Below are 71,916 nucleotides of genomic sequence, written 5' to 3'. Positions count from 1 at the left end.
GTTTCAGTGAATCTCTGCAGCTGTTACCATGGAAACATCTGCAGATATTCACTTTAAAGCTGCTCAGAACTGAACTAACTCTGGTTCTGCCTCAGATTCTGGGTTTATGTTCATGTTGGAACATGTTTCAGAGAATCTCTGCAGCTGTTACCATGGAAACATCTGCAGATATTCACTTTAAAGCTGCTCAGAACTGAACTAACTCTGGTTCTGCCTCAGATTCTGGGTTTATGTTCATGTTGGAACGTGTTTCAGTGAATCTCTGCAGCCGTTACCATGGAAACATCTGCAGATATTCACCTTAAAGCTGCTCAGAACTGAACTAACTCTGGTTCTGCCTCAGATTCTGGGTTTATGTTCATGTTTGCTTCCTGTTTTATATAAAACATAAAGAACTGAAGCTGATCAGGATGTTTGAACAGTTTTAGTTTATTATCCAGAACAGAATAGACTGATTTAAGAGGTTCATTAAAAACTGTGAAAATGTGAACTTAGGAATTAAACAAACACTTTCCTCTCGGATAAGTCGACTTTTCTCAAGGACGTTCACCTTCCTGTTTGTACTCTGATCACAGATGGTCTCTGTGTGTGTGTCCACCCTGTGTGAGGCCTAATTACTGTGATATGCACACACAAACAGGATTAATTAAAGTTTACCTCATCCCTGCTGAAGCTCTCACCTTTAAAGGGTCATTTCACCCAAACTGTTGGAAGAATAAAGCCTCACAGATCAGCTGGGACATGTCTCAGCTCAGATTAACTGCCACAAGCATCATGTTGAGTATCTCTGAGGGAGCTTTGGGTCTAAATATAGATATTATTCCTTCATATTTGAGGAAAATGTCAGTTTTAACCGAACATCCGGAGCAGTTCCTGAACCTGAGATAATCTGAGATGGTTAAACATCCGGGATGTCTCACTCTGACGGGAAAACAGCAGCTCATCTGACCTTTTTCCGTCTTTGTTTTCCCAGAGGAGTGTTGCATCTCACTCAAGACAGCTACGGCATCGAGCCGTCGTTCTCCGCTCCCAACCAGCACCTGGTGTACCGCCTACAGGATGTGACATCACAGCCCAGAGGCTGCGGGACGCCGCACGGGCACGGCAACGCCACGGAGCGCGCTCAGCACGGGCCGGAGGAGATCCACCACCGGCAGCACAGCAGGGTGTGGTCACGCACACGTGTTAGTGATGTCACAGTGACTCGCAGTGAGGTCACACCGTCTGTAGGGGGCGCCGAAGAGCTCAGTCACTTGTTTTTCTGTTCCAGATGAAGCGAGCCGTCCTCCATAAGACTCACTACGTGGAGCTGCTGCTGGTGGTCGACAACGACCGGGTGAGACGCTTTATAGATGCGCTCTTACAGTGTTTACAGACGCTTTATAGATGCGCTCTTACAGTGTTTACAGACGCTTTATAGATGCGCTCTTACAGTGTTTACAGACGCTTTATAGATGCGCTCTTACAGTGTTTACAGACGCTTTATAGATGCGCTCTTACAGTGTTTACAGTGTTTACAGACGCTTTATAGACGCGCTCTTACAGTGTTTACAGACGCTTTATAGATGCGCTCTTACAGTCTTTACAGACGCTTTATAGACGCGCTCTTACAGTGTTTACAGACGCTTTATAGATGCGCTCTTACAGTGTTTACAGACGCTTTATAGATGCGCTCTTACAGTGTTTACAGACGCTTTATAGACGCGCTCTTACAGTGTTTACAGACGCTTTATAGACGCGCTCTTACAGTGTTTACAGACGCTTTATAGATGCGCTCTTACAGTGTTTACAGACGCTTTACAGTGTTTACAGACGCTTTATAGACGCGCTCTTACAGTGTTTACAGACGCTTTATAGATGCGCTCTTACAGTGTTTACAGACGCTTTACAGTGTTTACAGACGCTTTATAGATGCGCTCTTACAGTGTTTACAGACGTTTTACAGTGTTTACAGACTTTATATTTCTGCTCAGAGAAAAACATGAGAACTTTACTCTTTACTTTATTTCTGTCTTCAGTATAATCACATGAACAGGAATGAGACCGCAGTGCGGGAGGAGATGGTTCATCTGGCCAACTTCATAGACAGTGTGAGCACACAAACACAAACACTGTTTATCCTCCACTCTGAGGGGAAACCGTCTGCTCTCAGCTGATTTTATCACTCAGACTTTCAGGAAAACCTTAAGAACTTCCGGTGTGTGTGTTCAGATCTACATACAGCTGAACGTTCGGGTGGTCCTGGTCGGTCTGGAGATCTGGACTCATCAGAACCCGATCAGCACCGACGGAGGAGCTGGCGAAGTTCTGAGTCGCTTCACGCAGTGGAGAGAGAAAGACCTGGTGGCCCGCCGCCGCCATGACTCAGCACAACTCATCCTGTGAGTACAAAACTCCTTCTTCCTGTTCCTGGGAGCATATATCAGGGCGTCTGAGGTGTAAAACTCCTTCTTCCTGTTCCTGGGAGCATATATCAGGGCGTCTGAGGTGTAAAACTCCTTCTTCCTGTTCCTTGGAGCGTATATCAGGGCGTCTGAGGTGTAAAACTCCTTCTTCCTGTTCCTGGGAGCATATATCAGGGCGTCTGAGGTGTAAAACTCCTTCTTCCTGTTCCTGGGAGCATATATCAGGGCGTCTGAGGTGTAAAACTCCTTCTTCCTGTTCCTGGGAGCGTATATCAGGGCGTCTGAGGTGTAAAACTCCTTCTTCCTGTTCCTGGGAGCGTATATCAGGGCGTCTGAGGTGTAAAACTCCTTCTTCCTGTTCCTGGGAGCGTATATCAGGGCGTCTGAGGTGTAAAACTCCTTCTTCCTGTTCCTGGGAGCGTATATCAGGGCGTCTGAGGTGTAAAACTCCTTCTTCCTGTTCCTGGGAGCATATATCAGGGCGTCTGAGGTGTAAAACTCCTTCTTCCTGTTCCTGGGAGCATATATCAGGGCGTCTGAGGTGTAAAACTCCTTCTTCCTGTTCCTGGGAGCATATATCAGGGCGTCTGAGGTGTAAAACTCCTTCTTCCTGTTCCTGGGAGCATATATCAGGACGTCTGAAGTGTAAAACTCCTTCCTGTTCCTGGGAGCATATATCAGGACGTCTGAGATGTAAAACTCCTTCTTCCTGTTCCTGGGAGCATATATCAGGGCGTCTGAGGTGTAAAACTCCTTCTTCCTGTTCCTGGGAGCATATATCAGGACGTCTGAGATGTAAAACTCCTTCTTCCTGTTCCTGGGAGCATATATCAGGGCGTCTGAGGTGTAAAACTCCTTCTTCCTGTTCCTGGGAGCATATATCTGGGCGTGTGAGGTGTAAAACTCCTTCTTCCTGTTCCTGGGAGCATATATCAGGGCGTCTGAGGTGTAAAACTCCTTCTTCCTGTTCCTGGGAGCATATATCAGGGCGTCTGAGGTGTAAAACTCCTTCTTCCTGTTCCTGGGAGCATATATCAGGGCGTCTGAGGTGTAAAACTCCTTCTTCCTGTTCCTGGGAGCATATATCAGGGCGTCTGAGGTGTAAAACTCCTTCTTCCTGTTCCTGGGAGCATATATCAGGGCGTCTGAGGTGTAAAACTCCTTCCTGTTCCTGGGAGCATATATCAGGACGTCTGAGATGCAACTGTTGGGTGGGATTGAACACTCCCTAAGTGTCCACCCCTGAAACTGTGACTTGTAGTGAGCTGCTTGCAGAGAATATTAATGATGCAGTAACAGTCATAATGCTAATGCTAATGCTAATGATGCTGATGATGGGGTCCTTGCAGGAAGAAGAGTTTCGGGGGAACAGCAGGGATGGCGTTCGTCTCCACGGTGTGCTCCAGAAGTCACGGAGGAGGCATCAACGCGGTACGCCGCTCACCTGTTGTACCTGACACACTTAAACACTGTGAAATAAAAACAAAGAAGAAGAAGAATCTCCATCATTCCTTTCATGAACTCTTCTTCTCTCAGTTCACCAACAACAACATCCCGTCGTTCGCCTCCATCGTGGCTCACGAGCTCGGGCACAACCTCGGGATGAACCACGACGACGGGCGCTCCTGCACATGCCCCGCTCCCGCCTGCATCATGAACTCCGGAGCCACGTAAGCCCCGCCCACCTGTAGCCCCGTGCACGTGCAGCACGTCGACATGCACGGCTCACGTGCGCCGTCTTTTTCCTCCCGTCTGCAGAGGATCCAGAAACTTCAGCAGCTGCAGCGCCGACGACTTTGAGAGGATGATCCTGTCGACGGGAGGGACGTGTCTCCTGAACGTGCCCCGGCCCGACGAGGCCTACAGCGCCCCCTACTGTGGGAACCGGCTGGTTGACGTCGGGGAGGAGTGCGACTGCGGATCAGAGAAGGTCCGAGCTTTTACTGCAGCAGCTGCAGCTCACGTGGTGCTTTAAAAACAGGACGTTCGATGCCTCTGAGTCGCTGTCAGCTTCTGTTATAGATCAATTTTAGGGCTGCGTATCGTGGCCAATTTCCTAATTATTATTAGCTATTAAAAAAAATAATATTAATAATATTAGCTAAAAAATGATTAGTTATAAAATAATATTAGCTATAAAATTATAGCTAAAATTAGCTAAAAAGTCAAGCAGTTTTAAAGAGAGCTCATGCAGCTAACGGGAAGTGTTTGGCCGTTAGCTCATGCAGCTAACAGGAAGTGTTTGGCCGTTAGCTCATGCAGCTAACAGGAATCGGAAAACAGAGTCTCTTCAGTCAAAGGCTTCTTCAGTTTGGATGCAAAACGGACCGCTACAGGAAATCATTCCTGCCCACAGCCATCAGCATCTATAATAACTCCTTGATTTAATTGAGTTACATCAACATTTAATTTCCCTCTGGGATAAATTAAGTACTTTTGAATTGAATTTAATTGAATTTGGAAGCGTTTGGCCGTTAGCTCACGCAGCTAACAGGAAGCGTTTGGCCGTTAGCTCATGCAGCTAACAGGAAGCGTTTGGCCGTTAGCTCACGCAGCTAACAGGAAGCGTTTGGCCGTTAGCTCACGCAGCTAACAGGAACTGTGGGGTTTTATTTTGATTTTGTAACATATTTTAATGATTCTGATAACATCCTGTGAGTGTCATAGGGCGTAATCTGATGAATCGCCACAGAAAACTCTTGTTTTATGTGTTTCTTGTGTATATTTCATCAAACTGTGGCTTCAGTTAGAAGCTGGTTTTCTGCTCTGTCCAGAGCAGTTTTAAAGAGGCAGAAATGTGTCTTTGTGCTGTTCAGGAGTGCGAGGAGGACCCGTGCTGCGAGTACCAGACCTGTAAGCTGAAGTCTGGAGCTCAGTGTGCGTACGGCGAGTGCTGCTACAACTGTCAGGTGAACGCACGCCGCTGACTCTGCGTTACAGGATAAAACTCAGAGACTCAGAGGAACAAAAAGCTGATTTCTGCTGTTTGTGTGCTCAGTACCTGTCCGGAGGAACGGTGTGTCGGGCCAGCACAGACGAGTGTGACCTGGCAGAGTACTGCAACGGCTCCTCGTCCCTCTGCCAGAGTGACGTTTTCATCCAGGTGAGACCCGGGGAATCGTACCCGCGGCGCACCCGTGTGTCTGCACGTGAACCTGACTGTGGTCTGCGTTTCAGAACGGGCAGCTGTGCCGGAACCAGCAGGCCTACTGCTACAATGGGAAGTGTCAGCACCACGACGGGCAGTGTCAGGCCATATTCGGATCCAGTATGTACCACCGCCTGCTTTTATAGTCCAAGTCCATTCCTGTAAGCCCCGCCCCCTGAATAAAACTGGCTGAAAGTCCCACATTAACATCAGATCTAAGCGTTTGGCCGTTAGCTCATGCAGCTAACAGGAAGCGTTTGGCCGTTAGCTCAGGCAGCTAACAGGAAGTGTTTGGCCGTTAGCTCATGCAGCTAATAAGAAGCGTTTGGCTGTTAGCTCAAGCAGCTAACAGGAAGCGTTTGGCCGTTAGCTCATGCAGCTAACAGGAAGTGTTTTGGCCGTTAGCTTGGCCACTCAGATACTGAAGAATCAGGATCTGATTAAAGACGTTTTACTGATTTTCTGTTGTTTTTAAGTGGATAAAATGAGAGAAAAACATGAAAAAGATCAGAAGCTGGAACAGCTTTGTTCATTGTTAAAATGTGAAGTTTTCTTTATTAAAGCCGTTTCAACATTTAATTTCTCAGTCTCCATCTTTGTCTGCTCCCTTTCTTCATGATCTCCTCTTCAGAGGCCAAGGCAGCTCCTGAGATCTGTTTCAAAGACGTCAACAGTAAAGGAGATCGCTTCGGCAACTGCGGCTATCAGAACTATGGCCACAAGAAATGTGAGAGCAGGTAACTGCAGAGTTCTGCTTTCCTTCAGATGGTGGTGCGTTCAAGAGCAAACGTTGGCCTGCTGTGGCTGCAGTTGCAGCTCTGTGCCAGCAGGGGGTGCTGCAGCGCTCCCTGAGCACTTCTTCCTGTTGTCACTTCCTTCTCTATAAATGATTCTTGTTATTGTTCATGATATTTCTGAACAATCTGAGTCGGTTTGTTAAGTATTTAACAATCCTCTGAAGTTTCACGCCGTCGAGGTGACTTTAGTCCGTGAACCTGCTGACGAATGGCGGCTGTCTCCATAGAAACGCCCTGTGTGGGAAGCTGCAGTGCTCCAACGTTCAGTCGGTGACCGTCTTCGGCATCGAGCCGTCCACCATCATCACGCCGATCGGCGGTGCCAAATGTTACGGCGTGGACTTCATGCTGGGCTCAGACGTCCCCGACCCGGGGATGGTGAACGAAGGGACGAAGTGTGGCGAGGACAAGGTGAGGAGGAGGGCGGGGGGGCGGGGGGGGGCGGGGGCGGGGCCTGATTTTGGAGTCTGACTTCTTCTGTTGTGTTCAGGTGTGCATGAACTTTGAGTGTCGCAGCGCCGACGTCCTGAGCTACGACTGCGACGTGGAGAAGAAGTGCCACGGACACGGGGTAAGAACCGCCTCCTGTCTGTCAGGTGTGTCACATGACCCCCCGACTGACCCGTCTGTCCCCCCCAGGTGTGCAACAGTAACAAGAACTGCCACTGTCAGGACGGCTGGGCGCCGCCTTTCTGCCAGCTCTCGGGTTACGGAGGCAGCGTGGACAGCGGACCCACCTGGAATGGTACGTCACCTCAGAGTCGCACCTGAGGCCCTCGGAGTCGCACCTGGGGCCCTCGGAGTCGCACCTGGGGCCCTCTGAGTTGCACCTGGGGCCCTCTGAGTCGCACCTGAGACCCTCGGAGTCGCACCTGGGGCCCATGGAGCCCAGTTCGTGTTGATGACTCTGCCTGTCGTCCTCAGATAAGGACACGTCTCTCAGGGACGGCCTGCTCGTGTTCTTCTTCCTGGTTCTTCCTCTGCTCGCTCTGGGCGCGTTCGTCTTCCTGCGCAGGAACGAGCTGCTGCGCCGTCTCGGGGTGAGCCGCAGGAAGAGGTCGCAGGGATACCAGTGAGTGTGAACACGCCCAAACACGATGCAACGCAAACACACCTTCATAACAGCACCTCCATCACTGTGTGTGGCCCCGCCCCCTTTCACTGAAATGGAACATCTTATCGAACTCACAAACGTTCTCCTCCTTTCCTGTTAGCGCTCTGTCTGCGGTCTCTGTCTGCCCGGATAGTCTTAAAGCTGAGCAGAGAGCTGTTAGAGCTGTTTCTCCTCCATTTTGTTCCTGCGCTGCATCTCAGACGTGTTGTTGTTGTCTTCAGGGCTGACGGCGCAGCTTCAGCCAATCCCAGCAGAGAACCGCCTCCTAAAGCGCAGCCTCCAGCCGTTGGCCGAGGCATCGTCAGCGACGGGGTGAGTTTACTGCCTCCTGCCTGTGTTTTAGGATTAAAAAATGCACTTTTCCTTCCTGGGTTCCACACACCAACCAGTAAACTCCACGATTCGGCTGTTTTACTGTACCTGAACCCAGTCGTGACTCCAGAAAATGAAGCTTTCATTACCTCTGAAAAAGGTTTTAATCTTGTTATTGTCCTGAATCTCCAGAACCTGAGTAGTTTCTCACCAAATCAATGAGTCGTTCGTTTTTCACATGTCTGGCTTCAACTGGGGACAAAGTTCTGATTCTGGTGATGGTGGTGCTGCTCAGAACATAAGTACAAAGTCTGATGAAATTCTGCAGCTGGAAGATCAATCAACCGTGTCCCCCAAATTCAAGACGGTTCTCCCAGTTCAAGAAGGTTCACCCACATCAAGAAGGTTCACCCACATCAAGACGGTTCTCCCAGTTCAAGAAGGTTCACCCACATCAAGAAGGTTCACCCAGATCAAGAAGGTTCACCCAGTTCAAGAAGGTTCACCCAGATCAAGAAGGTTCACCCAGATCAAGAAGGTTCACCCAGATCAAGAAGGTTCTCCCAGATCAAGAAGGTTCACCCAGATCAAGAAGGTTCTCCCAGTTCAAGACGGTTCACCCACATCAAGAAGGTTCACCCACATCAAGAAGGTTCACCCAGTTCAAGACGGTTCTCCCAGTTCAAGAGGGTTCTCCCAGTTCAAGAAGGTTCACCCACATCAAATGGTTCACCCAGATCAAGAAGGTTCACCCAGATCAAGAAGGTTCACCCAGATCAAGAAGGTTCACCCAGATCAAGAAGGTTCACCCAGATCAACAAGGTTCGCCCAGATCAACAAGGTTCATCCAGATCAACAAGGTTCACCCAGATCAAGAAGATTCACCCAGATCAACAAGGTTCACCCAGATCAAGAAGATTCACCCAGATCAACAAGGTTCACCCAGATCAAGAAGATTCACCCAGATCAACAAGGTTCACCCAGATCAAGAAGGTTCACCCAGATCAAGAAGGTTCACCCAGATCGAGACGGTTATCCCAGATCAAGACGGTTCACCCAGATCAAGAAGGTTCACCCAGATCAAGAAGGTTCACCCAGATCGAGACGGTTATCCCAGATCAAGACGGTTCACCCAGATCAAGAAGGTTCACCCAGATCAAGAAGGTTCACCCAGATCAAGAAGGTTCTCCCAGATCAAGAAGGTTCACCCAGATCAAGAAGGTTCACCCAGATCAAGAAGGTTCACCCAGATCAAGAAGGTTCACCCAGATCAAGACGGTTCTCCCAGATCAAGAAGGTTCACCCAGATCAAGAAGGTTCACCCAGATCAAGAAGGTTCACCCAGATCAAGACGGTTCTCCCAGATCAAGAAGGTTCACCCAGATCAAGAAGGTTCACCCAGATCTAGAAGGTTCTCCCAGTTCAAGAAGGTTCTCCCAGTTCAAAACGGTTCTCCCAGTTCAAGAACGTTGTCACGATTCAAACATATCTTTATAATTTAAGAATGTTGTCTACATTAAATGTATGAATCCAGTAAATCCAGCGGTTTTCAGATGAGTTTGATAACTCCTGCAGCACCTGCAGGGAACACGGTGCTGTTAAGACGGGGTCAGACAAACGGAAAACAAAGTGTTGATGTAAACCTGTGATCCTGCTGATGCAGCTCTCCCAGTTAGCTCCTCTGTAGATTAGCTTTAGTCTTTTTAATGATCCCATAACTAGATCCATCTTTAGTTTATTTATTGATTAACAGCCTCTGAACTAATCAGCTGATCATAAATGATCTGATCTGCAGATCAGTTAATTGGGTAACAGATCAGTACCCAGCTGTCCTCGTTCAATCGGCTCCACGGGGAATCTGATACTGATGCTCTGATTGATTAGCTGATTAAGTGGAGACTGACTCAGTAGGTTGGTGTTTTCAGTTGGAACCATTGAAATGAACTGACAGGCTGTGTTCTCTCCACATGTGAAGCGTCACGCTCAGCTGCTGCCGCCACAGGAGGTAAACACTCAAAAACTCTGGTTTGGAAATGGTTTCAGTCTCTGAGTCATGTTTGATTTCACTGAAACGAGTGAATAAATCTGACCCATTTCTGTGTTTTCAGGTGGTGGAGACCAGCAGGACGGCGCCCTCCTTCGCTGCCAGGCCGCCTCCTCCTCCTCTGTAAGAACATTAACACACTTTAAAAACAGCTGACACAGCGTTTACTGAACTCTAAAGAACAAACACTTTTCTGTCTTCCTCAGGAAACCGAAACCTTCTCCTGCATCACAGCCTCTGGTGCCTCAAAGACCCGCCCCTCCTCCGCCTGTTTAACCAATCAGGGGGCTTCCACACAACACCTGGGTGACTCATCCTCCTCCTCATCCTCTGTTCCTCTTCCTCTTTTACTCAGTGGATCTGGACTCAGAGGACAAACAGGAACACAGCAGAACTGAACTGCTTTCTTTCTCAAAAGTTTCAGTCTGGAGACTAAAACTGAACTCTGTCAGGTGACCTCACCTGTAACCAAACCAGCCAATCAGATCAGAGTTATAATTAACCCGCCCGTCACCTACTAAAAACTTCAGCTAACAAACATTTTTACAAACTCTGAGCAGAGCAATCATGAGCAGATAATAACAATAATGATAATAAATCTGAAAAGATGCTAGGGAAAGAAAAGAGTTTAATCTACTCATGTTCTGCTTTACTTTGTATATTTACGTTGGGATTCTACTCGAGTAAATTTGCTTCGTAAGCTATGAATACCCAAAAGTATCGAGTCTTGAGTTAATCCTGTCTGAAAAAAAGCCGCTCCTGTTCCTTTAAGCCCCCCCCCCCTCCCTGAAAGCCCACTTTCTTCTGAGTGGCTAACTTCTGGAAGCCTGTCGGATAAACATGGTTGGTGAGTATCGGTCACGTTTAGTCTCTAAAAGAAGAGACGAGATGAGAACCGATCTACAAACTAGCATCGGGATTTTTTTCTTGGATTTTGCGACAGAAAAACAAAGGTACAATTCTCCAAATTTACTCCAAATTTTTCCTGTGAAGCAGCTTTTTAAAAGCTTGAACTTTGAAGCCTGTTCTGTAACTCAGCTCACGAGCTGTCAGGCTTCCAAACGCTGACCAATCAGAGGACGGGGGTTTCTTAAAGAGACAGGAGCCTCTTGTTTCAGACCAAATGAACTAAGGAGTTAAAGACCAGTTTGAGATAAATCAGAATATTTTGAAGTTAGTCTAGTCTTGTGGTTTCCCAGAATATAAATATGCAGCCGGCTCCTGATTGGTTGATCCAACTTCCTGTTTAAAGATGAGCGGTTTGAAACGCAGAGGAACATGGAGGAGTCATAGGATATGCTGTCAGCCTGGCTCTGATTGGCTGGTTGACTCTCACAGGGGGCGGGGCTTGCACCTGCTCACCTCAATCTTTCCGTCTTTGTGTCCCTGAATGAAAGCACTGGTGCCGCCTGGCTGCACCCCCGCCCTGCTCAGCACTGTCATAGGAATGTAACGCCCCCCCGGCAGCTGGGTGGGGGTGCGTTTGGTCCGCTCCACCCGGCTCTCCATCTTCTCCCAGAACTGTAAAATCCCAGCATGCAACAGCACCGAAGTGCAGAGCTTCTCTGGGTCTCAGATGCAACAGGAAGTCTCTCAGCTCTGGGATCGGCTCGGACTCTCAGCAGCGTTCAAACCAGGGATTTTTACCAGAAGAGCCGCACTGCGAGGAAGCTGGATCTGCACTGCGCTCCGTGAGGAGAACGCCACCTTCTTCCTGCTTTACTTCCTGCTTAACTTGCTCTTTGGGGTGTTTCTTTCCCACGGAAACACGAGGAATCTTCTCTCTGGGCTGACTTTGTGCCATTTGAACCCGTGTTTGGTCCTGAATGAAGTTCCTGTGGAGGAACTAAAGCCCCGTTTCCACTATGCAGTCCGGTACGGGTCGGTTCAGTCCGGTAGGGGTCGGTTCAGTCCGGTACAGGTCGGTTCAGTCCAGTACGGGTTGGTTCAATCCGGTACGGGTTGGTTCAGTCTGGTACGGGTCGGTACGGGTCGTTTCAGTCCGGTACGGGTCGGTTCAGTCCGGTACGGGTCGGTTCAGTCCGGTACGGGTCGGTTCAGTCCGGTACAGGTCGGTTCAGTCCAGTACGGGTCGGTTCAGTCCGGTGCGGGTCGGTTCAGTCCGGTACAGGTCGGTTCAGTCCGGTACGGGTTGGTTCAGTCTGGTACGGGTCGGTACGGGTTGTTTCAGTCCGGTACGGGTCGGTTCAGTCCGGTACGGGTCGGTTCAGTCCGGCACGGATCGGTTCAGTCCGGTACGGGTCGGTACGGGTCGGTTCAGTCCGGTACGGGTCGCTTATCTCAGTGTTTCCACTACCACCAAAGCGCCCATGGAACCCGTTACCATGGAACCCGTTACCATGGGACACGTTACCATGGAACCCGTTACCATGGGACCCATTACCATGTCTGTAACCCTTCTGCTTGGGTTAGCGAGCCCACAGGACCGGTTCCAGGCTCTGCTCTCCGGTGTATGTGAGGAGGCTGTGCAGCGTGAGCCAAACCAAAAAGTTTTCCAGCTGATTGGTTTCAACCGGACCGTGAGCCGGTGTGGCATTAAGCTGAAGAAGCTTCCTGGAATTCCGTTCTAATATCCTTCCTTCTCCAGAGGAACTGTTTCAGTTTGCATTCCCACATGAGTCGGACCTGATGGGGACTGATGCGACGCAGCCGTCTGCGACAGCGACGTGTTACTTTAGCGCCACATTCAACCATGGTCCCTAGTTCCTGAGGGCGATGGTCCCTAGTTCCTGAGGGCGATGGTCCCTAGTTCCTGAGGGCGATGGTCCCTAGTTCCTGAGGGCGATGGTCCCTAGTTCCTGAAGGCTGTGGTCCCTAGTTCCTGAGGGCGATGGTCCCTAGTTCCTGAGGGCGATGGTCCCTAGTTCCTGAGGGCGATGGTCCCTAGTTCCTGAGGGCGATGGTCCCTTGTTCCTGAGGGCGATGGTCCCTAGTTCCTGAGGGCGATGGTCCCTAGTTCCTGAGGGCAGTGGTCCCTTGTTCCTGAGGGCGATGGTCCCTTGTTCCTGAGGGCGATGGTCCCTTGTTCCTGAGGGCGATGGTCCCTAGTTCCTGAGGGCAATGGTCCCTAGTTCCTGAGGGCCGTGGTCCCTAGTTCCTGAGGGCGATGGTCCCTAGTTCCTGAAGGCCGTGGTCCCCAGTTCCTGAGGGCCGTGGTCCCTAGTTCCTGAGGGCCGTGGTCCCTAGTTCCTGAGGGCGATGGTCCCTAGTTCCTGAAGGCCGTGGTCCCTAGTTCCTGAAGGCCGTGGTCCCTAGTTCCTGAGGGCCGTGGTCCCTAGTTCCTGAAGGCCGTGGTCCCTAGTTCCTGAGGGCGGTGGTCCCTAGTTCCTGAAGGCCGTGGTCCCTAGTTCCAGAGGGCCGTGGTCCCTAGTTCCTGAGGGCGGTGGTCCCTAGTTCCTGAAGGCCGTGGTCCCTAGTTCCTGAGGGCGGTGGTCCCTAGTTCCTGAAGGCCGTGGTCCCTAGTTCCTGAAGGCCGTGGTCCCTAGTTCCTGAGGGCCGTGGTCCCTAGTTCCTGAAGGCTGTGGTCCCTAGTTCCTGAGGGCGGTGGTCCCTAGTTCCTGAAGGCCGTGGTCCCTAGTTCCTGAGGGCCGTGGTCCCTAGTTCCTGAGGGCCGTGGTCCCTAGTTCCCGAGGGCCGTGGTCCCTAGTTCCCGAGGGCCGTGGTCCCTAGTTCCCGAGGGCCGTGGTCCCTAGTTCCCGAGGGCCGTGGTCCCTAGTTCCCGAGGGCCGCGGTCCCTAGTTCCCGAGGGCCGCGGTCCCTAGTTCCTGAGGGCCGTGGTCCCTATTTCCTGTACGTGTGAATGAGGGAAAAAATGGCCCCGTTCCTGAAAAGGTTACAGGAACTGCAGAAGGTTCCTACAGTGGGAATGTGACTAACCACACAGCAGCTTGGGCACGCACTCCACCCCTGAGGGTCCCGTTTGGTCCCCTTTGTACAGTGGGAACGCAAGCTGACCCCAAAGAGACCCGATCCGAACCGTTCTGAACCGTACCGAACTGAAAGTGGAAACGAGGCTTCAGAATACAGCAGATCTCACGCTGGGACTCAAACCAACACCTCAGAAACATCAGCGATGCTCCTTCAGACTTTCACGCCCCAAAGCGCCGCACCTGGATTCATCCACCCCTGAAAATAGTCCCCGTTGTTGTTTTTTTAATCAAAAATAACCAAGATTTTAATACTTTATTTTCATCCTCTTTTCAGCCTAAAACTAATTATTTTTTATAGCTTTAGTCCGACGGTCGGAGATATTTAAAGTAACACGGAAGAAGTTTGTGAACCCTAAAACTTCTGAACCTTGTTTTATAAACCGCTCATTGTAAGTTAGATTTATTTAAAAACAACACAGGAACGATGTGCTTCTGATTCTTTTTGAAGCACATTGACCTTTGTTTGACCCTCCAGGGGCGGGGCTAAGAGTCGCCAAACGACCTTTGACCTGTCGGAGCATCTAGGTCGGTTTTTAGCCTAGAATTCTAGATTTAATGGTCTGAAGCTGAGAAAGAGGTCTGACTCACGGTGTTGGTTTGAGTCTAAACGGGAGATCTGTTTTAAAAAAAGAAGCTGGTACAAAAAAACCGGACTGGTCCTTTAAATGTGCAGATTCTGAACCGAACATCTGCATCACTGGATCTTTCTGTGGAAGTTTCAGAACATCCTGGACCCCCGAAACCCTTCAGCAGGGCTTAGATGGATTTAAAGCCCTGAGTTTAGTCTGAAGCCAATGGTGGAGAATAACTGAGTACAATAAACTACTTTATTGTTTTCTGCTGATTAATATTTACTCAAAAGTGGCATCGTGATGAACAGAATAAGAGTTTAAAGCTAAGGGTATTATTATGGGTTAGCTCAGTCTTTGGGCACATTAAGTATTTCAGAGACTTGTAAAGTCTGCAGTGGGCAGCCTGAGAGGTCAAACTCAGGGCAAAAAGAACCTGTGGAACACGTATTAAGTGGACTTTGAGTAAAAAAATAAAAGATTTTTAAATAGGAAGTTTCTGCAGATGTGACCGTGTGTCTGTGCTGGAACATTTCACCTGTTTTTTGTGCCGTTTTATGATTTCAAACGTTTCGGTGATGTTACTCTGACCTGTTGGAGCTGAACACGCTTTCAGGTCGTCATGGCAACGGCAAAGATGCAGAGCCCAAACTTATGCTGCGTTCAGCAGGTGCTGCTTGGTGTAAAAAAATAAAAATGTATAAAACCTGAAAGTAAAACATGTGGGTGTCTCCTCAGCTTCACACAATAATTTAATAAAGTTTATTCAAACTGATTGTTTGTTTGTTTGCAGAATCAATAAAGGTACATAGAATTATTACCTCACGGACTCGTGTTGTTCTATCTGAGCAGGATGTTAAACTTTCATCTTTTTTTTACATGTTTGTGTCCTTTTCTGTTTCTGAAACATTGAATTTAACGACAGAATTCAGCTAGAAAATTATATAAAATCTTCATGAGAAACTCATTTGACCCTTCAGAGATCAAGAATTACAGACCGGTATCCCTTCTACCCTTTCTGTCCAAAACCCTTGAACGTGCTGTCTTCAAACAACTGTCCTCTTACCTCCACCAGAACAACCTCTTGGATCCCTACCAGTCCGGGTTCAAGGTGGGCCACTCAACTGAGACGGCCCTCCGAGCAGTAACTGAGTCACTCCAAACTGCTCGGGCTAACTCTCTCTCCTCTGTCCTGATTCTCCTGGACCTGTCTGCAGCATTTGACACAGTGAACCACGACATCCTTCTCTCTACCCTGGAGGGAATGGGGGTTTCTGGCTCTGCACTCTCCATGTTCTCATCCTACCTGACAGATCGCTTCTACCAGGTCACACTGAGAGGGTCTGTGTCGAAGCCACGTAGGCTCACCACCGGGGTTCCCCAAGGTTCGGTCCTGGGTCCTCTTCTTTTCTCCCTCTACACATCATCTCTTGGTTCTGTCATCCACTCCCATAACTTTTCCTACCACTGCTGTGCAGACGACACCCAGCTGATTCTGTCTTTTCCCCCTTCTGACACCCAAGTGGAAGCATGCATTGCTGCGTGTCTGGCAGACATCTCGGGGTGGATGTCGATGCACCACCTTAAGCTCAACCTGGACAAGACTGAGCTGGTGTTTCTCCCGGGGAAGGGCTGCCCATTCAGAGACCTGGCCATCACCATGGATGACTCTGTGGTGACATCAACCCGGGCCGCGAGGAATCTGGGTGTGACCCTGGACGACGAACTGTCGTTCTCGCCAAACATCGCATCAGTGACCCGTTCCTGCCGATTCCTCCTCTACAACATCCGGAGGATTCGCCCCTTCCTCACCGACAAGGCAGCACAGGTGCTCATCCAGGCTCTTGTCATCTCCTGCCTGGACTACTGCAACTCGCTCCTTGCTGGCGCACCGGCTTCTGCCATCAGACCTCTGGAGCTGGTTCAGAAAGCTGCTGCTCGTCTGGTGTTCAACCTCCCAAAGTTCTCCCACACCACTCCCCTTCTCCGCTCTCTACACTGGCTCCCTGTAGCTGCAGCATCCAGTTTAAGACTCTGGTGCTGGCCTACAGGGGAGTGGAAGGAACAGCTCCTTCATACCTCCAGGCTATGGTCAAGCCCTACACCCCCGCCCGACCACTTCGCTCTGCAGCCACCAGGCGCCTGGCTGCCCCGTCACTCAGGGGTCCCTGCGCACGATCGACACGGTCACGGCTTTTCTCTGTTATGGCGCCCCGATGGTGGAACGATCTCCCGACTGATATCAGGACAGCTGAGTCGCTGCCCATCTTTCGCCGCAGGCTGAAAACCCACCTCTTCAGGAAAAACTACCCTGATCCGCCCTCTTAGGACAGCATCTGCGCCGTCCTAGTTCCCTACGCACTTATTGTTTCCTCCACCACTGGCACCCTCTATACTTTCATTACCCCCTACCCGAACCAGGGTTTGCATCCCCACCCCGCTGTGACTGGTGTGCAGTTGGTGAGAGGCTGGTTGGTTATCGCACTTACTCTAGCACTAGTTTTGCTCTTAGCTGTTTGGTATTAGAAGGAAATGCACTTATGATTTCTTGTGACCTGAAGTTCTTTTGCCTACCGATGTTGAACGCACTTATTGTAATTCGCGTTGGTTGAAAGCGTCTGCAAAATGACCGTAATGTAATGTAATGTAATGTAATTTCAGCCGCTCGTATCCACGACAACCTCGTTCTTTGGGTTTCTGCCCACATGTGCCCACAGGTGAGGGTTTAATTCAGTTGAATCCACAGGGTTACAGCCAGAGGTGGGTAGAGCAGCCAAAAATTGTACTGAAGTAAAAGTACTGTTACTTCAGAATAATGTGACTCAAGTAAAAGTAATAAGTATTCATCCAAATAATTACTAGAGTAAGAGTAAAAAAGTGCTTGGTGAAAAAACTACTCAAGTACTGATTAACTGTTGAGTAACGTCTGATTTATTTGTTAACACAAGCATTCAATCAGACAGACAAAAATACTAAATAATCATCTTTAGGCAAATTAGAGTTCATCCAATTGATAAAATAAATTAAAATGAATTAATTACAAAATAGCTTAAATTAAAATAATCCAGGTAAATTGAAGAACTTCAATAAAAAAGAAAAGAGACTTAAAAAAATGTTTAAAACATATGTAACCCATATGTAACCTAAAAACAAACATTCACCTATCCATGGGGGGAAAAACGAGTTTAGGAAACTTAGCGCTACATGTTTCCTCAAGTTAGATGTTGAGTTTCTGCTGAAATGTGCGTTTGTTTTGGTTGACACAGAAGACACATAATGTAGCTGTAAGAGTAAGAGGAGTTTCTTCTTCACAAAATCTACTCAAGTAAAAGTAAAAAGTATAGGGATTTAAAACTACTAGAACTCCTAGAAGTATAATGTTCAAAAACTCACTCAAATGTAACTCGTTACTACCCACCTCTGCTCTTCACCACATGAGGGTAAAGATCTGGTTTCTGTCCCTCCTGAATCTGAGGTCGGAGCCTCCTCTTTAACACCCTGGAGGAAACTTCCCTGTGATTATATGTAATTATATTAAAATGGATGCACAATATTTAAAATATAATCATCAAATATAAACTTTTCCATCATATTAATTTGTAATTCAGTATTTCCAAACAGATATTTTTAACTGGAGGTTCAGAAGGAAAATATATTTTCGATTAAATTATTTAGATAGATAGATAGATAGATAGATAGATAGATAGATACTTTATTCATCCCAATTTGGGAAATTATTTTGTTGCAGCAGCGTACAGTATAAAAGATATGTAAACAATTAAAGGACAAACAAGCAAATAGAATACATAGAATAGAATTAGAATAGAAATAAAATAAAAATAGAGAATAAACATTAGCTATATACAAATCTACAGTATGAAGAGTAGGGTAAATAATAATAATAATAATAATAATAATGAACATCAGTAAACTAAATAAAAACAGATTTGTACATCTAACAATAAAGGTAAAAATAATGGGGTATATGGATAATTTACACTATGAGGATATTTGTGCAAATATTATTTGTGCAAAATTAGCAGTTTTATTCATATAAAATTTTATTCTATTGCAAATTAGCTACAGAAAGCTTTATATCATAAGCTTGCCTTTATTGTAGTTTCTGATTAATTAATAAATGCTAATAAAAAATTAATTTATTTGTTAATTATTCAAATATAAATTAATACAAAAATGTTAAAATTAAAAGGACATTATCTATGATTTTACTGCCTATTGAGAAAAATACACATTATTGTTGTTGTTAATAATAATAATAATAATAATAAATAGCTTGAAAAAAATGTTTATTCCTGAAACCCCGCCCCACTCTCTGTACGTCATGACGTCAGTGCTGGCCTGGGCCCCACGCTCCGCTCCCCCAGAAGCTGTCATCATTTTACCGGGAGAGGCGAAGGGCAACTGGGATACCGGCCGAGAGTGGAGCCGCTGGGACGCTTCTTGGAGGTCAGTAACCGGGTCTGTGAGACCGACATGTAGCTCGAGTTAACGGTGTGTTGTGTTCTGTTCCACAGACAGGGGTTCGGGTTTTTAACTCAAGATTAATTTAAAAATTACGTGCGGAGGAATGTGACAAACACAAAACCTGCTAGCATGCTATGCTAGCCTCTAGCATGCTATGCTAGCTGCTAGTCGGCTAATTACATAACCTGATGCGTTAGCCCTCCAGCTAATCATGTTACCGATTAATATTTAAGAATAAGGCACCCAATCAAAGCTCATATGCCTGCTTTTAGCATTTAACACTGTCCCGGGAGGTCATTTTACAGTGTTTTGGTTAAAGCAGGCAGTCATTTTCGGGAACTCATGACTCGTGAAAGGACAAACTGAAAGACGGGCCTGTTGGCCAATAGAGAGCTTGAAATTCTATTTCCGGGCGGGATGTCTCGCAGGCAGCCAATCAGGAGGGCCGGTGGGCAGGTGATGGGCGGGTCCGGGTTGGGCTCAGGGTGAAGGGGAATGGAGGCGGCGGGCAGGGAGTGGAGCCCCAACAAGGTCAAAACACCGAGAGAAAGTCCGGCTGGGGGGCACTCCGACACGGACACGGATCGGAAGCCCCCCCGGCCTGTTGTTACGGGCTTTCTGAAATCATGGAGGCTGTTTCTCACTCAGCAGAGTGTAAATAAAAACAGCTGTTGACCTAAAACACGGTCCTGTTGGGGGGCTTCTGCCCCCGCAGGGGTACAAAGTGAGGTCCAAACCCGGCTTAAACTCCTGATACGGTTCTGATGTGCTTAAGGAACTACACAGGGAGAGTAACTGTAGGGGGGACACTAAATAAACTGTTAATAAACATTTTATAATAAGTATGTGCAGACTTTAGTCCATAAGGGATCAGAGATGTTTCTGAGATGATTTGTGTCCAATCAGGGGACAGTTAACCTGACCTCCCAGCAGGATTTAGCTGTTTAACTGACCGTACCCGTCCCAGTGTGAAAGCAGAGTTTGGCTGCAGTTAAACTACCACAGAAAGGCCGTGTTCAGGTTATTTAACCCTGAGCCGGTACAGATGAGGCCTGTTCACACAGACATAAACACCAGGGCCTGCAGCTGTCTGCTAACCAGCTGCTAACCGGTTGCTGACCGGCTGCTCACACGTGCACACGCTGCCTCTTTTTCTGCTGCTCGGTGTCGACAACAACAGGAAACATCATAATTCAGGAGTGTTAGTGTAGCTGTATATGACAGGGCACACAGAGGGTTTACATGGCGTTCTCTGGAGAAACCGGGTTAGGTCCAGTAACTGGTTCAGTAAGGCAGGATGAGATATAAAGGGCAGCTTTGCTTTGACAGTGAGCAGGTAAAAGAATTAAAAAGCTGACGGAGCAGGATGAATGAGGCAGAGTTCTACAGACTTGTAGTCAGTCGTTCCCTGTTCTGATGGAGGCTCTGAACTGCTCACAGGTCAGAGTATTTAGTTCTGGAGATCAGATTGAGTTCCAGATGAAAGCTGTGGGGACGTGTTGCACAGCCTCGTGTCAGATGTCCGACCTCAAACTGAAGGGACATGATCTTATTTCTATGAGCCACATCAGCCTTGGAATGTTTTTATCCTTTGCTTCGACAGTTTCTTTTTGATGAAAACGGGGTTTCTATTTAACTCCCTCCGGGCTTCCATAGATCTGTGTAGAGACCCAAAGAAGGAGGTCGTGGATACAAGCGGCTGAAATGAGTTTCCTTCAGAAGGGGACGGGGCTTAGCCTTAGAGACAGGGGGAGGAGCTCCACCATCCAGAGGGAGGAGCTTCACCATCTGGGGGAGGGGCTTCTCCATCCAGAGGGAGGAGCTCCACCATCAGAGGGAGGATGAAGATGGATAGATCTCAGACGGAGGCATCTAGCCCAGGGGGAGAAATGCGGCTCACTACCAGATGCTAAAAACCTGCTACAGAGCAGCTAAGCTAACGTTAGCGGGATCGTTGTCAGACAGCAGGGGAGCCGGTGGGAAGATATTACGACTCAGCCTTGGTGCACGTTGCTGTTGGACATTTATACGGTGGAGACGCCGGTTTATCCACAGGACGAACACTTTGGGCCCAGGTGGGAGCTACAGAGCAGGAAGCTATATTTATTTACCCCAGGAGGGAAAGTCTCGCTGCATTTATTAGTTTTATGGCTCAAATTAAAACAAAAGTTGTATTTTTTTTTGTTTTGTTTTTTTTTTTTTAAATGAAGAAAACTACAACAACAATAATCCTTTAGAAGCTTTTATTTTGAGCCGGATCAAACCCAAAGGCAGCGTCGGATTCAGCCGCTCAGCTCTTTGAACAACCTTTATTGAGCTGTCGGTGTAGAACAGTACTCTGACTGCAGGGAATGCAAACAAAGATGGAGACATAAAGTTTAAAGTTGAAGGGTGGGGCTCTGCTGCTTTAACTCTTCGCTCTGACTTCATTTCCTGCTGTCGACACGCTGGCTGCTGCTTCTTCTTCTTTCTCTGATATGAAACCAGGTTTTGTTTCGTCTCTGAGACACGATCAGCTGGACTAAACTCAGGAAGTTCTGTTCTTTGTTTTTTTTTATTTGGGCGGATGAAATCTGATGTTTGAGGGTCGGTGACTCAGTTTGAGGTTTAAACCGGAGGAGAAAGCAGCCAATGGGCCACGATTCACTTAGTTTTAAATGAGTTTAGTCTTCTAAAAGCAGAACATCCCTGGAGAATGAGTCAGAATCCATTCTCAGTAGATCTGTCCAAACATTTCAGTCTCTGAAAAGTTGCTGTTTTCACACATGAGCTCTGAATAATCATGAAACAGGTGTCTGTTACACCTGTTCCGTGGTAAAAAATGAGGCTTTAAACTGTTTGTTTCCCATATTTTCCTCCCAGTCTCTGCTCCAACCCATTGAGTGTTGAAGGATTGGATTCAGATGAAGAATAAAACAGTTTTATGGCTGTTGGAGCAGAAAAATAATGAACAGTTATGGAGATTAAAGGAGTAAATAATGGAAATAAAATGCAGTCTGTGGGATAAAGGACATAAATAAGACGGAGTCTGCTTTCAGAAACAGACTCCGATGTAAATCTGTAACAGATCACACTGAAACCACAAAGAGATCCTAAACCAGCTCTGACGTCTTTAAAGTCTTTAAAGTTTGGGCTGTTTTTGTGGTCAAACATCTGTGCTGGTTGTAAGTGATCAGAGTCTCTGCTTTAACCCTTAGTTAAAGTTAGTTAAAGTTCCCTAAGTTCAGGGAACGTTCTTCAGTCAATAAAACACTTTATTTTATTTTAGGGCGTTTAGTCGCGTTAACTGTTCGATAAATTAACGCCGATAAATATTTTATCACTTTAACGCAGGTTTTATTTTGTAAAAGTCTGCTCACAGGCTTTTATTTTGTAAAAGTCTGTTGCTCACAGGCTTTTATTTTGTAAAAGTCTGTTGCTCACAGGCTTTTATTTTGTAAAAGTCTGTTGCTCACAGGCTTTTATTTTGTAAAAGTGTTGCTCACAGGCTTTTATTTTGTAAAAGTCTGTTGCTCACAGGCTTTTATTTTGTAAAAGTCTGTTGCTCACAGGCTTTTATTTTGTAAAAGTCTGCTCACAGGCTTTTATTTTGTAAAAGTCTGCTGCTGTCTGCTGTGGAACAGGAAAAGAAAGTAATCGGCGGATCCACCAAACATGGAGAAGGGTACGGAACTTTTACTCGGCCATTTTCATGTTAAAGTTCTTCCAGACGGCGGAGTCGACAGAACCAAAGTCATCTGTAAACACTGCCAAGTTGAATTGTCTTCTCAGCGTAGTAGTTCCAGTCTAAAATATCACTTAAAGGAAAACACACAACTGATAGCAGCAAGTCATTCAAGGAAACAGACAGTGGAGCGAGGCTTCTACATAAAAACTACAGAAAGATGCTGATGTTAAAAGTGTGTTTGCACAACAAATGTTATGGCACTTTCATTCATATGGCAGCGCAGCACATTTAAAATAAAGCTAAATGCTAAAAGCTATACACTACTTTTGGATTCTGCGTACAAATGAGATTAATAGTGATTAATCAGGGAAATCGTGTGATTAATTAGATTAAACATTTTAATCGTTGCCCAGCCCTAATTATTGTAAAGCTCTGGGAATGTTCTCCAGGTGATTAAAACACATTATTTCTGGTCTAACAGCGTGTCTCTCTTCTCTCTCAGTGGACGTTTGATTCAGCCCTTCCTGTGTGGGACCGCCCCGGGTGGAGCTTACCTTCCCATCGCTGTGAGGTTGAGGACGTCCGGCCCGTCGGACTGACCGCCGCTGTGCGTGTGATACTTTAAGGACTGCTCATGCATCGTTTACGGACTTGTGCGGCGCGCTTGCGTCCGCTAACCGCCTCGCAGGCGGCTCAGACTGTCGGCCCGCAGCGGCCAATCACAGGTGCCTCCGCAGGCGGCACAAGGACGTTTCAGCCAATCAGGTGCTACTCTGCGCCTGTGGCCTCGGAGCCGTTTCTGAACGGGACGAGCTCTAATTATGTGGAGGAGATGTACTACGCCTGGTTGGAGAACCCCAAGAGTGTTCACAAGGTGAGAAAAGGTGGAGCTCCCAGCAGGTGTGGGGGGCGGAGCCAAGGTGGAGCTCAAGGTGGAGCTCCCAGCAGGTGTGGGGGGCGGAGCCAAGGTGGAGCTCCCAGTAAGGTGTGGGGGGCGGAGCCCAGGTGGAGCTCCCAGTAAGGTGTGGGGGGCCGAGCCAAGGTGGAGCTCCCAGCAGGTGTGGGGGGGGGGGGGGTGGAGCCAAGGTGGAGCTCCCAGCAGGTGTGGGGGGGGTGGAGCCAAGGTGGAGCTCCCAGCAGGTGTGGGGGGGGGCGGAGCCAAGGTGGAGCTCCCAGTAAGGTGTGGGGGGCGGAGTCAAGGTGGAGCTCCCAGCAGGTGTGGGGGGGCGGCGGAGCCAAGGTGGAGCTCCCAGCAGGTGTGGGGGGGGCGGAGCCAAGGTGGAGCTCCCAGTAAGGTGTGGGGGGCGGAGCCAAGGTGGAGCTCCCAGCAGGTGGGGGGGCGGAGCTAAGGTGGGGATCCCAGCAGGTGTGGGGGGGGCAGAGCTAAGGTGGAGCTCCCAGCAGGTGTGGGGGGGGGGGGTGGAGCCAAGGTGGAGCTCCCAGCAGGTGTGGGGGGGGGCGGAGCCAAGGTGGAGCTCCCAGTAAGGTGTGGGGGGCGGAGTCAAGGTGGAGCTCCCAGCAGGTGTGGGGGGGCGGCGGAGCCAAGGTGGAGCTCCCAGCGGGTGTGGGGGGGGGCGGAGTCAAGGTGGAGCTCCCAGTAAGGTGTGGGGGGCGGAGTCAAGGTGGAGCTCCCAGTAAGGTGTGGGGGGCGTAGCCCAGGTGGAGCTCCCAGCAGGTGTGGGGGGCGGAGCCCAGGTGGAGCTCCCAGCAGGTGTGGGGGGCGGAGCCAAGGTGGAGCTCCCAGCAGGTGTGGGGGGCGGAGCTAAGGTGGAGGCTGCGCTACTACATGCTAACCGCTAGTTAGCCACAGAAACAGGATGGGCACATCACAGTTTGCCAGAAAGTCCTTAAAGGGGAACTGCGGTATTTTCAACATTAAGCCTCTTTTATGAGTTGTCTGCAATGTTTCAGAACCCCCCTCACCGCTTTGTTTACTGCTGTCTCCGGTATTTGCCTAATTTTGATTCATCTTAACCTGCTTCAGAACGGCAAGTCATGTGCATTTCCAAAAAGGTCCGTAAAAGCACCATAAACGTCCGTTTTCAAAATCATCAACTCACCGGAGTGGTTACTGGTGTGCACTGGTAATCCATATCAAATTTCGTGGCGAAAAGTTGCTTCTGTCGTGTTTTATTTGGCAGCTCGTTCATGCTCGCACTATTTTCTCAGCGGTGGCGGAGTAATATCAACAAACATCCAGGACAAAATGTCAAATAAAACACGACAGAAGCAACTTTTCGCTACGAAATTTGATATGGATTACCAGTGCACACCAGTAACCACTCCGGTGAGTTGATTATTTAGAAAACGGACGTTTATGGTGCTTTTACGGACCTTTTAAGACATGCGCATGACTTGCCGTTCTGAAGCAGGTTGAGATTAATCAAAATTAGGCAAATACCGGAGACAGCAGTAAACAAAGCGGTGAGGGGGGTTCTGAAACACTGCAGACGACTCAGAAAAGAGGCTTAATGTTGAAAATACCGCAGTTCTCCTTTAAAGGAGCTGCCCTGACCTGAGGGGGGAAGAAGGGTTGGAATGTCTCCATGATGGAGCTGAGATAGAGGGAAAAGTTAAATTTAATCAGGTTTGAAACCTATCAGGGTGATCTGTTCCCAGGTGGAAACTATCTGAACGATGCTCCCTGATCTAACATGAACCACAGTCGAGTTAAATTTAGCCTTCCTCCAGATATGTTGGCAGAGCAGGGATGTTGGTTCTGCTTCAGTCAGAAATTAAAACCACTTTTTAAATCTGAGGCTCTTTAAACTGCAGATGGTTCTGTTTTAATGGTTCAGGAACCCAGTTTTTCTTCTTCTTCACCACCTCAGCCTCCATGCTCTTGTTGTTTACCACTGATGGCAGTTTACCCCTAACCCCTGATAGGGGACATTTTTCTCCACTTGGGGTGTACTTTCTCCTCTAATTTCACACTGTAGATAGTGATACTCATCATATTTGGTCCAGTTGTGCATTTTTGATAGCCTGGCTGACGCGTCCACAATCTCGATGAGATGGTGGTCTGGGAACTAGGTGTGCATTTTCTCGTATTTGAGGCGTGGTTTACGAATGCCTAGAGCGGCATATTGGGCGCTACGAATGTCTATCAAATGACGTCAGGTTCTTCCCATGCTGCTTTGCGCTCGATTCATAGCCAATTGTATCACTTATACCAGATGACGACAGAAATTCGACGAGGAAGAAGAAAAAAAAGTAAAATAAAAGTAAACTTGCGCTCTAAGCTACTTAAATTGACAACAAAGTAGGCCTATATGCTATGTTCTACATGATTTTTTATGTTGTAGAGTTGTGAATTTATTATATCAATGGAGAAATTGAGCAGCCTTGCTTTGTTGTCTACAGTAGTAGATCAACCCTCATCTTACTTTGAAGCTCCCAGCTCCCAGAAGTGACGTCAACGAAGCTTTAGCAGCAGAAAAGGTATCAGGTTGATAATAATAAACTCCTGGACTATGTACAAACTTCCAAATGCATCGTTTTGTGAGTACAGACCATATTTGTACTACTGTAGAAGTTTGGTGTCATGACGTGATTTTAGTGTGGTAATTTTGGAGATACTGCCAGCGTCCGTTAGCGCTTGTGCTAAGCTATTCGGGATAACTCAGTAACTCAGCTGATGTTCAGCCAAGATCGGAAAAACTGCGGGTGGGCTACTTGGCTGGATGTCACGGTTCAAATGACCCCAGGGTGAATCTACTCCGAAACACTTTCTAAGGCTGCATTGAACGGTAACGTTGTGTCCGCTGCCATGTTGAATTAACACTCTACAAGCTTCAGTGTTGCGCATAGACGTCGTCATCGTCTTGCTGCCCCCCCCGTTCTGTGATTGGTTCCCTAACTCTGGCAAAAATAAGGGCGGCGGTTTCCAGGCTGCCTTTGCAGTGAGAATGAAATCGAGCGCAAAGCAGCATGGGAATTCCCAGGCTACATTTTTGACTATATTTTTTTCAAATTTCAAACACACATCATATACAATGCAATTTTTCATTATGTAAAAAAAAACAACTCCATTTCTGAAAAGGGACATTTTGCATTGCATACATTGAGAATACAGCAGTTTTTGTGTGTGTTTTAAAAGAAATTGGTGTTTACCTCATATAAACCAGTATTTAAAGGGTTAATTTATTTTTGAATAATTGAAAACTTGGTGGTTATGATCAGAACTGAAGTGGAAGAAAAGATTTATGGAAAAAAAAGTGGAAAAATATTAGGGCTGGCACGGTATATGTATTCGTACCGTCACGGTTCGGTACGCGCATTTCCACGCAGAATACACACGGTACGGAAGTTTAATATTGATCTCAACGCGGAACTGTTATTTTGCAAGAGTTTCCTTCAGGACCCATTTAAACACTGCCACATGCAAGCTCTGATTGGTCCGTAGAGATATACGCTTTCGGACAGAGTAGTTCTAAGAACGCAGTTATCAGAACTGTCCTACTCGAATTAGGGCTGTCGCGGTGAGGGAATTCCCACCGCGGTGACTCATAGCCGCTCAACAGCGCGGTATGCGGTGATATCGCATACCGCACTTTCCACGACATGCAATGTTAGATGAAAATCGAGCGCATAATCCGTCTTTTTTTCCCAGCGATTCTGACATTTCACTTTGCTTTGCCTGTCATTTACTCGCTCACAGACCAACATAGCGGAGATCAAGCAGCGCATACCCCAGTTCTGCATTGTTGCCAGTGCCACATGGCAAATATCAACACTGTTGCAGACCTGCGCACGTTTCGTTTAGTAATGACGGAGAAAAACGAAGCAGATCAGGGCAGCAGTTGAGCTCACGTGTCCGGGATACAGTTTTTGTTTTTAACAGACTGCCGCCGTCCAACCAACCCAAGCTGAACTTTAACTGTTTCCGCGAACAGACAATTCACAAACTACTCTGAGAATACGTTTCACCTACACAGTTTTGTTGAAATGATCAGGTATTTCCCAACAGCAAATGTGCACACCAAGCTGTGGTTCTGTGGAAGCTAGTTTATTGTTGATATTAGACGGTCGCATTTACAACGTTAAACATGGATAATAGGGGAAGATTCAAAGCCATAAAGTGTCCGGACTAGGCAGAGGAGTAAAGCCGAGATAAAGGTGGGCCACTGCATTTTATTTTAACTTGCTACGACACTGAGTAGGCATATTCTTGTAATATCAGCTGCTGGGGGAGAATGAGACCACAACGAGTGGCACGCAGACGTGTGTGCGTGTGCGGTGCCTATATGCAAAGATGACGACAGAAACGCGGCACCTCGCTGTGTTAATGTGTTTCTCCTGCCTTGAGGGGAATATACAATGTATCATTATTACTGTGCAGTCTTAAAAACTCTTTTAGTTTCTCGAGTTGTTCTGCGCGTGCAAGCGGGCGTGCGGTGGGCGGTGGTGGCGGTGGCCTGGACACGCACCGCGGAGGTCCTCTCAGCACCGCGGTGATTGCATTTTGCGGTTATCGCGACAGCCCTAACTCGAATTTCGTTCTGATAACTGTCCTTCCCCAGCGGAGCTGTTTCAGTCGGCATTCGCACATGAGTCGGGACTGATGCGCCGCGCGCAGCCGTCCGCTTCAGTGACGTGTTAGCCGTTAGCCGTTTAGCGCTACATTCACAACAAAACAGAACAAAACAAAACCCGAGAGAAGAAAAAACAGCACAAAGAAGCTAATATGGAGAGCGGGGAGGCCACCGTGTTCATGGTCTGCATGATGGTGATATTAATCATGGACAATCACATCAGGCGTCTAACATCGAGGCTGGAAGAGCTCACAGAGAGAGTCAGGAGATACTTTTTCATTTCATGAAGGAAGAAAGGAGAGCAGCGCGCCGCAGACAAAGGAGACAACGTGTAAGTTTAACTTATTAAACACCCGCCGGTTCTGTCTGTGTGGTATGATGAAACATTTCAGCCGTGATAGCATGACATGGGGCGGAGCTACCGACCACCACACACCTCCGTCAGATGCGTTCTATAGAACCATGAAAAGACCCGACCAATTACGTCTCCCAAATGTATTACAACAACCCCTGGATACGAATACATGCAGAGCAAAACAAATTACTGAAGCAATTGGAATTTACATCGCATCTGCTATGCGCCCATATTCCACTGTAGAAGAGGCAGGATTCAGATATCTGTGACATGTGCTCGAACCTCGCTACACGCCTCCTTCGGCACTGTACCGAAAATGTACCGAACCGTAGGGTCCGTACCGAGGTACGTACCGAGCCGTGAGTTTTTTGTACCGTTCCACCCCTAAAAAATATATTAACATATGGTATTTCGGGGATCATTTTAGAAGGGGACAAAAATGTCCCTTTTCAGAAATTAAGGAGTTTTTTTTTTTTTTTTTTAAATCAGACAGCAAAAAAATAAAAATCCTTACAAGTCAATGTTGTTGCTAATCATTGACATATCCCAGACCATAATTATCCCTACTCAATAATTCCACTTTGCATTCCATATTTTGAAAATACTGGCACCTAAAGGCTTAAAATGTGGGCTAAAAAGTTCAAATTGGCATCTAAAGGGTTAATTTTTTTAAAATAATTGAAAACTTGGTGGTTATGATCAGAACTGAAGTGGAATAAAAGATTTATGGAAAAAAGTGGAACAAAATATTAATATATGATGTTTTTTGGTCGTTTAAAAAGGGGACAAAAATTAAGGAGTTTTTTAAATCAGGTATGAGGGTTAAGCAGCCTTTTCAGTCTATTTTCAGTATAAAAGCACTAATGTCTGACTTTTATTTTTCTGTGCTGTCAGACGTTCATCCTGCAGGTTTCTCTGACTCAGCTGTGTACTTTCGTCTCTCTGTGGCAGCTTTCCTGCTCAGGTTGGCCTTAACGCTCTGCCAGCAGCTCCTGTGTCTGAGTTCAGATTGTTGCTGTTGTCCTCTGGGTTTAAAATGTTCCTCTGCTCATTAAGTTTGGCATCGCTCCCTAAAGAGAGCCAATTAAACCACTCGGGAACAAATTAAAATGGAGTTAAAGCAGCGCCACGCCACCACATAGTAGGACATTCCTTCAGATTGGGTCCTAAAAGTTTCCAACGTTACTCATCAGGCAGAGATGCAGCAGTTTACATTAAAACTGTGAGAATACTTTCATATTAACAGCATAAAAACGGCCTTCATCTTAGATAAATACCAGCTAAAAGAATAAGTTTCTTCAGTCTTTCTTCCTGCTTCTTCTCATCAGATAAAATCAGAGCATCTCTGAGGAGAAACGGGAATAAAATAAAGTTTAAATGATTCCAACCTGTAGAAACGGAGCTGGTTCTGGTTGGACTGATGCTTCAGGTTGTTTTATACCCAGAAGCTCATATTTATCCCCTTAATTCCAGTTTATCTTTGGCATCTTTTTGGTGTTAATTCATAAATACAGAAATAAATAATGATGAAAAGTAAAATAAATACAGAAATAAATAATGATGTAAACTAAAATAAATACAGAAATAAATAATGATGAAAAGTAAAATAAATACAGAAATAAATAATGACGAAAAGTAAAATAAATACAGAAATAAATCATGACGTAAAGTAATTAAATACAGAAATAAATAATGATGAAAAGTAAAATAAATACAGAAATAAATATTGATGTAAACTAAAATAAATACAGAAATAAATAATGATGAAAAGTAATTAAATACAGAAATAAATAATGATGAAAAGTAAAATAAATACAGAAATAAATAATGATGAAAAGTAAAATAAATACAGAAATAAAGAATGATGAAAAGTAATTAAATACAGAAATAAATAATGATGTAAACTAAAATAAATACATAAATAAATAATGACGAAAAGTAAAATAAATACAGAAATAAATAATGATGTAAACTAAAATAAATAATGATGAAAAGTAAAATAAATACAGAAATAAATAATGATGAAAAGTAATTAAATACAGAAATAAATAATGATGAAAAGTAAAATAAATACAGAAATAAATAATGATGAAAAGTAAAATAAATACAGAAATAAGTCATGTTGTAAAATAAATGCAGAAATAAATATTGACGTAAAGTAAAATAAATACAGAAATAAATAATGATGAAAAGTAAAATAAATACAGAAATAAAGAATGATGAAAAGTAATTAAATACAGAAATAAATAATGATGTAAACTAAAATAAATACATAAATAAATAATGACGAAAAGTAAAATAAATACAGAAATAAATAATGATGTAAACTAAAATAAATACAGAAATAAATAATGATGAAAAGTAATTAAATACAGAAATAAATAATGATGAAAAGTAATTAAATACAGAAATAAATAATGATGAAAAGTAAAATAAATACAGAAATAAATAATGATGAAAAGTAAAATAAATACAGAAATAAGTCATGTTGTAAAATAAATGCAGAAATAAATATTGACGTAAAGTAAAATAAATACAGAAATAAATAATGATGAAAAGTAAAATAAATACAGAAATAAATGATGTAAAGTAAAATAATACATAAATGCTTCGGTTTGTTTTATACCCAGAAGCTCATATTTATCCTCTTAATTCCAGTTTGTCTTTCTGTGTTAGTTACGAGTTGAGACGGCGAGCGTGAAGGTGACACAGCTGCTGGCGTTCAGAACCGCCTCCGGAGGACTGAACACAGCTGATGTGATCCGCGTCGTAAAGGACAGGCCGCTAATAATAGCTCCCGCGGGCCGGGTCACATGACCTGAGAGCGAAGGCCGGCGTGCTCGCCTTAAACCAGAACCAGAACGTTAACCCGAGTCGGGATTAGATTCAGCAGGATTAATGTGGGCACTCGGTCCTAAAACTGAAAGTTAAAATGTTTCCAGAGGCTCGGATGTGCAGCCTGAGCCACATGTCAGCGCCGAGGATTAGAACTAAAAGTGTCTGAGATAATCTAACACCAACATGACCCACTTTGGGCAAACAGAACCTCCCAGCAGAACCTCGAACAGGTCCACTGATCATATCTGTTTAAATCTGTCACATTCCATCATTTCAGATGTGACGGTGAAAGAATAAAACTGCCTTAATCTGAAATATACAGTCAGAAATATATAGAATATGTTGGAAATAAATGGGGGGAGAAAATACACCTGTGAATGAAATGGATTACAAAAAAGATGTGTATGATGTAATGTAAAATAAATACAGAAATAAATAATGATGTAAAGTAAAATAAATACAGGAATAAATAATGATGTAAAATAAATACAGGAATAAATAATGATGTAAAGTAAAATAAATACAGGAATAAATAGTATGATGTAAAATAAATACATAAATAAATATTGATGTAAAATAAATACGGAAATAAATAATGATGTAAAATAAATACAGGAATAAATAATGATGTAAAATAAATATAGAAATAAATAATATGATGTAAAATAAATACAGAAATAGATAATATGATGTAAAATAAATACAGGAATAAATAATATTATCTAAAATAAATACAGGAATAAATAGTATGATGTCAAATAAATACAGGAATAAATAGTATGATGTAAAATAAATACAAAAATAAATTCAAACTGAAATTAAAACAAAAATGTATTCAATGTCACATTCAAGATTATTTTTGCATAAACATCTTTTTTTTCCCCGCATTAGACCTGATATAAACCCATTTATTTAGCCATTTGTATATGTTTTATATATATTTCAGACCATGGCAGTGCCGGGGTTCCCTAAAAGTTCCACAGCGAGGTGCGTGCAGGTCGCTGAGGTGTCGGGTTACTTGTCCTGGGGTTGTGTAACGGGCGGCGTGACCTTTTATTGGCAGAGCGCGCTCAGAGCTGCAGAACGCAGCATTCCCATTTCATTCAGATGATCCTGAGGCCTTTCTGACCTGCAGTCTCACCTGGAAGGTATCACCCTGGGTCCACACCATTAATGCAACCCCGCCCACTCCTGTGGGGTTAATCGGGTAATCTGCGGGTTGGTTAAAAGTCTTCGACTTAAAGCCGCTTCATCGTTACATGAGATGTTTAAAGTCTGAAAACCAGAGTCTTCCTTCACCGTTCAGAGATAATCCCACTCATACAGATTAGATGTGTAATCTCTCTGCGGCTAAAACCAAGACCAACGCTCATGTGTCCTCCAGGAGGTCATCAGAGCTCCGTCTCACCTGTTGTCATGTGATCCGTTGTCATGGGAACCCTTTAAACGCCTTTAAGAGGGGCTTTTAACACAAAAAACTTCTCATTTTAACGTATCGTATCGAATCCAATCTCGTATCAAATCGAATCATATCCTATCCTATCCAATTGAATCTCGTATCGTATCCCATCGAATCGTATCCTATGGAATCGTATCGTATCCAATCGAATATCGTATCCAATCGAATATCGTATCCAATCGAATATCGTATCCAATCGAATCTCGTATCCAATCGAATATCGTATCCAATCGAATCTCGTATCGTATCCAATTGTATCGTATCCTATCGAATCATATCCCCTCGAATCTCGTATTGTATCCCATCGAGTCGTATCCTATGGAATCCAATCGAATCCTATCCAATCGTATCCCACCCAATCGAATCTCGTATCGTATCCAATCGAATCTCGTATCCAATCGAATCGTATCCCATCGAATCCCGTATCGTATCCAATCGAATTGAATCTTATCCCATCGTATCCCATCAAATCGTATCCAATCGAAATGGATCTTATCGAATCGTATCCAATTGAATCTCGAATCATATCGTATCGTCAGATTAGTGTATCACTAGCACCGTTTTTCCTTCTTCAGTTTTATTTATGTGGGCTGTTGGAACAGGTTTACACGTGTTAATCTTCCAAAGTTTTATTTGATCTCATCTTGTGCGTCCTGGCTGCACCTGTTGTCACCTGTCACGGTGTTCGGTCTCCTCTGGACATCTGGTACTTCATTCTCAGGCTATTTGAGAGAAGCGACCCATAAAAGCAAAGAACAGATGCTCCCGGTGCAGTTTACGGTCTGAACAAGTGGGGATTTCCAAGCCCCACCTGCCTCTGTCGCCCCAACAAAAATATTGACAAATTACATTTCAACTTTATTGAACTAACACCAAGTAACATCATATTTTATAATTAACGAAAGTCAATAACATCAAATAACACAAGTCTATAAGTCTTCAAGGCCAAACATTTATTTTTCTTTCTTTCTCTCTAAATAACTTCGAATACGGTGAACCCTCGTTTTTTGCGGGGGTTACGTTCCAAAAAGAACCCGTGATAGGCGAAATCCGTGAAGTAGTAACCTTTATTTATTTTACAATTATTATACAATGAAATACTCCATAATACATTGAAACCAAAGAACAAAACCTTTTTACAGGCCCAAGCATTTGTTTAACAAATAAAAGTACTGCATAAACGTTTTTTTTACAGGTAGAGAAGAAGCGGAGAGACTGTTTAGCCAATCAGAATGCAGAACACAATGCACAATGCAAATCCGTGAAGCAGCGAGACCGTGAAAGGTGAACCGCGTTATAGCGAGGGTTCACTGTATCCCAAATAGCCAATAAATTAACACTCAGTGCGAAACAGTGCAAAATTATAATAAAATGTATGAAACACAAATAGAACATTTAAATAACCTAAACAATAGAGCAAAAATAATAATATTCTAACGTTCAACACTGCACCATTCGAATAAAACAATTATGTAGAGAATGAATGAACTCCCGCTTCCTTCAAAATAAAGCCGGGGGGGAGAGGGAGCGAGTTAGCTGTGAGTCAGGTACGAATTCCGAGTCCTGAATCCCGAGTCATGAGTCCCGAGTCACGAGTCCCGAATCCCGAGTCCCGAACCACGAGTCCCGAATCACGAATCCCGAGTCACGAGTCCCAAATCACGAATCCCGAGTCACGAGTCCCGAATCACGAATCCCGAGTCACGAGTCCCGAATCACGAATCCCGAGTCCCGAGTCACGAGTCCCGAATCACGAGTCCCGAATCCCGAGTCCCGAATCCCGAGTCCCGAATCCCGAGTCACAAAATCCCGAGTCCCGAATCACGAGTCCCGAATCCCGAGTCACAAAATCCCGAGTCCCGAATCACGAGTCACGAGTCCCGAATCCCGAGTCAGTGAAAAGAATCTCGAGTTTTGAACGATCGACTCACGAATCGCACATCACTCGTGTGTTATTTCCAGGTGTCTCCTTAATTTGTTGGGCCTCATGCTGTCTGCTGCTAACGGCTTCAGACACAGAACACACATCGGTCCATTGCAACCGGGAATCCTACACCACGATAGCTTTCATCATATTTTCTTTTGGGTTGGGTTTTTGGTTGACGTGGCCCCTGTGTCGTGTGTTTGTGATGGTGCTGGTGCTCCTTTTTGGTCTGAGCCACACATTTATCCATGTTGCTCACAGTTACGCTACCTGCTACCTTGTTGTCCCGCCGCAATTAACAATCCGACGTCAATCATTGTTTTTGCACTTTAGTTCCAGGTTACGTTTTTCTCCCAATGCTCTCTCATAATTTTAGCTTTTCATTAGTACTTTGTTTGTGTGTGGGTGTTTTGTTTAGTGAATTATCTTTATTGTCAATAAAGAAAAGCATTTAAGATAGGCATAAAATTTAGAATTTCCTCCCGTTTGTCGCGCCCCACCCTTTGACAAGCACTGCTTTAATCTAACCCTTCCTCCTCCTCTTCCTCTCATCCAGTCCTGGGACGTGTTTTTCCGAAACGCCAACGCCGGCGCTCCTCCCGGCGCCGCCTACCAGTCTCCACTGGGTCTGTCCGCGGCGTCGGGCCTCACCGCTCCTCACCTCTCATCGCTGGTCGGAGCTCAGCCCAACGTGGAGAAGCTGGTGGAGGATCACCTGGCCGTGCAGTCGCTCATCAGGGCCTACCAGGTACAGACTAACACTCTGATCCCCATCTGCAGAACATCTGTCCCGTTCTGATAAGTGATGGTAAACCTCAGACATCTTGGACCTTATGTTGACATAATTGAACTGTTTCCAGTTTTCTGTCTCCTTTAAATGGATGCACTGGTTCTGAAACACTGATTTGGGTTCCTTTAAGGCGAGACACTACAGCTGAATAGGGTAATATTTTAAAATAACAGATATCACCATGAAACTTCCTCAGTTGATTACTTATGCAAGTATGGGAAAAAAAAATGAATTACAAGTTTTAGAAATGTCTATGTTTAATTATGCAAATTAGGCAATATCTCATTAAATATGCGCACATTTGCATATATTTCCGGAAGCTAGATCTGAACATATGATAAAGCCGGGTGCAAAATTCTTTTTTCATTTTGTTTACACACAAAATGAAAAGAAAATTATGGAGGGATTTCAGGATATCTGCTTTCATTTCCTAGGAAATCAAAATATACTGTCCATTGCCTAAAAAACATTGATTTTCACCATATTTTTGGATTATAATGTCACATAAATCAGGCCAGGAATAATTTATCAACACCTCAGACCTACCTAATTTCCTTTAAAGCAACATGAGAGAACTCGTTAAGTATTTTGCTCTTTGGCTCCCCCTGCAGGTGTGAATGTAACACCGCGGCCTGTGTGTGAACCCTGCACATGCACAGCCATGAGTTTGTTCTCATGTCACTGAAGGCTGAATGGAGACAGAACCGGTCCAACAGAACATTTACAGCCCAACATCTCTGCTTCATTTTCATTTTAAACTACATTTGAGCCTAATTTTAAGTTACAAGTTAAGCCATCTGTAGGTTCTCCTGATAAAAAGGTCGATCACTCTGAAATGTTTGAATCAAACCTCTTAAAACCCTGAAAAGATGCACCAAACACATCCGAGCTTTATTTAATGAATGATGTTTTTATGATTTGATTCCAGATTGTGTCGCTTCTCCTGTTTCTCACTGAGCATCTACAGACCCCATCAGATATTAAAGGGGTTTGATTGGTTGCTATTAGAATGCTAGCAGAGAACAGAAGGAAGCTATTAGAATGCTAGCAGAGAACAGCAGGAAGCTAGTAGAATGCTAGCAGAGAACATAAGGAAACTAGCAGAATGCTAGCAGAGAACAGAAGGAAGCTAACAGAGAACAGAAGGAAGCTAGCAGAGAACAGAGGGAAGCTAGCAGAGAACAGAAGGAAGCTAGCAGCGAACAGAAGGAAGCTAACAGAGAACAGAAGGAAGCTAGCAGAGAACAGAAGGAAGCTAGCAGAGAACAGAAGGAAGCTAGCAGAGAACAGAAGGAAGCTAGCAGAGAAAAGGAGGAAGCTAACAGAGAACAGAAGGAAGTTAGCAGAGAACAGAAGGAAGCTAGTGGAGAACAGAAGGAAGTTAGCAGAGAAGAGAAGGAAGCTAGCAGAGAACAGAGGGAAGCTAGCAGAGGACAGATGGACACTAGCAGAGAACAGAAGGAAGCTAGCGGAGAACAGAAGGAAGCTAGCGGAGAACAGGAGGAAGCTAGCGGAGAACAGGAGGAAGCTAGCGGAGAACAGGAGGAAGCTAGCGGAGAACAGGAGGAAGCTAGCGGAGAACAGGAGGAAGCTAGCGGAGAACAGGAGGAAGCTAGCGGAGAACAGGAGGAAGCTAGCGGAGAACAGGAGGAAGCTAGCGGAGAACAGGAGGAAGCTAGCAGAGAACAGGAGGAAGCTAGCAGAGAACAGAAGGAAGCTAGCAGAGAACAGAAGGAATCTAGCGGAGAACAGAAGGAGGCTATCAGAGAAGGAAGCTAGTGGAGAACAGAAGGATGCTAGCAGAGAAGGAAGCTAGCGGAGAACAGAAGGAAGGTAGCAGAGAACAGAAGGAAGCTATCAGAGAAGGAAGCTATCAGAGAAGGAAGCTAGCGGAGAACAGAAGGATGCTAGCAGAGAAGGATGCTAGCAGAGAAGGATGCTAGCAGAGAAGGAAGCTAGCGGAGAACAGAAGGATGCTAGCAGAGAAGGAAGCTAGCGGAGAACAGAAGGAAGCTAACAGAGAAGGAAGCTAGCGGAAAACAGAAGGATGCTAGCGGAGAACAGAAGGAAGGTAGCAGAGAACAGAAGGAAGCTAACAGAGAACAGAAGGAAGATAACAGAGAATAGAAGGAAGCTAGCAGAGAACAGAAGGACGCTAACAGAGAACAGAAGGATGCTAGCAGAGAACAGAAGGAAGCTAACAGAGAATAGAAGGAAGCTAGCAGAGAACAGAAGGACGCTAGCAGAGATCAGAGCATCTGCAGACTGTATCAGATATTAAAGGGTTTGATTGGTTGCTGTTAAAGGATATTTCTGGTTTGTTTCAGCACACGTTTTTAATGAAAGAGTTGTTCGTGTCCTCTCTCTGAATCTTTACGGCAGCGGGTAACAGTTTCTGTGGTTGAAGTAAAGCAGAATATCCTTTAAAGCTTCAGATAAACCTCCAGCAGCAGGAACGGGTCTCGGCCGGCTCCAGGGGGCCCGGTTAGGCCCGGCCCGGCCCTGCTGTGTGCTGTGATAACTCTGTGTGTGCCCGCTGTGCCTTTAGGTGATGGGACATCACAATGCCCATCTGGATCCTCTGGGAATCAGCTGTGTGAATTTTGATGATGCTCCGGTGAATACCGGCTTCCAGGACGTCGGTGAGGACACCAGAACTGAACCGACACACAAACATGATGCTAATGCTGCTTCTCCCTCCCACCCACCCTCCTCCTCTCTTCTTTTTCTTCTTCTCTCCTTCCTTTTTATGTCGAACCTCTTCCTCTGGTCTTCCTCTCTTTTTGGACTAAATCCCGTTTGTTTCACCCTTTCCATCCATCCCTCCACTCTGCTTCTCACCTGCTCGGCTTTCCACCTCCATCATCTCTATCCTCCATCCCTCCATCCCCTCCTCCCCTGTCCCCGGGTGGGCTCTGTACTGTTGTCCCTTCCCCTGTAGATCCGAGGGCACCATGTGGCCCAGTTGGACCCCCTCGGCATCATGGACGCTGATCTGGACTCGTGTGTCCCCACTGACATTATCACCTCCTCCGACAAGCTGGGTGAGGAGCTCCACCCCTCAGAAAACTGCCTCCACCTCTTTTTCCTTCTCCCACTCTGCCTGGCAGTCCAACTGCTTCTAACAGTCAGAATGTGAAAGGTTGAGGACTTTCTTTATCTACAGCCCCCCCCCCATGATGTTTCTCTCTCTGAGCCTCCCCTCTGCTCCTCAGACTCATTAAAGTCAGACTTTAATTTAAAGTAATTTTCCTCCATCTCAGCTCCATCATGGAGACATTACAACCCTTTTATCTGTGGCTAACTAGCAGTTAGCATGTAGCAGCGTAGCCTCTGTGGCTAACTAGCAGTTAGCATGTAGCAGCGTAGCCTCTGTGGCTAACTAGCGGTTAGCATGTAGCAGCGCAGCCTCTGTGTTCCTGTGGCTAACTAGTGGTTAGCATGTAGCAGCGTAGCCTCTGTGGCTAACTAGTGGTTAGCATGTAGCAGCATAGCCTCTGTGGCTAACTAGCGGTTAGCATGTAGCAGCGCAGCCTCTGTGTTCCTGTGGCTAGCTAACGGTTAGCCTGTAGCAGCATAGCCTCTGTGTTTCTGTGGCTAACAAGTGCTTAGCATGTAGCAGCGTAGCAGCTGTTCCTGTGGCTAACTAGTAGTTAGCATGTAGCAGCGTAGCCTCTGTGTTTCAGTGGCTAACCGGCGGTTAGTATGTAGCAGCGTAGCCTCTGTGTTTCTGTGGCTAACTAGTGGTTAGCATGTAGCAGCATAGTCTTTTTGCTTCTGTGGCTAACTAGCGGTTAGTATGTTGCAGCGTAGCCTCTGTGTTTCTGTGGCTAACTAGTGGTTAGCATGTAGCAGCATAGTCTTTTTGTTTTTGTGGCTAACTAGCGGTTAGCATATAGCAGTGTAGCCTCTGTGTTTCTGTGGCTAACTAGTAGTTAGCATATAGCAGCCTAGCCTCTCTGTTTCTGTGGTTAACTAGCGGTTAGCATGTTGTAGCGTAGCCTCTGTGCTTCTGTGGCTAACTGCGGTTAGCGTGTAGCAGCGTAGCCTCTGTGTTTCTGTGGCTAACTAGCAGTTAGCATGTACAGCTACAGAAGCAAGCTGAGGTATCTTATTCGTGCGCTGATGAAGCAGTGAAACACACCTGAAACACACCTGAAACACACCTGAAACACACCTGAAACACACCTGAAACACACCTGAAACACACCTGGAACACACCTGGAACACACCTGTCCCAAACATTATGGAGCCTGAACTGAGTAAAGGATAAAAAGGGTTGTGATGTCTCCATGATGGAGGAAAATGACTTTAAAGAAAGTCTGAATGTGACTTTAATCCGTCTCCAAACATTATGGGGGGGGCTGAATGTGTTGAGTGGATTAGATTAAACCTTCTCAAACGTTCTCATATACGATAAAAGTTTCTGCATTTTTATTTCCAACTAAAACTTTCCTAATGGTCTAAACTCTCGTATATGACGAATGTTTCTGAAGCCTTCTTGTGTTGAGCTATTAACCCGATCATAGTCCGCAGGAACATCCAGATAACGTTCCATAAATGCTTTCTGTGTTCCCCAAACGTTTGTAAAAGCTAGAACCGTCTTTGTGTTGGCCGTGTTGCTTCAGGGAGTCGCTGCTGAGTCCGACTCCATCAGGTGCTCAGGTCTGAAGGTGTTCTACATCTCAGATTCCTTTCTTTGACCCAAAGAGGTTCCAGACACCGACGACCCAAGTAACTGTGGCTAACTAGCGGTTAGCATGTAGCAGCGTAGCCTCTGTGTTTCTGTGGCTAACTAGCTAGTTAGCCAACATCACTCGATCTTCTCACCAGCTCGGAAAGACTTGGAAAGTTAACGAGTGGGAGCAGTGATTGAATCGGAGAAATAAAAAGTTGCATCTCGGCACAACCCTGTGGGAAGGTGCCACATCGACTGAAGCATTAACCCAGATTTCAGGCCGCTGTCTGAAGGAATCTCTTTAGTTCATTTGGGAAAAGGTTCCCGGGGTTAAACGTGTCGGGTTCTTTCTGTTGAAACGTGTCTTTTGGAAGGATTCCTCTTCTCAGATTCGTTGTGTCTGACCCTGCTGGAGGCTTTTCTTCCATAGTTTGAACAACAGTCCTTTAAACAACGTTTTTAATGATACTGGATACTCAGCCAATCAGGAGAGTTTCTGCACTTGGACTGTAAGAAGTTACGGTTCCTGGAGCTTCTGATGTCAGATCTGTCTTAATCAGGACTTTAATGGCTCTCTGTACAAGCATAAAACATAGTAAACATATATTTGTATTAGGGCTGTCAGTCGATTAAAATATTTAATTGCGATTAATCCGCAGATTCTCCGTAGTTAACTCGTGATTGATCACAAACTGTATGTTTTAATATGCTCTAAATGCGCCTTAAATAGATATTTTTTACTGCTCTTATCACGCTAGCAGACAAATACCCGTGTGTCTTGCTAACAGCTGATATTAAAGACTGGACCGGTGATAACTCGGTTCACATCTACAGTAACGGATAACTTTGGTCCTGTCAAGGAAAACATCTGGCAGTGTTTTGAAGATGAACTTCCATTCAAATAGACGCTTTTCTTTATCCCATTTATCCAATTTAGCCATCCACAACATTAGGCTACATCACTTCCTGATTTGTCCAAACTACGGAGCGGACCAAGGATCATATTCATGGAATTTAGGAGGAATAACTTGTTATTAACGCGTTCATTTTGACAGCCACAATACATAAACATATACAAAACAATAAAGAAAAACTAAGTAAATTAAGAGTGAACGGAATGTAGCAATGTAGCAACTGTACTTTAGGGCTGGGCGAATTAACTCGTTATTATCGCGTTAACTCGTTAATTATTTAACGCCGATAAATATTTTATCGCGCATTAATGCAGGTTTTATTATTTTACTTTTTATTTTTTGTGGGGGGGGGGGGGTTCTTGTGCCTTTTTAATGGAAAGTTCAGAGAGACGGGAAGCAGGGGGAAGAGAGAGGGGGAACAACATGCAGCACAGGGCCGTCCGATGCGGGACTCGAACCGGGAACAGCTACAGCGAGGACTATAGCCTCATTAGCTTTGTCGTTAGCTGTGCTCGTTAGCTTTGCTCGTTAGCTTTGCTTGTTAGTTTGCTCGTTAGCTTTGCTCGTCTGTCGGCTGGCAGAAATAAAACGCTGTGATTCAGAACTCTGACCCCAGAACTCTAACAGAGTCTAACAGATTCAGATCTCTGAGCCTGGACTCTCTGGTACGTACGTTAAGTTTGTCGTTGAAACGGAGCGAGCCAACATGTTCAGGAAGTAGTCCCGGCTGTGGTGGAGGTGACTTGTGTAGCTTCCTGTTGGGGGAAACCCTCGCTGTGAGTCTGTTGTGGTGACGCTTCTGTATCGAGGACCGTTTAACCTCAGCATGGTGTTACCCGCATCCGTCTTTCTCCAGCACTTCAGTCCAAAACCAGAACCTCTCTGAACCAGAACCAGAACCTCTCTGAGCGAATTAAACGGTGCTGGAGACGGCGAGATGACGAGGCGCCGGCTGCTGTTGTAGCTGTAGATGTGTTGGTTGTGTTGGTGGGTTTAACAGGGCGGAGCTCTCTAACGCTCTCTGGGTGTCCCTCCCCTCCGCTGCCCCCTGCTGGTGACCCTCCAGACGTGGCCACGTTCAAGGAGAGGCTGAGATTCCTAACGGTAGGAGGTACGAGAACCTGCTGTGAAGCCCGTAGCTCGTGTTTAGCTTAGCGCCGTAGCGTTCGGGTAACCTCTGCAGGAGCTCCGGATGACAGGACGACAGGTCCAGAACCGGTCCAGAACCGGTCCAGAAGATGTCGGTTTCTCACCCGGAGCTTCGATAGAAGTTGCTGTAGAAGGAGGATGAAGTGGAATATTTCATCTGTGTGGCTCAGTGTTGTTACAGAAGATCAGTTTCATCTCTGCAAAACTAGTTTTTATAGTTGAATTAAGATGTAAAATCAGATTTTTGTGTTAAAAGTTTAATTTTGTTGGAACAGTTTCAGGATGTTTGTCTTGTTTTCTGCAACAGGTTTGATCGGTCGCATTGTTTGTTGGGCTGAATGACTCGTCGAGTCACTCGTTTAACTCCCCACCAACACGTTCTCCTTGTTTCACACGGACAGTTATTACTGTCGCACAACGTGCGCACGTTTGTAGCAGCTGGTTTGATGGAGGGAAACCGGGGAAAACAACGAGGAGCAAAACCAGAGAGAAAAGGGGGAAAATGTCTGGGAGAGAAAAGAGAAAATACTGAACAGTGTGTCCATTGTAAAAGCCAGTTAGCTTAGCATGATAGCACAACGTCAATGCTACAGGATCTCAGCAGAAAGCAGCTAGTTCACACATCAAGTCCACTGAGCGGAACAAACACAAGGGAACATTTCACTTTAGCATTTTAATGGAAATCAGTCGGCTTGTTAGCTGAGAAGGAAGCTAGCAGAGAACAGATGGAAGCTAGCAGAGAACGGATGGAAGCTAGCAGAGAACAGAAGGAAGCTAGCGGAGAACAGAAGGAAGCTAGCGGAGAACAGAAGGAAGCTAGCGGAGAACAGAAGGAAGCTAGCGGAGAACAGAAGGAAGCTAGCAGAGAACAGAAGGAAGCTAGCAGAGAACAGAGGGAAGCTGAGGCAACTAGTGGCTAATTTCTGTTGAAATGTCACCAGAACTACCCCGTTAGCACAAGCGCACCATCATATTGTCCTTAATGTGCCTCTGCCCATCAGAGCAGCTTCAGCCTGTTAATGTGAACTAATATTCTGAGTCCCATCAAAGTCCAACCAGAACAAAAACGGCTCAATTTATCAGACGTGTTGTGTCTGTAACATCAGAGAACTGCTGGTTAAGGTGTCGTGTTAACTGCTGTTATTCTGAGTCACTGTGCTGTCTGATAACAGACAATAAAACAGGAAATAAGAGGCTTTAACAGGATTTCAGCTGCATTGAAATACAGTTTATGAAAGCAGAGACAGCAGGAGAGAAGCTAACAGACGCTAGCACATTTGGATGTTAGCTAGAAAGCTAACAGCTGCCCTTCGATAGTCTTGTTGTCAGTATCAGGAGAAGATATGTTTGGATATAAATATGTTTTTAATCATATCAGCCAGAAATAACTGAGGTTGAAAGCTGGTCCGTGATGTCATTTTTTAGTTAATAGTTAATATTGTAAAAGTATTTTTTATCTGAGTTAAGTGCTGCTTCAGCTCCAGAACTTTGGAAGAACTGGACTGCGTGAGCTTTCTTATGATTTCCTCGTGTGTCTTACACCGAATTTAAGACCAAATAAGATGCTCAACGGAGTCGACCATTAGAGGCAAATCCTGAAGCTCCTTAAAGTCTGATCCTCAGCACCGTTAGCTTAGCTGCTGTTAGCTTAGCTGCTGCTAGCTTCCTGCTCTGCAGAGGTTCATATTCGTCTCTGATGGAGCAGTCAGAGGAGCAACTGACACCCACCTGCTCAGGTAACGTCTCGCTTTCTCTGGGCTGAAGTTAAAAATCAGCCTCTTCGTTTCCCCTTAATGTTACAGAACCATTCTTATTATTAACTTTGTCTCAAAGGAGTTGGACTTTTCTGTGTGATTGTGATTCTGAAGACTTAAAACTCAACTAAAAACCAGAAAACTGAGACGCACAAAGACGCCAAACGACCAAAAAGAGCCGATAGACCAAACTAGGGCTGTGTTCCAAACTGCATACTACATACTTCCATTTTGCAGAGCGTTTACCCACAATGCATTTCACTCCTGCCCGAGCCGAAATCAGCCGGCCTGAAGCTGATTTCTCTTAAGCTCTAAACTCTGTAAACTTTAGCAACATTTGAAACATTTTCAGGTGAGAAAGTAGTCGTTTAGATCCCCAACGTGTTGAAAACCTGACAAAATACCGGCTGTTTACAATTTTGTTCCCACGAATTCGGCGCTACTAAAGCTAGCCGCAGTGAGCAACGCACTTCCTGTTATTTTCACAAAATAAAATACCTGTTGCCTTTTATCATAGGGAAAGCCATTACCATACAATTGGTGCTTTTGTTTTGAAAACAGGAAGTGAACCTACCCTCGTTGTAGCTAGCTTGAAACTGCCGTTTTGACAGGAAATGACGATCGGCGACGTCACGTTACGTTGCATCTTGGGTAGTTTGAGTATGAGTAGTAACCTCATGATGCATACCCAACATTTCGGAGAATCTAGTATGCATCCGGGAACTTAAAAAAAGTTAAAGTTAGTAGGAGTAGTAGGAGAAGTATGCGGTTTCGAACACAGCCTAGGTTTCAGAATCAGGCAGCAGATATTTCTTCTTCTACTGTGCTCATCCCTGCGGCTGCCAGGCAGCTTTTTGGTGTCTTGGGGAAACATCTGTCATGGCGGCTGTGTTTCCCCCCCATAAAGGCCCCCATTTATGGGCTTCACCCAGAGAGCAAACCCCCCTCTGCCTGCTGTTTCCATCTGCCGTCCCTCCTCCATAACATCTCCTCCCATAACTGCCCCAGTCTGAAGCCCCAGAGTCTGAAGCCCCGCAGTAACTCATTAAAGTCCTAGCCTCCGCCGCCATTAACTCACCGCTGCTCATTCTGTGCTGGATACATCTTATTTTGTCTGATCCGTCCTCCGACACCAGTGCTGACAAACACACGAAGAAGAAATTAGTTTGAACGTTTTCAGGTTGGAATTATTTCAGAGAGCACGTCTGAACTCTATAAATGTTTTAAATGTTGGTGCTCGGTTGATTTAAGAGGAAAATAACGTCCTAAACATTTGAATAGATGACAAGGGTAACACCCAGAGGTGGGTAGAGCAGCCAAAAACTGTACTCAAGTAAAAGTACCGTTACTTCAGAATATTACGACTCAAGTAAAAGTAAAAAGTAGTCATCCAAATAATAACTTGAGTAAGAGTAAAAAAGTGCTGAGTAACTGTTGAGTAACGTCTGATTTATTTGTTAACACAAGCATTCAATCAGACAGACAAAAATACTAAATAATCATCTTTAGGCCAATTAGAGTTCATCCAATTGATAAAATACATTAAAATTAATTCATTAATCACAAAATAACTTAAGTTTAAATAATCCAGGTAAATTAAATTACTTCAATAAAAAATAAAAGAGACTTAGGAAATGTTTAAAACATATGTAACCCATATGTAAACTAAAAAACAAACATTCACCTATCCATGGGGGGAAAACGAGTTTAGGAAACTTAGCGCTACATGTTTCCTCAAGTTAGATGTTGAGTTTCTGCTGAAATGTGCGTTTGTTTTGGTTGCCACAGAAGACACATAATGTAGCTGCTGTTTCTCACTCTTTGTAAGGTAAACATGCTTTCAGTATGAGGCCTCGTCTGCGTCTTCATTTCCCACCGTTGGTTCTGACATTTTTCATCTGTTTCTTTCTTTGTTTGCTACGACTGCTAATGCTAAAGCTAACCCGTCCCGCCGCTGAGATTGAGTACGGTCACGTGACCAGACCGCACGGCTGCGTCTGATTGGTGGAACACAGTCAGGTGGTAGAGCCTTTGGCGGAAGTCTCTCTCTCTGTCAGAATAAAACATTAAAATGAGGCGTACGCGGGGGGATAAAAATAATGAGGCGTAGAATACCAAAGAGGTAAGAAGAAAAGTAACCAGCTCATTGTAGCCTAATGTAGCGGAGTAAGAGGACAGTTTCTGCTGCACACATCTACTCAAGGAAAAGTAAAAAGTATAGAGATTTAAAACTACTCCTAGAAGTATAATGTTTTCAAAAACATACTAAAGTAAATGTCACTCGTTACTACCCACCTCTGGTTAAGTGGAGAGCAGCCAAACTGACTTGAAAAACAGGCTTTATGGTCGAAATAAAGACTTTTAAACACATTTTGGAGATTCTTTCCCAGAAGACTTTCCGACTTATGGTCTCGTTTTAAGGAGAAAACCTTCAGCGGATCCATTAAAGCTGCAGTTTGGTGACGCTCTGAAGCACGAACTTCCATCAGCTGAATCTTCTGGTTCAAACCGCTCATCGGCTCTGATCAGCGGCGTTTCTGAACCTCTTCCTCCTCCTCCTCCTCTTCCTCCGCCCACATGACTCATCGACGCTCACTTCCTGTTTCCACTAACACACGATTCACGTCGTCGTTTTTGCTGTCCGTGCGTCTTCTGTCCTGCAACCTTTCCTCACCTCCTTCCCTCTTTTTCTTCCTCCTCCTTGTCCGCCCCCCCTCCCCTCCTGTGCCGCGGTGCATCATGGGACTTGTAGGCTTCTACGGCCTGGACGAGTCGGACCTGGACAAGGTGTTCCGGCTGCCGACGACCACCTTCATCGGAGGCGCTGAGAGCGTGCTGCCGCTGAAGGAGATCATCCGCCGCCTGGAGGTAAACGTTTTATTTAACGTTTTCACAGTTAGTAGTTTTCCAGCTAAACGGGTGGCATCGAGCCTCAAAACCTCGTTTAATTTCAGTTTTTGTTCCCATTCTGGAAAACAAATCACTGACTAATGCTGTATTCATTTTAATGGATGTCTATGGGAGCCGTTTCTGTAATCTGCCATTGCAGAAAAACTAAAAAGCTGTAAAAACTGATGTTGTAGCTCATTAATGACATATCCCAGACCTAATAATCCCCCATAGAATATTTCACTTTGCATTGCATACATTGAAAATACAGCAGTTTTTGTGTGTGTTTTTTAACAGAAATGGGTGTTTACCTCATATACACTGGCATTTAAAGGGTTAATTTTTTGAAAATAATTGAAAACTTGGTGGTTATGATCAGAACTGAAATGGAAGAAAAGATTTATGAAAAAAAGTGGAAAAAAATATTAATATATTATGTTTTTAGGTCGTTTTAAAAGGGGACAAAAATGTCCCTTTTCAGAAATTACACACAGAAGTTACACAATGAAAAATTGCATTGCATATGATGTTTGAAATTCGAAAAGAATAGTCAAAAATTCACAACTGGACCAAATATGATGAGTATCACTATCTACAGTGTGCAATTAGAGGAGAAAGTTTGTGATCCATCCTTCAAACCTTCTTCCTCCAGTTCAGGAAACTCAAAGCAATCGTTCATAAATCTGTAAATTAATCCATCGATCGACCAGCTGAGCCACTTTAGGGGGAAAGTTCAGTTTCAGCTTTAAAACTCTTTAAAACAGACTAAAATCCAACATTTGCTCTGATCAGTGGACCTGTTTTCTGATGGCTGAACGGTTTTCTGACGGCTGAACGGTTTTCTGAGGGCTGAACGGTTTTCTGATGGCTGAACGGTTTTCTGATGGCTGAACGGTTTTCTGACGGCTGAACGGTTTTCTGAGGGCTGAACGGTTTTCTGATGGCTGAACGGTTTTCTGATGGCTGAACGGTTTTCTGATGGCTGAACGGTTTTCTGATGGCTGAACGTGTGTGTGCGGCTCAGATGGCGTACTGTCAGCACATCGGCGTGGAGTTCATGTTCATCAACGACCTGGAGCAGTGTCAGTGGATCCGGCAGAAGTTCGAGACTCCCGGCGTCATGCAGTTCACTCTGGAGGAGAAGAGGACGCTGCTGGCCCGCATGGTGCGCTCCACCAGGTACGCCCCCCCCCAACACACACACATGGTGCGCTCCACCAGGTACGCCCCCCCCCCCCCCCCCACACACACACATGGTGCGCTCCACCAGGTACGCCCCCCCCCCCCACACACACACATGGTGCGCTCCACCAGGTACGCCCCCCCCCCTAACACATGGTGCGCTCCACCAGGTACGCCCCCCCCCCCACACACACATGGTGCGCTCCACCAGGTACGCCCCCCCCACACACACACACATGGTGCGCTCCACCAGGTACGCCCCCCCCCACACACACACATGGTGCGCTCCACCAGGTACGCCCCCCCACATGGTGCGCTCCACCAGGTCTCTAAACTGAGTTAATCTGAGCTAACCAGAGCTAATCTGAGCTAACCAGAGCTAACCAGAGCTAATCTGAGCTAACCAGAGCTAATTAAAAAATTCAAATTCAAAAATACTTTAATAATCGGGAAATTCCAAGAAGTTCCAGTACAACCCATCCAGACAGACAACATAAAAAACAAAACAAGCTAACCTGAGCTAACCAGAGCTAATATGACCTAGCTAACCTGAGCTAACCTGAGCTAATCAGAGCTAATATGACCTAATTAACCTGAGCTAACCTGAGCTAACCTGAGCTAATATGAGCTAACATGATTTAATCTGAGCTAACCAGAGCTAACATGAGCTAGTTAATCTGAGCTAATATGAGCTAACATGATTTAATCTGAGCTAACCAGAGCTAACATGAGCTAGTTAATCTGAGCTAATCAGAGCTAATATGAGTTAATCTGAGCTAATATGAGCTAACATGATTTAATCTGAGCTAACCAGAGCTAACATGAGCTAGTTAATCTGAGCTAATCAGAGCTAACATGAGCTAATCTGAGCTAATATGAGTTAATCTAAGATAATCTGAGCTAACATGAGCTAATCAGAGCTAACCTGAGCTAATATGAGCTAACATGATTTAATCGGAGCTAACCTGAGCTAACCTGAGCTAATCAGAGCTAATCAGAGCTAACCTGAGCTAATCAGAGCTAACCTGAGCTAATCTGAGCTAATATGAGTTAATCTGAGCTAACCTGAGCTAATCAGAGCTAATCAGAGCTAACCTGAGCTAATCAGAGCTAACCTGAGCTAATATGAGTTAATATGAGTTAATCTGAGCTAACCTGAGCTAATCAGAGCTAATCAGAGCTAACCTGAGCTAATCGGAGCTAACCTGAGCTAACCTGAGCTAATCAGAGCTAACCTGAGCTAATCAGAGCTAATCAGAGCTAACCTGAGCTAATCAGAGCTAACCTGAGCTAATCTGAGCTAATATGAGTTAATCTGAGCTAACCTGAGCTAATCAGAGCTAATCAGAGCTAACCTGAGCTAATCAGAGCTAACCTGAGCTAATATGAGTTAATATGAGTTAATCTGAGCTAACCTGAGCTAATCTGAGCTAATCAGAGCTAATCAGAGCTAACCTGAGCTAATCAGAGCTAACCTGAGCTAATCTGAGCTAATCTGAGTTAATCTGAGCTAACCTGTGCTAATCTGTGCAGGTTTGAGGAGTTCCTGCAGAAGAAGTGGTCGGCAGAGAAACGCTTCGGCCTGGAGGGCTGCGAGTCTCTGATCCCGGCGCTGAAAACCATCATCGATAAGTCGTCGGAGAACGGCGTGGAGAACGTCATCATGGGCATGTCTCACAGGTAACGCTCTCCTTAGGTGCTCACCTTTATCTCCGTGCAGGATGGAATCAAAGTGAAATGAAGACATAAATCATCTGGAGGGAATAAATAGATCAATTCCATGAGTTTAGCAGCTTTTATCATCATAAAAACGTCTAAATATTTCAGATTCTGGCATTTTCAGTCCTCCATAAGGGCCTAATAAGGGCCTGAGCATTTATTCTGTTTTTGAGCAATTGTTTCTAATAAAAACATATTAAATTCCCCTATTAAATCTTTAAATGCCGTTTTCTCAAAATCTGTTTTTTGTATTTTTCAATATCAATATCTCAGTCTATGGAGCACCTACTAACACCAAACTTTCCAGTTATACACTTAGCAGTATTCTGAAGATATTTATAGAAGGATTTGTCGATAAATTATTCCTGGCCTGATTTATGTGACATTATAATAAAAAAATATGGCGAAAATCTATGTTTTTTTAGGCTATGGACATTATATTTAGATTTCCTAGGAAATTAAAGCAGATATCCTGAAATCCCTCTGTAATTTTCTTTTCATTTTGTGCGTAAACAAAATGAAAAAATAATTTTGCACCTGGCTTTATCATATGTTCAGATCTATCTTCCGGAAATATATGCAAATGTGCGCATATTTAATAAGATAATGCATCATTTGCATAATTAAACATACACATTTCTAAAACTTGTAATACATTTTTTTTCCTACTTGTATAAGTAACCAACTGAGGAAGTTTCATGGTGATATCTATTTTAAAATATTACCCTATTCAGCTGTAGCGTCTCGCCTTAAACAAAGAAGCAAATAAAAAAATTAAAAGAAAAAATTTGAATAATTCTTCTGTTTTCTGAATATTTATCAGTTTATTCCCTTTTATATTTCTTCTTCTGCAGATTTATATATTTCTGTTGCCTTTGATAAAAGCTGAACAAACCGAAACGTTCTGTTTTTCAGGGGTCGACTGAACGTTCTGGCCAATGTGATCCGTAAGGAGCTGGAACAGATCTTCTGTCAGTTCGACTCCAAGCTGGAAGCTGCCGACGAGGTACCCCAGGAAATATCCACGTCCCAGAATGTTTATCAGGACGTTTTCTGCTGATTTTATTCAGCTCGGGACAAACAATCCCCTCCGTGTGGAGCCAATAAACCCAAATAATGACAGAGTTAGGATTACCCCAGGGAAAAATATGCTTTCAGGGTTCAAACGTTTCATTTACCGCAGCAGCCTGATCAGGGCCGAACCGACGGAATAATCAATCAGTGACCTGAATAATCAGTGACCTGAATGATGGTTCGCTGCAGGTTTAAGCCGACTGACGCATTTATTCAGACACAATTTGACCAAAGTTGACAGTTTTCGGTCCATCTTTCTGTTTGTGTCTCACCAGAAATACCAGTTTCTCTGTTAAGGGCGGTTTATGGTCGGAAACCAGGTCGTCTGCGTGTGTCGCAGTTAACGCAGACATGCCCCCCCTTACGCAGACACTCTGGTGCACCTCCCCAAAATTGTAACTCACCGCAGACAGTGCCGCAGACATCGCCGCAGGGAGGAGAGAAAGGAGGCCTCTGATTGGTCAACTCTACATCCGCTCTACACTATGCGTATTTCCGGTTTGCTAACCGGCTAATGGTGACGCTAACCGTGCTAACCGTGACGATTCTTTCGCCTCTGCCAGCTCCAGTAGTAGCAATATTTCTTCTATTTCTAGATCGATCAGCTGCATCTCAATCAAAGTGCGCATTCGTCCAGTCGCCATTGTTGTTGAATGACCTCCGTAACCGGAAGAGAAACACGCCACCCACCACACCCACAATCCTAGCTTGTTCGTGATTCTCCCTCTTGCGTTGTGGCGTGGGATTAACATAGCGCAGACCGCGCTTCAAAAGTGGGCATAAATCAAAAATAACTGCGTCGTGTCTGCGACACACTGCTGCCAGAGTATACACGGGCCTTTACTGTTGACCTTTATTTAAAATTTTATTATATAAATTTATAAACCGAAGATGATGGATGGATGGATAAATTGATGGATGGATGGATAATATGATGGATGGATGGATGGATGGATAGATAGATAAATTGATGGATGGAATGATGGATGGATGGATGGATAAATTGATGGATGGATAGATAAATGGATGGATGGATAGATAGATGGATTGATGGATGGAATGATAAATTGATGGATAGATAAATGGATGGATGGATAGATAGATGGATTGATGGATGGAATGATAAATTGATGGATAGATAAATGGATGGATGGATAGATAGATGGATTGATGGATGGATAGATAAATTGATTGATGGATGGATGGATAAATTGATGGTTGGATAGATAAATTGATGGATAGATAAATGGATGGATGGATAGATTGATGGATGGATGGATGGATAAATTGATGGATGGATAGATAAATTGATTGATGGATGGATGGATAAATTGATGGATGGATGGATAGATAGATAGATAGATAGATAGATAGATAGATAGATAGATAGATAGATAGATAGATAGATAGATAGATAAATTGATGGATGGAATGATGGATAAATTGATGGATGGATGGATAAATTGATGGATGGATAAATTGATTGATGGATGGATGGATAGATAGATAAATTGATGGATGGATGGATGGATGGATGGATGGATAGATGGATAAATTGATGGATGGATGGATGGATGGATAGATAGATAAATTGATGGATGGATGGATGGATGGATGGATGGATAGATAGATAAATTGATGGATGGATAAATTGATTGATGGATGGATGGATAAATTGATGGATGGATAAATTGATTGATGGATGGATGGATAAATTGATGGATGGATAAATTGATTGATGGATGGATGGATAAATTGATGGATGGATGGAATGATGGATGGATAAATTGATGTATTGGTGGATGGATGGATGGATAAATTGATGGATGGATGGTTTAATCCAAATGAGTCCAGTTTATACAAAGTTAATTTAAAAGGAAACCGTTGAAACAGTGAACTCAGATCATTCTGGTTAAAATACAGTTTTATAAGTAATAAATGTCCTTAATCCATCCTTTACATGGTTTTTGTTGACAAATATTAAGTTATTAATATGAAATATGAATAATTATTGGGTTCAATAATTATAATACTCTGGTTCTCCTGCTCAGGGCTCCGGGGACGTGAAGTACCACCTGGGGATGTACCACCGCCGCATCAACCGTGTGACGGACAGGAACATCACGCTGTCTCTGATGGCCAACCCGTCCCACCTGGAGGCCGTGGACCCGGTGGTTCAGGGGAAGACCAAAGCCGAGCAGTTCTACTGCGGCGACAACGACGGAAACAGAGTGAGTCTGGGACCAGGAAGTAGCCACGTCCCTCACCCGGGTTAGAGGTCACGTCAGGGCTGAGGTCAAAGGTCGAGTTTTACAAGTAAAAGGGTTGAAAGTGTTCCAGAAATCGACTGTTTTTAAGGAAAATCTGTCAGTAAAACCTGCTTTTTAGGTTTTATTCGTTTAATTTTGATATGTTAAAATAAAAAAAACAAACGTGAGGAAAATAATCACAACAAATGACGTAGGCTGTGTTCCAAACTACATGCTACATACTACATGCTATATTCTACATGCTGCATTCTGCATACTACATACTGCATACTACATGCTGAATACTACATACTGCATACTACATGCTGCATTCTGCATACTACATACTGCATACTACATGCTGCATACTACATGCTGCATTCTGCATACTACATACTGCATACTACATGCTATATTCTACATGCTGCATTCTGCATACTACATACTGCATACTACATGCTGAATACTACATACTGCATACTACATGCTGCATACTACATGCTGCATACTACATACTACATGCTGCATACTACATACTGCATACTACATGCTGCATACTACATGCTGCATACTACATGCTGCATGCTGCATTCTGCATACTACATACTGCATACTACATGCTGCATACTACATGCTGCATTCTGCATACTACATACTGCATACTACATGCTGCATTCTACATGCTGCATTCTGCATACTACATGCTGCATTCTGCATACTACATACTGCATGCTACATACTACATGCTGCATACTACATGCTGCATATTACATGCTGCATACTACATTCTGCATACTACATACTGCATTCTGCTTACTACATACTGCATACTACATTCTACATACTACATGCTGCATTCTGCTTACTACATACTGCATACTGCATACTGCATACTACATACTGCATACTACATGCTACATACTACATGCTGCATTCTGCATACTACATGCTGCATACTACATACTACATGCTGCATACTACATGCTGCATACTGCATACTACATGCTGCATTCTGCATACTACATGCTGCATACTACATACTACATATTACATGCTGCATACTACATGCTGCATTCTGCATACTACATACTATATACTGCATACTGCATACTACATGCTGCATTCTGCATACTACATACTGCATGCTACATACTACATGCTGCATACTACATGCTGCATATTACATGCTGCATACTACATTCTGCATACTACATACTGCATGCTACATACTACATACTGCATACTACATACTACATACTGCATACTGCATACTACATGCTGCGTACTACATTCTGCATACTACATGCTGCATTCTGCATTCTGCATTCTACATGCTGCATTCTGCATACTACATACTGCATACTACATGCTGCATACTACATGCTGCATTCTGCATACTACATGCTACATACTACATGCTACATACTACATGCTGCATTCTGCATACTACATGCTGCATACTACATGCTACATACTACATGCTGCATTCTGCATACTACATGCTGCATACTACATACTACATGCTGCATACTACATGCTGCATACTGCATACTACATGCTGCATTCTGCATACTACATGCTGCATACTACATGCTGCATTCTGCATACTACATACTATATACTGCATACTACATGCTGCATACTACATACTGCATACTACATACTACATACTATATACTGCATACTGCATACTACATACTACATGCTACATACTACATACTACATACTGCATACTACATGCTGCATTCTGCATACTACATACTACATGCTGCATACTACATACTGCATACTGCATTCTGCATACTACATGCTACATACTACATACTGCATACTGCATACTACATGCTGTGTACTACATACTGCATACTACATGCTGCGTACTACATGCTGCGTACTACATACTGCATACTACATGCTGCATACTACATGCTGCATACTGCATACTACATACTGCATACTACATGCTACATTCTGCATACTACATGCTGCATACTGCATACATGCTGCATACTGCATACTACATGCTGCATACTGCATACTACATACTTCATACTACATGCTACATTCTGCATACTACATGCTGTATACTACATACTACATTCTGCATACTACATACTGCATACTACATGCTGCATACTGCATGCTACATACTGCATACTACATACTGCATACTACATACTACATACTGCATACTGCATACTACATGCTGCATACTGCATACTACATGCTGCATACTACATGCTGCATTCTGCATACTACATACTGCATACTACATACTGCATACTGCATACTACATGCTGCGTACTACATACTGCATACTACATGCTGCGTACTACATACTGCATACTACATACTGCATACTACATACTGCATACTGCATACTACATGCTACATTCTGCATACTACATACTGCATACTACATGCTACATTCTGCATACTACATGCTGCATACTGCATACTGCATACTACATACTGCATACTACATGCTGCATACTGCATACTACATGCTGCATACTGCATGCTACATACTGCATACTACATGCTACATTCTGCAGACTACATGCTACATTCTGCAGACTACATGCTACATACTGCATACTGCATACTACATACTGCATATTACATACTGCATACTACATACTACATACTGCATACTAAATGCTGCATACTGCATACTACATACTACATACTACATGCTACATTCTGCAGACTACATACTGCATATTACATACTACATACTGCATACTACATACTACATACTGCATATTACATACTACATACTGCATACTACTTATTACATACTGCATATTACATACTACATACTACATACTGCATACTACAACGGGTTGAAAATCTGACAAAATACCGGCTGTTTACAATTTTGTTCCCACGAATTCGGCGCTACTAAAGCTAGCCGCAGTGAGCAACGTACTTCCTGTTATTTTCACAAAATAAAATACCCGTTGCCTTTTATCATAGGGAAAGCCATTACGATACAATTGGTGCTTTTGTTTTGAAAACAGGAAGTGAACCTACCCTCGTCGTAGCTAGCTTGAAACTGCCGTTTTGACAGGAAATGACGATCGGCGACGTCACGTTACGTTGCATCTTGGGTAGTTTGAGTATGAGTAGTAACCTCATGATGCATACCCAACATTTAGGAGAATCTAGTATGCATCCGGGAACTTCTCGCTTACTCAAACTCGCATACTAACTCAGAAAGTTAGTAGGAGAAGTATGCGGTTTGGAACACAGCCATAGAGTTATTTAATCCCTTCTTGTTTAGTCACTGATGACGCCAACGTTTAGTTCCTGTTACATCATAAACCTGTTACATCTCAGGCTGACCTGTTACCTGTGCGTTGTGTCTCCAGGTGATGTCCATCCTGCTCCACGGAGACGCCGCGTTCGCAGGTCAGGGGATCGTCTACGAGACGTTCCACCTGTCCGACCTGCCGTCCTACACCACGCACGGCACCATTCACGTGGTCGTCAACAACCAGGTAACGCGGGCAGCGGCGGGCGGGTGCCCGGGTTCAGATGGAGAGTCGGGTGTAAAACTTCCCGTTTCTGTGCGCAGATCGGCTTCACCACGGACCCCCGCATGGCGCGCTCGTCTCCATACCCCACCGACGTCGCCCGGGTCGTCAACGCCCCCATCTTCCACGTCAACGCCGACGACCCCGAAGCCGTCATCTACGTCTGCAAGGTGGCCGCCGAGTGGAGAGCCACGTTCCACAAGGACGTGGTGGTGGACCTGGTGAGACCCTAAAGCCTTGAGTTAACCTTTAATTAAACCCTTTGAGCAGGTGAAGCTGAGAATAAAACCAGTTTCCAGGAGAATTTTAACCTTTATTTAACTAGTTTGAACCTTTATTTAACAGGTAAAACATCTTCACTGATAAACTTCATCATATTCAGAACCAAACGTAGAATCAGAAGCAGCAACACTCAGTAAAAGTTGTTCCAGAGTCACTTTTTAATGGTTTGGGAACTGATTGTAAGTAATTAAAAGTCAAATAAAATGTTATTTGTGTTGCACCTTTCAAGATAAATGTAAAAAAAAGTAAAAATAAGATGAGTAAAAACTAAATGCTCCAACATAAAAACAAAAGTTGATCAAAACAAAGTTTAAAAGGCTGAGTTTTACCTGCTTTTTAAAGTGAACTTAGGCATGACCACAGTAATCACATGACCTCGTAGATCTGCTGAGCAGAGCTCTAAACGTCCAAACCAGGATCTTAAGGTGGACTCTGAGGTTGATGGTGGGACATGTGAGGACTCAGTTAGAAGCCTCGCAGCAGCGCTCTGAACACCCTGCAGACGTTCCAAGTTTAACAAAGAATCCCAATAATCCAGAGCTGCTGGAATAAATGCAGGAAGAACAGTTTCCAGCTCTGAGACACGACGGGACTGAACTGTGAAATCTTTCTGAAGGGATAAAAACAAGAAAAGCAGAGATTTGACACGAGCATCCAAAGTGAAAGTTAGCCTAAAGTTCCTGATACAAGATCGATCAGAAGAAGCAGGAGGAGCCAGTCTCAATGAGTCTCAGACTCTGTTTCCTCTGCATTAAGGTGCAGAAAGCTGTCAGACATCCAACTTTAACAGAGTCAGAGCAGCTGAGAAACATCTGTAGCTTAGAAACAGCTGAGTATCATCTGCATAGTGGGAGGACGTGTCCTTAAAGAGGGAGCAGATATAACAGGAACAATAAAGGATCCAGAACTGAACCCTGTGGGACACCGTAGGAAAGAACCATAATCATCTCTTATCTGTTGAATAAAAGTTCAAACTCATCAAGTCTTTGTTACATTTACGGAACTTTCCTGGAAACTGTAGTCGAGTTTTTAGGTGTAAATATAAATGTTCACTTTGTTTGATCTGCTCACAGATTGTTCTGTTGCTGGAGTACCTAAAGAAGTTTAATTAAATACTCAGGATGTTCCCCTTTTATCCCCAAACATCTGTTCTGAAATCCACCGGAGCTACTTTGGTTTGGACTGTTCCCTCCACAGATGAAGTTCTGCTGATTTTAACATATTTCTGCACATAGCTACAGTCTGCGGTGCTAACCACGATGAACGCTTCCCTGCAGGTGTCTTACCGCCGGATGGGTCACAACGAGATGGACGAGCCGATGTTCACTCAGCCTCTGATGTACAAGCAGATCAAGAAGCAGAAGCCGGTCCTGCAGAAATACGCCGAGAAGCTGATCGCAGAGGGAGCCGTAAGCAGGCAGGAGTACGAGGTAAAAGCCTCCGCTAACCGTTAGCCGCTAGCCGGAGCGTCCGGAAACACAAATCTGGAGAGATGTGGAAGTATGTTAGATGAAAGGAAGTTGACCAAACGTGAAATAAACCCATAAACTGACCCGGTCGGTGAAGCTGAGGTCTTATTGAGGTTGGAGGCGGCCTCTGACAACTCTTCCTGTCCCACGTGCAGCTGTGTGTGTTCCTGTCTGCAGGAGGAGATCGCCAAATACGATAAGATCTGCGAGGAGGCGCACGCTCGCTCCAAAGACGAGAAGATCCTCCACATCAAGCACTGGCTGGACTCCCCGTGGCCCGGTGAGACGAGCCGGCCCGGTTCTCAGAACGAAGCTAACACACACGCTAATGCTAACACACACGCTAATGCTAACCTACAAGCTAATGCTAACCCACATGCTAACACACGTACACTAAAACACACACACACGCTAACACACACACGCTAACACACACACACATGCTAACACACACACACACACGCTAACACACACACACACACGCTAACACGCACATGCTAACCCAAGCACTGGCTGGACTCCCCCGTGGCCCGGTGAGACGAGCCGGTTCTCAGAACAAACCGATTCCCTGATGGAGCTGAGGGTTCTGCTCTGTGTTCTGACACGTTTGGTTCTGTTGTGTTCAGGCTTTTTCACCCTGGACGGACAGCCCAAGTCGATGAGCTGCCCCTCCACCGGCCTGCCCGAGGAGAGCCTGAACCACATCGGGCAGATGGCGTCCTCGGTCCCCGTGGAGGACTTCACCATCCACGGAGGTCAGAGACTCCGCCCCCTCAGCCCTGAAACACAGTGAATAAAGGAGGGGAAATTAACGCCGTGTTTTGTTGAACCAGGTCTGAGTCGGATCCTGAAGGGCCGAGCGGAGATGGTCCGGAACCGGATGGTGGACTGGGCTCTGGGGGAGTACATGGCCTTCGGATCGCTGCTGACAGAAGGGATCCACGTCAGGCTGTCGGGGCAGGACGTGGAGAGGGGAACCTTCAGGTAATCCGAGCGATTCGCTGTAACTTCAGAACATTCCATGGACTTTAGCCTCGCTGATGCTAACGCTAACTCAACCGTTGGTTAAACACTTAGAAGATTCACTTTTATAAGCTGTGATCAGATTTAACGTCTCTTCCCTCTGCTGTTGTGTCCCAAACAGCCACCGGCACCACGTCCTCCACGACCAGAACGTGGACAAGAGGACCTGCATCCCCATGAACCACCTGTCCCCAGACCAGGCGCCGTACACCGTCTGCAACAGCTCGCTGTCCGAGTACGGCGTCCTCGGTCAGTCCGCCGCCGCCCCCGCCCCCCTCGGGTGTTTCTGACCTCAGGCGACACGTTGAGCTGATTTCCGTCTGTCTCTCCAGGCTTCGAGCTGGGCTTCGCCATGGCGAGCCCCAACGCTCTGATCCTGTGGGAGGCGCAGTTCGGAGACTTCCACAACACGGCGCAGTGCATCATCGACCAGTTCATCTGCCCCGGCCAGGCCAAGTGGGTCAGACAGAACGGCATCGTGCTGCTGCTGCCGCACGGCATGGAGGGCATGGTGAGCGCACACACATGCTAACACATGCACACACACGCTAACACACACATGCTAACACACACATGTAAACATGCTAACACACACACACACATGCTAACACATGCACACACACACATGCTAACACATGCACACACACACTAATACACACATGCTAACACATGCACACACACGCACAGACACATGCTAACACTGACATGCTAACACGTTAACACACACACGCTAACACACACACGCTAACACACACATCCTAACACACACGCACAGACACATGCTAACACTGACATGCTAACACGTTAACGCATGCATGCTAACACACACATAGGCTAACACACACTTTAACACACACATGCTAACACACACACGACAACAGACATACATACACACACACACACACACTCATGCTAACACACACACGCACAGACACATGCTAACACGTTAACACATGCACGCTAACACACACACAGGCTAACACACATGCTAACACACGCACACTAACAGACATACACACACACATGCCAACACGTTAACACATGCACACTAATACACACATGCTAACACACACACATGCTAACACACACACACGCTAACACACACACATGCTAACACACAGTCTTTGCTTTTATTTGATCCTAAAACTGTTGTTCTGATCGGACCTTCAGGGTCCAGAACATTCTTCTGCTCGTCCGGAGAGATTCCTGCAGATGTGCAACGACGACCCAGATGTTATGCCTGTAAGCCCCACACACACATACACACACACACACACACACACACACACACACACACGATAACAGGCATGTTCTGACCCTGGTTTGTCTCTCAGAACATCACGGGGGACTTTGGGACCCAGCAGCTCTACGACTGCAACTGGATCGTGGTGAACTGTTCGACTCCTGGAAACTACTTCCATGTGATGAGGAGGCAGATCCTGCTGCCCTTCAGGAAGCCCGTAAGACCCGCACACCTGTAAAGATGCTGCTTTCCATCACTTCTGAGGACTGTCCAGTGGTTTAGTTTTACCACCAAGTTCTGAACGGTTCTGTGAACCAGAACTGAAACCAAAGGAGTCAGAACTGATTATTTTGTGTCCGTCCTCGTCTGCTCAGCCGGTCCAACATGGCCGCCGCCTCCTTTCTCGCCCTTTGACCTCCTGTTTGTGTTTGCAGCTGATCGTCTTCACTCCCAAATCTCTGCTGCGCCTCCCGGAGGCTCGGTCCAGCTTCGACGAGATGCTGCCCGGTAAGACCGCCGCCGCCGTTCGGTCCGCTCAGTTCAGTTCCTGGAGGCGGGGCTTGTGCGTCTGACCCGCCTCCTCCTCTCTGTGCAGGAACTCACTTCCAGAGGCTGATCCCAGACGGCGGGCCGGCGGCCGAGAATCCGCAGGAGGTGCGGCGGGTGATCTTCTGCACCGGGAAGGTTTACTACGAGCTGGTGAAGGAGAGGAAGAGCCGCGGCCTGGAGGGGACGGTGGCCATCGCACGCATCGAGCAGGTACGCCGGTCACGTGACCTCAGTCTGCACATGACTTCAGTCTAAACGTGACTTCGGTCCGAACGTGACTTCGGTCCGAACGTGACTTCGGTCCGAACGTGACTTCGGTCTGCACGTGACTTCGGTCTGCACGTGACTTCGGTCCGCACGTGACTTCGGTCCGCACGTGACTTCGGTCCGCACGTGACTTCGGTCTGAACGTGACTTGAGTCCGAACGTGACCTCAGTCCGAACGTGACCTCGGTCCGAACGTGACCTCGGTCCGAACGTGACTTCGGTCCGAACGTGACTTCGGTCCGCACGTGACTTCGGTCCGCACGTGACTTGAGTCCAAAGTGACTTCGGTCTGAACGTGACTTCGGTCTGCACGTGACTTCGGTCTGCACGTGACTTCGGTCTGCACGTGACTTCGGTCTGAACGTGACTTCGGTCTGAACGTGACTTCGGTCTGAACGTGACTTCGGTCTGAACGTGACTTCGGTCTGCACGTGACTTCGGTCCGAACGTGACTTCGGTCCGAACGTGACTTCGGTCTGCACGTGACTTCGGTCCGCACGTGACTTCGGTCTGCACGTGACTTCGGTCCGAACGTGACTTCGGTCTGCACGTGACTTCGGTCCGAACGTGACTTCGGTCCGAACGTGACTTCGGTCCGAACGTGACTTCGGTCTGCACGTGACTTCGGTCCGAACGTGACTTCGGTCTGCATGTGACTTCGGTCCGAACGTGACTTCGGTCTGCACGTGACTTCGGTCTGCACGTGACTTCGGTCCGAACGTGACTTCGGTCTGCACGTGACTTCGGTCTGCACGTGACTTCGGTCTGCACGTGACTTCGGTCTGAACGTGACCTCAGTCCGAACGTGACTTCGGTCCGAACGTGACCTCAGTCTGAACGTGACTTCAGTCACTCCATACTGATCGATCAGACAGTATGCAGAGCGTTTACCCACAATGCATTTCGCTCCTACCCGAGCCGAAATCAGCCGGCCTGAAGCTGATTTCCCTGAGTAGTAGGAGTAGTAGGAGTAGTATGCGGTTTGGAACACAGCCTGTCAGTCTCAGAGCGCCACTAACGGGCGTATTTTACACAAAGTGTGATGATTGATGCTCAGTTAGAAGCATAGATATGTATAGAATGGCTAGATGTCTCGTTTGGTTGCTGGGCAACGGAGTGGAACGTCCGCAGATGGCGGCCATCTTACCACAGGCAGCTCTCTTGTCGACAACATTGTGTTGATGGTGAAACATTCAAGACATAACTTGCTTATTCCCAAACGTTTAGGTTATTATAAACATCAAAGTAGTAAGCTAATTATCACACTACAGACGAAGTCCATATTTATTTTTTAAAATAAAAACGTAAATATTTCACGTTTATTTGCCCCATGACTCAACTTTATTTATCCCTTGGGATGACTCCCTCAGGGAAATTCAAGTCCCCAGTAGCTCCAAACACACACATAGGATCTCTATAAATCTAAAATACAGTATAATATAGAATAATTAATATAATATATCATTAAAATATAATTAATATAGAATAATCTAAAACAAAGTGTAAAAAAGAATATAGGCTATACAAGATATACAAAGTAAAGAGAGTTAAATAAAATAAGTTATAGCACTATGGTTGAGTTATTGCCCATATTGCACTACACTTGTGTTAATTACACATTGTATGCACATAGTCTGACCATAAATAGATAAGATGTTGCACAGTAGTGATGTGAATTATTGCACAGATGACCGAATAAATAAAATAATCGCACAGGGTCTTTTAGTATGTAAAATGGTGGAGATTTCTCCGAGATCAGAGTAATAGCATCAGAGCAGATCACTTACCGTAACTATGGTTACCTCAGGTTGGACTGTCTCCCGGACATCTCACCCTGTGGTAAGATGGCCGACTTGTGCGGACGTTCTAAACTCGGACATAACACATCTAGCCATTCTATACATATCTATGGTTGGAAGTATTTTACGTTTTTTGCGTGTTTTCCGGTCTGATAACGCCCCCCCCCCCCCCCCCCCCCCTGTCTCCCCCCCCCCCCCTGTCTCCCCCCAGCTCTCCCCGTTCCCCTTCGACCAGGTGAAGGCGGAGACCGAGCGCTTCTGCAACGCCGACCTGGTCTGGTGTCAGGAGGAGCACAAGAACCAGGGTTACTACGACTACGTGAAGCCTCGCATGAGGACCACCACCAACAGATCCAAGCCCGTCTGGTAACCACCGTCCTCCTCGCGCACACACTCATGCTAACACATGCTAACACACGCTAACACACACACATGCTAACACACACACACATGCTAACACACACACACATGCTAACACACTCTAACACACACATGCTAACACACGCTAACACACACACATGCTAACACATGCCAACACACACACATGCTAACACATGCCAACACACACACATGCTAACACATGCTAACACACACACTCATGCTAACACACGCTAACACACACATGCTAACACACGCCAACACACACACACATGCTAACACACGCTAACACACACATGCACACGCTAACACACACACGCTAACACACACACGCTAACACAGACACATGCTAACACACACACACACATGCTAACACGCTAAAACACACGCACACACATGCTAACACACACACGCTAACACACACACATGCTAACACGCTAAAACACACATGCTCACACGCATGTTAACACACACACACATGCTAACACACACACGCATACCTGACCCCTGACCTCTGACCCCTCCCTCTCTGTGTCTCAGGTACGCCGGCAGAGGCCCGGCGGCGGCTCCCGCCACAGGAAACAAGAACACTCACCTGATGGAGCTGCGGCGCTTCCTGGACACCGCCTTCGACCTGGAGGCGTTCAAAGACCAGCAGTAAAGCTGCGGAGCTGCAGCACCTGGAACAGACGCTCACCTGGACAAACACACACAGTTAAACACAATCAGAACCAGTCGTACGGCGGCTCCAGGCTCCACTTCTCCCCAACACGTTGCTCCGATTCAAAAGATTTACTCGCTGAAAGCTGAAAAAACGTCGTTCTGAAGGAGAAAGTTTGTTAAAATCTGTCCCAGAAACACTGAAACACAGGCAGAGCCGAACCTTAAATTAGCCGAAATTTGAATGGAGTCTGGTGCAGAGAAATGCAGGAAAAGTTTGTTAAAATCTGTCCCAGAAACACTGAAACACAGGCAGAGCCGAACCTTAAATTAGCCGAAATTTGAATGGAGCCTGGTGCAGAGAAATGCAGGAAATGATCGGAGGCAACAGGAGAAGGTTTGAGGTGGAGTCGAGCCTGAAGCTGACCCCTGATGACACGCACGCATCCGTCCACACATGCACACATGCACGCGCACACATGCACGCGCACACATGCACGCACACACACGCACACACACACACACTCCAGCTGACACTCTGGGGAAAATGGTTCAGATTACAAACAGAGTGACGCCTCCCGTTTCTATAACTCCTCTTTTCCTTCATCATCACCATCACCGTCGTCACTCCCAGACACTCAGACATAGGATCAGTTCTTCTTCTTCTTCTTCTTCATTGCTCTCACATTTCCTGAAAAGCTGCAGAAAATGTTTATTTAAAGCTCTTTAAAAAGCGGCTCGTTAGCATGTTTAGCGCTCCCCATTCAAAGTCAATGGGAGCGGGGCTAGCAGGAGGACGGGTGAAAGGCGGCAGGTGGAGGTGTTCCTTTTCTTTTTGTCGGTTACTTCCTGCCTCTGAGGAAAGTCTCTGATTAGCAACGACTGGCACTGCGATTTTATGGTGTTTTTATTTGGTTTCCATGGGTACGTGGGTGATAAACCGGGACAGTTCTGCACCGTTTGGTATCCCTGAACGACCTCACGCACTGCTGATGACTCATTTTAAACCCCCCCCCCCCCCCCCCCCCCGCCCCGGCGAGCGTTCATCTCGTGCCAAAATGCGTCGCAGTGTCTCACGTTTTTAGTTTCTTTGGTTTCTTTGGCGGGAAATCAGAGAGACGACGGCAGAGGAGGAAGTTCTGTGAGACAAAGAAAATCATTTATTTATTTTCATAATAGGGGATTGAAGTCTTCATTATTTTGCTTCATTCAATAAAGAAAATCTGTATGTACTGAAGAGCTGCTGCCTCCTCTTTCCTGTGTCCCGATTCACTCCAATTTAACCACATTAATCCTCCTACAGGTGTGGATGTTTCACTCACGATGTCATCAACTGATTAAAGACAGAAAGTTTGTTTCATTTGGAAGAAATTTTAATGATTTAAAACCGTTTTAAATCGACACGTTTGAGCCGATTGTTATTAGATTAAAAAATAAACTGAAGAATTAAAGGATTTATCAACAGATATTAGAACAATATTCATTTATTTTCTATCTTAACAAATTATTTATTTTTTGCTGCTCGGACTAAAACAGGAACCAATATATATTTATATATAAATATAATATTAATATATATATATTTAATATATATATAAATTTATATTTTTATATATATTTTTTTTAATATATATATATATAAAACAGGAACACACAAACCTTGTTAATGTTTTTCTTTTGTAATTTACATGAAAGATGAATCTGTATATTATTATCAGCCAGTATTGATCTTGTTGGCCAAACGGAAAACAAACTGATGGCAGAAGCTGATGTTTATCTGTAATTTCATCGATTTTTGTCCTGAAACGGACAGAATTAACCTTTAGCTGCAGTTTCAGCAAATATCCAGCAGGTGGCAGCCTGGTGCCAAACAAAGCTTTAAAGATCAGGTTCTGAAAAGTGATCAATAATCAATAATTACTTTGCTTATGAGGCATTTGGTAAGGAAAACATCACAAATTGGGATAAAACAACAGAATAAAAGCAGAATAATTTAGATAAAAGTATAAAATATTAAAAAGATAAATATGAGATTTAAAAATGTTCTGACAGAAACTCGGGTCGGCAGTATTAAACACAGCAATACTCTCAAACTAAAGCAATTATACGTGTAGATAAGATAAAATAACACAAGTTTAAGATAAGAAAACCTCATGAGAGGCTGAAAGGAGACGGAACCGGTCCAACAGAACATTTACAGCCCAACATTTATGCTTCTAATACACTTAAAACTTCATTTAACTAAAACATTTTTTATTTTTCTGAATTTATACTTAAACTTTTAATATCATTTGAAATGTTTTATACGTTGTATGAAATTATTAAATTACATTTCCTTGTGTGTGTGTTTTCATAGAATTTTCCAAATGTATGGTTTTCTGTGACGTTCTTGACATTCCATACTTTTACTCATCTGAGCTTCAGACAAAAGCAGCTAAAAATTAAAATGAAAAAAAAAAAAAATTAAAAGGTAAATTAGGTTAAAAAAAATCGGGGAACATTATTTAAATATTTCTACATTTATTTTCGTGTAAATATTTTAATTTCCTCGTTATTTAGAATATTTAATGCTGCAGTTTAGTTCAAATCTGACAGATTTCAGTTGAATTAACTTTAAACGGGTGTTTGAGTCTGATCCAGATGTTCACAGCTGTTGTTTTTTACATCGCATAAACCCCTGAAATGTTCACACATCTGAGAAACAGCAGTTCTGATCAAATAAATCTGGAGTTTGATCAATAAAATGTAAGAGGGTGAAGAATTTCTTCCTGTGAGGCTCAAACTAACTCCTCATCTAAGGATCCGACCAGCAGGAAAACCGATGGAATAACAAACTTTTTGTTACAGATGACATATTTTGCCCTTTTTTAATAATTTGACACATCGGGCCTACGTTTTTCTTTCAGCTACGAACAGAATTTACGAGTGATCCAGACCTGTCGTAGGAGTTTCCTAAAACAGTCCGCTGTTATTCCAATCAAGTTAGCTTGACTAATGGATTGTATATTTAATTACTTTGAAGCAAACATAAATAGATATATACATTATACCCCATAATGATGCTAAATTATGCACTAATTGAAGGTTAATCTGACTCTGTATATAACAAGGTCAAAGGGAAGTGTAACCAGCGGCTGACTTTCTGCTTTTGGATGCCTTAGCGCGTCAGGCTCTTGGAGTTGCAGTCATAGAGCGCATGGCCATTGCAAGGTTGTTGTTTTTTTAAGCCTTTTTCATATCAACTTCAGTCTCAGAGCCCCTAAAGTTGTTCTTTCTGGATCTCTGAAAGCAGAACTTCAGTTTCAGAGCCCCTAAAGTTGTTCTTTCTGGATCTCTGAAAGCAGAACTTCGGTCTCAGAGCCTCTAAAGTTGTTCTTTCTGGATCCCTGAAAGCAGAACTTCAGTCTCAGAGCCTCTAAAGTTGTTCTTTCTGGATCTCTGAAAGCAGAACTTCGGTCTCAGAGCCTCTAAAGTTGTTCTTTCTGGATCTCTGAAAGCAGAACTTCAGTCTCAGAGCCCCTAAAGTTGTTCTTTCTGGATCTCTGAAAGTAGAACTTCAGTCTCAGAGCCCCTAAAGTTGTTCTTTCTGGATCTCTGAAAGCAGAACTTTAGTCTCAGAGCCCGTAAAGTTGTTCTTTCTGGATCTCTGAAAGCAGAACTTCAGTCTCAGAGCCCCTAAAGTTGTTCTTTCTGGATCTCTGAAAGCAGAACTTTAGTCTCAGAGCCCCTAAAGTTGTTCTTTCTGGATCTCTGAAAGCAGAACTTTAGTCTCAGAGCCCCTAAAGTTGTTCTTTCTGGATCTCTGAAAGCAGAACTTCAGTCTCAGAGCCCCTAAAGTTGTTCTTTCTGGATCTCTGAAAGCAGAACTTCAGTCTCAGAGCCCCTAAAGTTGTTCTTTCTGGATCTCTGAAAGCAGAACTTCAGTCTCAGAGCTCCTAAAGTTGTTCTTTCTGGATCTCTGAAAGCAGAACTTCAGTTTCAGAGCCCCTAAAGTTGTTCTTTCTGGAGCTCTGAAAGCAGAACTTTAGTCTCAGAGCTCCTAAAGTTGTTCTTTCTGGATCTCTGAAAGCAGAACTTCAGTCTCAGAGCCCCTAAAGTTGTTCTTTCTGGATCTCTGAAAGCAGAACTTCAGTCTCAGAGCCCCTAAAGTTGTTCTTTCTGGATCTGTGAAAGCAGAACTTCAGTCTCAGAGCCCCTAAAGTTGTTCTTTCTGGATCTCTGAAAGCAGAACTTCAGTCTCATGCCCCTAAAGTTGTTCTTTCTGGATCTCTGAAAGCAGAACTTCAGTCTCAGAGCCCCTAAAGTTGTTCTTTCTGGATCTGTGAAAGCAGAACTTCAGTCTCAGAGCCCCTAAAGTTGTTCTTTCTGGATCTCTGAAAGCAGAACTTCAGTCTCATGCCCCTAAAGTTGTTCTTTCTGGATCTCTGAAAGCTGAACTTCAGTCTCAGAGCCCCTAAAGTTGTTCTTTCTGGATCTATATGGCCTGGGGGAAGAAGCTGTTTTGTAGTCTGGTGGTGACAGACCGTATGCTGCGGTACCTTCTGCCAGATGGGAGGGGTGAGAAAAGTCTATGTGAGGGGTGGGTGGGGTCTTTAAGAATCCTGGTTGCCTTGCGGATGCAGCGTGTGGTGTAGATGTCTGAGACGGAGGGGAGAGTGGCTCCAGTGATCTTTTCAGCCGTCCTCACCACACGCTGAAGGTTTTTGCGGTCCAGTTGGGTGCAGTTACCGAACCAGGCGGTGATGCAGCTACGCAGGAGGCTCTCTATGGTCCCTCTGTAGAAGGTGGTGAGAATGGTGGGAGGGAGGTGGGCTCTCTTCAGCCTTCTCAGGAAGTGGAGACGCTGCTGAGCCTTCTTTACGGTGGAGCCGGTGTTGAGGGACCAGGTGAAGTTCTCCGCCAGATGGACACCAAGGAATTTGGTGTTCTCCACAATCTCCACCGGGGAGCCTTCGATGTGCAGAGGCTCGTGGTCCCTCTGTGCTCTGCGGAAGTCAACAACCATGTCTTTAGTTTTGTCCACATTCAGAGACAGGTTGTTGGCTTTGCACCAGGTGATCAGCTTTTCCACCTCCTCCCTGTACGATGACTCGCCGTTCTTTTCGATGAGACCCACCACGGTCGTGTCGTCAGCGAACTTGATTATGTGGTTCGAGTCGTGTAGTGCTGTGCAGTCGTGGGTTAGGAGTGTGAACAGCAGGGGACTGAGCACGCAGCCTTGAGGTGCCCCTGTGCTCAGTGTGGTGGTGCTGGAGGTGTTGTTTCCGATCCGGACTGAGTGGGGTCTGTCCGTAAGAAAGCCCAGGATCCAGTTGCAGAGGGTAGTGTTCAGGCCAAGCAAGCTCAGCTTCCTAGTCAGGTGCTGTGGGATGATAGTGTTGAATGCTGAACTGAAGTCTATGAACAGCATTCTGACATAAGTGTCTTTTTTGTCCAGGTGGGTGAGTGCTAGGTGGAGGGTGGTGTTGATGGCGTCGTCGGTGGAGCGGTTGGCTCGGTACGTGAACTGCAGGGGGTCTAGGGTGGGAGGCAGATGGTTCTTGATGTGCTTCAGGATCAGCCTCTCAAAGCACTTCATGATGGTAGGCGTGAGTGCGATGGGGCGGTGATCATTGAGGCATGACACAGGCGACTTCTTGGGCACAGGGACGATGGCACTGCCAAAAAACATTTTTGACAAAATACTAATACTAGGTTAATGTTGGCTGCTGCCACCGTTGGGCAAAATTATTTAAGTATTGTATTTATTATTTAAGTATTTAATTTTGATTACAACTTTATTTTTCTGTAAGATAATGTGAATGTCATTTGATTCTATTTTGGAATTGGATTTTGAACATTTTGCACACCATTGCACATCTGAAAGAAATTAAACTATTTAACGTGTTTACTATAAATGCAGTCTCCAGCCTGCTGATGTTACTTTCAAATAGTTAAATTAATGAGCCATACTTATACATCACTCTTTATGTAGAAGTTAATTAAACCATATTTATGAGTTTGCTATCCCTTTAAGGTTAAAATCAAGAATGACACCTGTATAATGTAAGATGATTACAAATGCTAATGATTGTGGGTCTGTTACACACATAACAGTGTAGCCTATGGAATAATGAGGCATCTGGAGCTGAGGTGGTGGTAGGGGGGCCCCAAATTAAATTCTGCTTAAGGCCCCATAAAGGCTTGGGCCGGCCCTGTCTGTGAGTCTCCGCCTCCTGGACGGATAGATAGGTAGGAATGTTGGCCGGAAAGGGCACTCTGTAGGCCAGTGTTTCCCAACCCTTGTCCTCAAGGCACACTGCCCTGCATGTTTTCCATGTCTTCCTGCTCCAGCACACCTGATTCAAATAATTGCCTCAGGTCTTAAAGCTTTCCAGAAGGCTGAGGACGACCCATTCATTTGAATCAGGTGTGGAAACATGGAAAACATGCAGGGCAGTGTGCCTTGAGGACCAGGGTTAGGAAACACTGCTGTAGGCGACCTTAAATCAGGCTTTATGCAATGGATCATTTTTTCAAAGTAGAGAAAATGAAATATTCAAGTTGAAGAAGCTTGAGCAAATTTTACAGTAAATGGCAACCATTTTTCCGACAATGTAACCCCCCCCTCCTTCTTTCTTCTTTTATTTATTTATTTTTTCTATTATTTATGTAATTTATCTGTTATGTTTAATGCGGACAGTTTAATCATCTTCAACAGACTATGTCATAAATCCTTTTTCATTGTATAGTCTTTTTGGCCTTTTTAATTTTTTTTCTGCAATTGTTTGTTCTTAAAACATAAAAATATACAAATCTAAATCTAAGGCTGTATGCAAACATGTTTAATGACCACACCATTGTATACCGCTATATGTAAGTGCCTCTGTTACTCTTGTATACACATCAATAAAAATATTAAACAAAAAGAACAAAAAAAAGGGCTGAGCTGAAACCAACAGATATTTGGACCAAAGTCTGTCTCAAACGTCTCAATAAGAGCTCAGAAAATGGTGTTAAACTACAAAAAAAGCTCAGAAATGAACACATTTAACACCTTAGATCACATCTCATGAGTTAATCCCGAAGTATTCTGAAATAATTGTGGAATATCCCAGTTCGATGTTGGAACTGAGAACGCATGAAATAAAAGTTCTGACATCTTCAAATCTGGGCTAAAAACTTACTTATTTTGGATCGCTTTTGATACCCAGTAGTACACTGACACCTTTATCTTAATTATCTTAATCGATTTTGTTGTGTTTTATTGCTTTCACTGTTCTTTTATTTGTTTTTACTTCTTCTTCTCTTTATTTATTACCTTCTGTAAAGCACTTGGTACACCGTAAGGATTGTCTGTAAAGATATAAAGTAGGATTATAAATAAAGTACATTTACATTCGGGTCACTGTGACCTGAGTCTGGGACCTGCTCCATCAGAACTTGATTTGTAGCAACAACTAACTGGTTTAGATGTTTTGGAGCAGCTTAGTGTTCACCCTGAAATATGAATTAGTTTCCTCAGAGCCGCGTGTCATTGGCATAAAGGTGGAAATGTGTCCGGTTAAGTGAACAGAATTGGACCCAGTTCAGAACCCTGTGGAACCCCAGAACTGACTCTGGCTTCATTTACATGTACAAACACAAAGAACTGACTTGAATCAGTTTTAGACTCTTATGTATGTAACCGGTATGAAACCTCTGCGTTGTGTAAAGGTTAGAACGAATG

The 71,916-nt window shown here is 44.9% G+C and overlaps 2 protein-coding genes across 5 annotated transcripts in view; both read left to right on the top strand.

The window, feature by feature from the left end:
* The window catches only part of adam9a (ADAM metallopeptidase domain 9a), a 38,806-nt gene extending 28,278 nt beyond the window's left edge, over nt 1–10,528 (top strand). The window contains exons 6-24 of the mRNA XM_075467018.1: nt 974–1,166; nt 1,271–1,336; nt 2,019–2,090; nt 2,212–2,381; nt 3,755–3,836; nt 3,942–4,075; nt 4,164–4,335; nt 5,222–5,314; nt 5,404–5,508; nt 5,583–5,673; nt 6,185–6,290; nt 6,578–6,761; nt 6,841–6,921; nt 6,990–7,095; nt 7,275–7,422; nt 7,686–7,776; nt 9,752–9,781; nt 9,885–9,943; nt 10,027–10,528. Of these exons, the coding sequence (XP_075323133.1) occupies nt 974–1,166; nt 1,271–1,336; nt 2,019–2,090; nt 2,212–2,381; nt 3,755–3,836; nt 3,942–4,075; nt 4,164–4,335; nt 5,222–5,314; nt 5,404–5,508; nt 5,583–5,673; nt 6,185–6,290; nt 6,578–6,761; nt 6,841–6,921; nt 6,990–7,095; nt 7,275–7,422; nt 7,686–7,776; nt 9,752–9,781; nt 9,885–9,943; nt 10,027–10,096 (2,053 nt within the window). The 3' untranslated portion in view covers nt 10,097–10,528. The remainder of the gene's footprint in view (nt 1–973; nt 1,167–1,270; nt 1,337–2,018; nt 2,091–2,211; nt 2,382–3,754; nt 3,837–3,941; nt 4,076–4,163; nt 4,336–5,221; nt 5,315–5,403; nt 5,509–5,582; nt 5,674–6,184; nt 6,291–6,577; nt 6,762–6,840; nt 6,922–6,989; nt 7,096–7,274; nt 7,423–7,685; nt 7,777–9,751; nt 9,782–9,884; nt 9,944–10,026) is intronic.
* An 8,187-nt stretch (nt 10,529–18,715) lies between these two features.
* On the top strand, nt 18,716–65,445 carry ogdha (oxoglutarate dehydrogenase a). Of its 4 annotated transcripts, XM_075467008.1 has the most exons (24): nt 18,716–18,806; nt 22,994–23,365; nt 35,158–35,349; nt 38,333–38,435; nt 42,050–42,094; nt 46,639–46,754; nt 47,800–47,954; nt 49,491–49,637; nt 50,592–50,682; nt 52,802–52,981; nt 56,374–56,502; nt 56,580–56,759; nt 58,098–58,250; nt 58,467–58,569; nt 58,916–59,044; nt 59,123–59,273; nt 59,434–59,561; nt 59,645–59,823; nt 60,483–60,554; nt 60,647–60,772; nt 60,990–61,062; nt 61,151–61,314; nt 63,382–63,536; nt 64,089–65,445. In XM_075467008.1, exons 2-24 carry the CDS (start codon nt 23,126–23,128, stop codon nt 64,207–64,209), a joined length of 3,132 nt encoding a protein of 1,043 aa, XP_075323123.1. In that variant the 5' UTR covers nt 18,716–18,806; nt 22,994–23,125; the 3' UTR covers nt 64,210–65,445. The 4 variants fall into 4 exon arrangements, with proteins under 4 accessions (XP_075323123.1, XP_075323119.1, XP_075323120.1 ...); XM_075467004.1 differs by lacking the exon at nt 42,050–42,094; XM_075467005.1 differs by lacking the exons at nt 38,333–38,435; nt 42,050–42,094 and adding an exon at nt 37,940–38,033.
* Nucleotides 65,446–71,916: the final 6,471 nt, after the last annotated feature.

The sequence above is a fragment of the Odontesthes bonariensis genome, chromosome 6 (assembly GCF_027942865.1).
Source record: "Odontesthes bonariensis isolate fOdoBon6 chromosome 6, fOdoBon6.hap1, whole genome shotgun sequence".
NCBI classification, from domain to species: Eukaryota; Metazoa; Chordata; class Actinopteri; order Atheriniformes; family Atherinopsidae; genus Odontesthes; species Odontesthes bonariensis.
This window is presented reverse-complemented; position numbering and strand designations above follow the sequence as displayed.

Bases quoted from the DNA above. Each gene is read 5' to 3' on its own strand.
- ogdha (XM_075467008.1), top strand. From the start codon at position 23,126: ATGCATCGTTTACGGACTTGTGCGGCGCGCTTGCGTCCGCTAACCGCC. The intron at 58,570-58,915 runs GTGAGACGAGCC...TGTTGTGTTCAG, and splicing joins GCTGGACTCCCCGTGGCCCG to GCTTTTTCACCCTGGACGGA. The intron at 59,274-59,433 runs GTAATCCGAGCG...TGTCCCAAACAG, and splicing joins GTGGAGAGGGGAACCTTCAG to CCACCGGCACCACGTCCTCC.